General features: G+C 36.1%; 2 long non-coding RNA genes across 2 annotated transcripts; both read right to left on the reverse strand.

Annotated features, from left to right (window-relative positions):
• Positions 1-12,216: 12,216 nt before the first annotated feature.
• Positions 12,217-14,019, reverse strand: LOC145048577 (uncharacterized). The gene is made up of 3 exons (XR_013682908.1): positions 13,886-14,019; positions 12,791-12,859; positions 12,217-12,681 (listed from the first exon to the last, which is right to left on the reverse strand). It is a non-coding gene; the product is annotated as an uncharacterized LOC145048577 (long non-coding RNA).
• Positions 14,020-24,222: 10,203 nt separating this feature from the next.
• Positions 24,223-26,248, reverse strand: LOC144998620 (uncharacterized). The gene is made up of 2 exons (XR_013660381.1): positions 25,963-26,248; positions 24,223-24,527 (listed from the first exon to the last, which is right to left on the reverse strand). It is a non-coding gene; the product is annotated as an uncharacterized LOC144998620 (long non-coding RNA).
• Between the last annotated feature and the right edge of the window lie 45,841 nt (positions 26,249-72,089).

Genomic DNA, 72,089 nt, shown 5'->3' on the forward strand with positions numbered 1-72,089 from the left:
CCAGACTTTGGAGGACATGTTGCGGGCGTGTGTTCTGGATTTCGGTGGTAGCTGGGATACCTATCTTCCTTTGGCTGAGTTCTCCTACAACAACAGCTATCACGCGAGTATTGACCGACCCCCGTTCGAGATGTTGTATGGGCGGAAGTGCAGAACCCCGATATGTTGGGGGGAGGTTGGCCAGAGAGTCATGGGAAGCACCGAGGTGGTGCTAGAGACGACCGAGAAAATCCAGCAGGTGCGGAGCAGACTTCAGACTGCACAGAGTCGGCAGAAAAGCTACGCCGATAGACGCCGATCCGACTTGGAGTTCCAAGTCGGGGATATGGTCCTCCTGAAAGTGTCGCCTTGGAAAGGTGTCATTCGATTCAGGAAGCGGGGCAAGTTCGGCCCAAGGTTCATCGGGCCGTTCAGGGTTGCAGCCCGGGTGGGCAAGGTGGCGTATAGGCTGGATCTGCCAGCCGAGCTCAGTCAGATCCACAGCACCTTCCATGTTTCGCAGCTGCGGAAGTGTCTGGTGGCCGATTCAGCAGTAGTACCGTTGGAGGATATTCAGGTTGATGATAACTTGAATTACATTGAGCGCCCAGTCGCAATACTTGATAGAAAGACCAAGACGTTGAGAAACAAGAGGGTAGAGCTAGTAAAGGTGCAATGGCAGCACCGCAAGGGTTCGGAATGGACTTGGGAACCGATGGACGAGATGATGGAGCACTACCCCGAGCTGTTTCAGGACCAGGCGGCAGACTTCGAGGACGAAGTCTAAAATAAGTGGGGGAGATTTGTAGCACCTGGTTTCCGGTATGTGAATTTTATTTGAGCATTGCCCTAATTTAGCCTTGGACTCGGCGAGTCATAGGGTCCGACTCGCCGAGTAGGGACGAGACTCAGGACACGTTTTAAGTAGGCGACTCGGCGAGTCCACATCCTGGACTCGGCGAGTCACCGCTGCTGGATGAAACCCTAAGTTTCAAGGGTTTGCACCCTATTTAAACTCTCATTCCGCCCCAACTCGTCCCCATTCACCCCAGAACTCCCCCAACATCGTTTTCCCTTGTTTCCTTGAGAGTTTGAGGTGTTCTTGGTGTGTTCTTGAAGGTTTTGAGGAGAAAGAGTAGATCAAGAAGAGGAGAAGGAGATCAGCCATCTTTGTGTCATTTCAACATTTTCCTTGAGGTATATCTCGTTTTCCCCTGTTTCTATGCTTAGGATGTCATTTGGGACACTCTTGAGCAATTCTCCAAGCTTGTTTGTGCTTAAGGACTCGTAATAAGTGGATTAACCTTTAGATCTAGGCAATATTGAGCTCCAGGAGCTCAGATCTGTGAGCTTTATGGCCCCATGTGGCTTGTTCATCCTAGATCTACCCTTTTGAGGCATTTTGCACCCTAAAATCCACATTAGTGAATATCCACACGTAAAGTTGGAAACTTTACGTGTGATTTGTGTCCTAGAAGTCCAGATCTATGAATGGAATGGACTGAAACCGAGTAAATCTGTGTATTTGGTGGATGCATGGCGACGACTCGGCGAGTCGCATAGGTGACTCGGCGAGTCTGGTCGCGAGTCACCGATTTGGTCCCTTCATCATGTGTCGAGTTGAGCCATGAGTCACAGGGGGTGACTCGGTGAGTTGAGAGCTGAACTCACCCATGTTAGGACTCGGCGAGTCAATGCCCTGACTCGGCGAGTCCAAGGCAATCTTCATAGATCAAGAACAGACTCGGCGAGTTGTTCATACAACTCGGCGAGTCTTATCATAAAGTGTTCATCGGATGAAGATGAACTCGACGAGTTGTTCATGCAACTCGGCGAGTAGGATGAAGGAGTTGAACGACAGTTAGAAGGCGAACTCGTCGAGTCGTAGCCCGACTCGACGAGTAGAACCAGGGACCCAGGACATTGGTTTGCTAGGGACTCGGCGAGTGGTGATCCACTCGGCGAGTCGGGTCAACTGAAAGTTGACTCTAGCTTTGGCTTAGAGCTAGACCGGGGGTAAAATGGTCATTTTACCTAAAGGTCAGTTAGCAGTGTTTGATCGAGTATGTTGTGGGAATTGCAGCCGGAGGACTCCCGGAGCAGCAGCAGTCAGTTAGTTCCCGATCAGTTCAGCAGCTACTTTGAGGTGAGTTACCATCCAGTAGCAGTGGGTCTAAGGCCACAATGCCGACCCACCAGTAGGAGATGTATGATAGATGTTTGTCTTTGTGATATCATCTAAGTTTGCTACTACCTGATATGTTATATGCTAGCACGATATGTTGTATGTGATAGTAGTAGAGTTTGGTTGTTAGGACCAAAGGGTAGTCAGACACCCCAGATACGTCTGACAGTATGTGATGATATGTTTGCATGCTGGCTTGTTATGTTATATGTGATCGTAGTAGTAGGGGGTGAAATAGTCCCCGAGGATCGGTTGTTAGGACCGATGGGTAGTCAGCACCCCAGAATGGCTTGACATGGGTAGTCAGCACCCCAGAATGGCTTGACACGGGTAAGACGGCACCCCAGAATGGCCGTATGGGTAGGTCCGCACCCCAGAATGGCCGTACCGGGTAGTCAGGCACCCCAGAATAGCCTGGCAGTACGTATGTTATGTGTTTGTATGGTATGCGGTACGTTGGGGGAACTCACTAAGCTTTGTGCTTACGTTTACAGTTTTGTTTTCAGGTACCTCTGCATCGAAGGGGAAGGAGCCGGCGCGGTAGCGGCACGTCATACACACACCCTTCGGTTTCCGCATTTATGAGATTTACTGGGATTGTACTCTGATATTTTGATGGGATGTATGGTTGACTTTTTAGAACATGGTTGCGATGTGTTATGGTGTGAACAAACAATGTTTTTATTTATTAATGTTTTCTAAAGTAATACCGTAAAAATGAAATTTTCGAACGTAAAAATTGGGTCGTTACATGATGTATGCCAGTTGATATGCTAGTCGGGTAGATATGTAGGATTACCTGTGATACTGTATGATTATTTGTATGCATTAGTTATGTTATATGCCGACATGTTATGTGGGATGGGTTCAGGTTGTACTCCTCCATACGATTGCTAACAAACCCTAAAATATTCCAGATATGAGCTGAGGGTCGGGTAGGGCATGCTAGACTCATATTGAGGACTCGGGAGCATTCCAGATACGAGTAGAGGGTCGGGTAGGGCATGCTAGACTCGTACTGTGGGCTCGATGGCAATCCAGATATGAGTTGTGAGTCCCGAAGGCAATCCAGACTCACACTGTGGGCCCAGGGGTAATCCAGTCTTTAAAGTTGTGGACTCATTGCATGCAGTTCAGTTTGTTAAGTTATGATATTGCTGACATTGTTATGTGGATTGTATGTGTATCAGTATTTTGGGGGTAACTCACTAAGCTTTGTGCTTACGGTTTCAATTTATTGTTTCAGCTGCTTCATATGACTTGGCAAGGCGAAGGCGTGATCGTATAGCTCCTCGTGTTTTGGACTTATGGTTCTGGGATACTCTGATATGAAACTATTTTGAAACATTTTGTAATAACTAATGGGTTTTGAATTGTTTAAAAAGTTTTAAATTGGCCTGAATTTTATGGGTGTTACAACAGGTTGTACATAATTGCAATAAGACAGATGTTCAAATAGATGTCCCTACCATAAGACCTTCATCAAACAAGAACAAGCAATAAGGTTGAACCAAACATTCTAATGCTATCTAGTCTTAAATATGTGCCAGCCTAATGCATTCATCAAACAATCTCCCAGTATCAGTATAAACCCTAGAGTACCAAATCATCAACACTATAAATAGAACTCGGATTTGCTCATTTTCTTCACAACTATTAGTCCATTCTCTCTGGAAAACCTTTCCCCACTCCAAGCCCGACCTTCCCGATTTTCTAGCTACTTTAGTGAGGCGCTTGAGCATTAGAGAACCCGAAAAAAAAAAAAATTGGTGTCGAAGTTCTTCATACGAAGTTTCCGAGTTTTCGCAAGAAATTTCTGTAACTTAAGTTTCACTTACTATGTTTTAAGTGTAACTTATATTTATATTCACAATCATTGTTTGGAATGTATAAATAAGATTTATCAATAATTTCAATCCTAATACATTCAATCTTTCTACAGAAGCAATCATAAATAGTATTGTCATCAAAAGGTTATATACAACTAATACATTAGGAAACATATTCATTCTCTTTTCAAATCGCCTACTTAAGCGACCACTTTATAACATACATGTACTTTAATAGTAGCATATTGCGGTGATGAAATATAAATATTTGTTAGTCATTTTTAGAAAAAACATCATAAATGGTCCCTGTGTTTTCCCAGATTCTGAAGTTTAGTCCCTGTGGTTTAAAAATCTCATAAATGGTCCCTGTGCTTTCAAAACTTTTGACAGATGGTCCTTATTGCTAACTCCGTTAAGTTTTATCCATTAACTGAAGGGCATTTTAGTCATTTCACACCACAGGGACCATTTATGAAGTTTTTCTCTTATTTACAAAGGGGTCTCTCTCTCTTTCTCTCTCTCTCTCTCTCTCTCTCTCTCTCTTTGACGCCTGCTTCCCCCTACTTTGTTTCCCTCTCTTGAGGAAATAGTCAACCAAGCCACATTCCTCCCCTACGGTAAATCCCAAATGGAGTTCTACGCCGACGACCTGGTTCCATGGCTAGAAAACCAGACCTCAAACCTTGCTACTGGATCCGCCAGCGCGTCAGTAACCATTGCCATGGACGCGTTGGTGCCAAGCTCCAACACCCATCTGCAAACGCTGCGGTCAGCTGCTAATGGCTCCGTGGTTCACCCAAATTAAAACTAGAAACCAAGTTACGATACATAGTGACGCTTACAGTTGGAGTTTTTGGACATTTAATTTGACGCTCCCATTTAGGGTATTTTATGGTGTCGTGGTGGAGAAGAAGGTTGACCGATCTCCTCCATCAATTTCATCAGGAACCACTTACGATTTCTAGGGCTATTCGAATTCATCCGGTTAGGATCTGCCTTCGATTTCATTATGAACAAGCACTCATTTGATTCTTGGATGAACATAGCTTCAGATTTTGGTACTTATAACTCCACTTCCTCCCATATCGGTTTTCCGGTCACAACCAGCACATTCTGGTTCTTCTTCCTCAATATGAACTCAATGGAAATCATTTGTGATCTTTATTCTCAACTAGGCGTGAGACCCATGTATTACATGGGTTTAATTAAAGAAAATTATAAAATTTTAACAATTTGAAAAGTTTGAATTTATAAGAAAAATGAGAAAATTTTGAATTATTAAAATTAATGAGACTTTAATGTATTGAATACATTACATATATAAACTTTTTCTAATAAATACTTTACATATATATTACATTACACATTAAATGTGGAATTTTAATTTAATAAAATGACAAGTGGAAAATAAAAAATTTAAAAATTTTAGAAAATGTCATGTGTCCAAATGAATGAGAAGAGGACATGTGGCAAAAAAACTTTCATTTATTATAGTAGATGGTAACTTAAGAATCAGAATCCTAAATTCGAATAAAAAACTAAAATCATGTTTGTTTTTGTTTCTGTAAATCAATTTGAGTTAGTGTGTGGGTGTTCATCCTACCATAAATTGATTTGTATGTGGATGTTTATCTCTCACTGTTCATTCAATTGTCTTTATATGTTGGGGGTCTTGTGATTCTGGTGCTCCGGTGACTCCACATATGATTTTGGACTCTCCATGGGAGATCAAATAAGGAAAAAGAAGTTGCAGAAGGTGTTTGGACTCAAATTTTGTTGTAAATTTGGTGGTTTTCAAGTTTAATTGTATTTATGTATGTGTAATTTAAGTTGTAGGTCAAATAAGGAAAAAGAAGTTGCAGAAGGTGTGGTGGATGGTTGGGCTGTCGCAAAACGAGAGGAGCAGTCTCTCTTTTCCGACGACCCATTGTGGGTCTTGTTCTAGTTGTTGGCAGCGATAAAGCGAAGGGAAGAAGAGCAGCAGTGGGTCGCAACAGGGAAATGGGGCTTAGGCAGTTAATTGTCGGAGGTATAAGGTGGGAAAATGGGTGCTGGCAGTGGTGTTTCTTGGTGGTTTACCGTGGTTGAGAGTGATTCTTCACCAGTGGCAGTTTGGACGATTTTTTTTCTTGTCGGACATAAGCTAAGAAAGAGAGAAAGGAGGTGGCTTAGAGAGAGAGATATTATATATTAAATAATTATATTTAGTTTTTTTCTTTTTTAAAAAAAATAACTGAAAAGATCAAATATGGTCCCTGTGGTGTGAAATGACTAAAATGCCCTTCAGTTAACGGATAAAACTTAACGGAGTTAGCAATAAAGACCATCTGTCAAAAGTTTTGAAAGCACAGGGACCATTTATGAGATTTTTAAACCACGGGGACTAAACTTCAGAATCTGGGAAAACACATGGACCATTTATGATGTTTTTTCTCATTTTTATTTGATTCCTCAAATTGCATTATTAAACACACTTATTAAGTCGTTAGGTGCCAACATCATGGACCATTTATGATGTTTTTTCTCATTTTTATTTGATTCCTCAAAATTGCATTATTAAACACACTTATTAAGTCGTTAGGTTCCAACATCTAAAGTGTATTCGCTATGATGCTAAAAAATGTAGTACCATCATCAAGTTAAAAGCTCATCAGCCAACTTCAAGTAAATATATCATAATTAGAAATTATATAGTCTCTTGATAGATCAAAAGGCTGAATACTTTATGAAGTAGAAGATATTAATTCATATTAATAAGATAAAAATCATAAAGACAAAAATCATCTTGTATTTATAAGAACAACTAGTTTATAACCCGTAGGAACCACGGTTATAAAATTAATTAAATGTTAATAGTTAAAATTTAAAATTATTAATAACTTACTTTAAATAAATTATTAATTAAGAGGTTTTTTTAAGTTATATAAAATTATAATCATTTATTTAAATAAATATGTAAAATTATATCACTTTATAATTTGTATTAATTTTATTTTAATTTTTATTATAATGTTGTTAATTTAATGTAATTAGAATGGGAAATTTAAAATTTTAAATTTGAAATGGAGAATCAATATGTTAATAAATGGTATGCATTAATTATAAGCCATAATAAGGTGAAACATGACAAAAAAATTTTGCATTAATTATGAGGTTTAACATGGTGACACATGCCAAAAGGAGATTAAAAACTACTCTTTTATTATAATAGGGATACAATAATCAGAAATGTAGATATTTAGAAAAAATCATTACACATATTAGACAAATAGAAAATCATACCTCTTAAGGTTTAAGCAAACTTTGAAGTCCAACTCTCCAACTCATGTCTTCATTATAGATTAATAGTTAGTACTCATTAGTCACAAAAATCAATTAAAATAGGGTAGGGAGAAGTCAAAAATCTGGACAAAAGGTATCCACTATAAACAAATCGATTAGATTGAGAAAGCGGGAAAGGAATTCATAATTCAGGCGATAGAGTTAATATAAAAAATAATCAAATGTTGGAGAGGTATCTAGGAGAGGCGGATCCAAAGAGATACCGGGGTAGCCCATAATACCACTCAAAAAAATTTCAGTAGTGTAATTTTTGTTTATGAATCCTTTAATTTTTTGATATAATGTATATATACGCATCCCTTAAAATTATAATCACAAAAAAATAGTAGAGCTATTGGTTAAAGTGCCGACTTATTTAAGTAAAGCTCCTAAGTTCAATTCTTGCTCATTACATATCCTTTGTCTATTTTTTTTAATTTCCCAGCTATTCTATTCTAAATATGTAAACTCAACTATTTTTGTCTATTATATAAGTCTGTTATCCTAATACTTCATTTGATATCTACTTTGAATCTCACATCGATTCAAGTATCAAAATATACTTCAACTGCATTTTATATAACAACACTTGAGGTTAGCTAATGATTTAATTAAGGTTTGGATTTAAAATTGAACCGGGGAAATTCAAGTACACTGGAAAAAAAAATGGTTACCCTAAATATAAAATTGGGATATCCCTTTACTTTGATCTTGATTCCGCCACTAGTATCTAGAAATCAAGAGTATAAAGAAAGACATTAATGGGAGATTCGACTCCACATCATCAACACATCTTGATTATTAAGTTAAGAGTTTACGTTAGGGATGAGCATCGGAATCGGCTCGGGAATCGAACTTGGTGGAAAATAGGAACCGAACCAGACCGCCACTGGTTCTTGCCGTGTCTTCAATGTTGGAACCAGTCCTCGAGAAATAGCAATATACGGTTCTGGTTTTTGCGGTTCTACCGGTTTCTACCGATTCCAAAAATCCACAAGAATATCGTCCCGGTTCCGGCCCTATCGGTTATGTCCGGTGGTGCAGACGGTAGGCAACTCGGGCGACTGCCCAAGGCTCACATCTCCAGGGAATCCAAAATTTTTGGGCTATATATATATATATATATATATATATATATATATATATATATATATATATATATATATATATATATATATATATATATATATATATATATATATATATAAATGATTTTTAGAGCCTAAAGTTTGAACAGTTTGTTCAAACTCAAACTAGCTCAAAGATAAACACTTTGGTTTGCTTTTATTACTAATTGAATGCATTTATAGTAAAGAATAAATAATATTTTTATAAAGCTTTATTATATTTGTCATTAAGGAGTTATATTTTCTACCTCGGATCCCATTTACGTTTGGACTAGTCCTGTCCGGTTCTAGTACCGGTTCCGACCGTTTTCCTAGTCTAAATACTCATCCGTAGTCTTCATTGTTATAAGCACCGATTGGATTTTAGATCTGCACATAAGCATTTCAATTTCTCGCACTTTCTTTGCCTCCTCGATAAAGGTTGTTGTCGATCGGGTAGAAAAATCCAACGCACTACTCAGTGGGCTACATTTATAGGCCAAAATAATACGTATACCGATAATACAATGGGCTAAATTTATGCCCCTTGTTTTGTGTTGCCTTAGGCCTGCCTAACTCGCCTATGTGGGCCCTGCACTAGTTGAATATACAACGAGAATACAAAAATCTAATATAGTTAACATGTATTCAAACGGAATTACTTAACTATATATTTAATAATCTTCTTAAATTTGATAACCGTTTATAATTATAGAGATTTATAATTATGATGAAATTAATGACTTTGTTAGTATAACTAATATACCCTCCATATTAATTATGGACGGTTACTTAATTATTTTAGTTATTTAATTAATTAGATTGAAAAATACAAAATGATTGGCAATTATAAAATCCAGCATTTACTGTTAGTTAAAAAAAAAAAATGCACCATGCATTAGTTTTATTAATTGTTTACCAAAACTCAAACGAACACAATTAGTTAAACTATACACGGGATCATGAATAAATTAATGGAATAAAAAGAAATAAAAACAACAAATTGCTGAAAAAATGCTTTAAGAGTTCTTGTAAGATCGATAATCCAATGCATGCACCAACATCATTTGCTGGTTTCATTGATCAGTAGAAGTTGGAATAGGAGTCAGTGATGGTGGTGGTGGAGCACCACCACTATGAAGACGGCCAACAACCTTCCTGGAGCCGACACAAGGGTTACCGCAGCCACCTGTGTTACAACATCCGTTCCCTGGCGGCCGAACAAGGCCTTTTTGTAGAGATGATAACATAAGGTTTCCAGTCTTCAACCATGTTTCTTCAAACTCTCCATTCAAAAGTCTACAAGCTCTATTATGTTCGAAACTCATGGACAGCAAAATAAACACTGCGATTATGGTGAAACTCTTGAGTTCTGATCTCATGTTTTTTGTGTTGTTTCTGTCAAAAAAGAACGAAATTGTAGGATAAAAGTGTTAAGGTTTATTTATGAACAATCTGCATCACAATAGGAGCTATTTATAGAGTTAGCGATTACCACATAGTTTGACTTTGACTGGAATATTTCATAGTCACTTATTAGGATTTGAAAATGGAATAGGTCGTATATGCGCAGTAGAATTACATATCTGTTAACTTTTTTAAATCATTTTTATTGAGATTCAATTCAAATGTTATAAGGGCATCCATTGTGGATGCCTAAGTTACACTTTGAAAACATTTGCCTAAAGATTGATCGACTTTATATGAAAATTAAGCATGATACATCGGTTGAAGTGTTGAACCAGTAAAAGTTGTAGAACTCGTGAAAGGTCTTCATATTGATATAAATACTTAAATAGCTTTATTTATAAATAATATATTTTGCAGTCATACTTTATTATGTCAAATATTTTTTATGTATCAAAAAGACCGACAAAAATGTTAAGTTAATCCGGCTGGACCGATTCTAACAAGTATGAAAATTTTGTGTATTTCTTTTGGTAAATTTCATTTGTATCCTTACAAACTTTCAATATTACATTAATATCCTTACAAAATTTATAACAACATATATGTCCATCTAAAACTAAAAAAATTACATCTATATCTAAACTCATATTTTAATTAGGATTAAGTTAATTTAATATTAGAAATATTATCTAAAAATCAAAATATTATATAATATTACCAAACTATCATTTTCAAATCCTTCTTAAAATATTAACCACTCGACCCATGAAATAAATATTGCCGGCATCGGAAAACTTACTAAGTGTTCCATTGTTATGAATTTGAGTTCTTCATTGTATTTATTTGAAAATATAGTTTCTTCTTGGGTTTGGGGTAATGCATAGTTACATATTTTTGCTGAATTGCTTCCTTTAGTTTATTTTTATTCTAAATCTAATTAATCTCTTCGTCTAGCTCAGTGAAATGTTATCTTTTTTTAACTTATCTCCTCATTACACCTCCACAAATTTACACACAATTTATTTATTTAAATTTAGTATTTCTCTCTCTCTCTATATATATATATACACTAGCCGTAGACCCGCGCAAAGCGGCGGCGAAAAATAGTTTCTCATTCGGCAATAAGTTCTATACGGAAACATGTTAGATTTCAAGTAACACAAAACATATGCATATTGTTATCGATTGGTTTTACGGCAACAAATAAATGTAACCCTCTCAATACAAAAGAAAATAAATATTTTGGTGTGTAGTGTACGTTTATAGTCCTTCATTTTAGAAATCAGGACACATCCATACGAAGTGACTTGCTTATACCTTTATTGGTATTGATAAAGTTAATAAAAGGGAGAATCAAAGTTAATCTTAACAACTCGGCTTGTTTTATACAGATAAGTCTAAACGGATATATCCTATTATCCACTTTACTATCTAAAATTTTAAACCGAAAAATAATAAAATTAATACAAACATATTTCATGGAACATGAATAACAAATGGAATACTAATTTTCTATTAGTCATAAATCATACATAGATATTTTTTCTTATTATTAAACAAAATATTTGATTTTACAACTGATTGGTCAATTTCGATTAGAGGGTATAAATAATAAATAAAGCTTAAAAAAATTACAAATAAAAGGGCATATATAATGGATTATTTGTTTTATTTTAATTGGATAAGAGATTTGGTCAAATTTTTGGAAGAGATAAGATTTCAAAGGTAATCAGATTAAAATTTAATATTATTTTATTGATGATTAGTTGTACTTTACGCTTAGAGAGTTGAACGTCTTAATAAAATAATATTATTTTATTGGATCTATTTATAGAAATAGTAGGATTTCTTTTATAAGTTAGTATATATATATATATATATATAACTCGAAGTTAAATTTGTTTAAGAAATCAACGACTCACAACTTGTGCCCACACCTCGTGATCTTTTAACTTAACCTGTGAAAACTAAGATTTAAATTATGATTAGAAGGCAATAAACTGTTAATGTTTTAAACTGTGAGCAATGAACAAAAAATAAATTAAAACTATGATGTAAACTGGTTTATATGATGTGAGCACTAAACCAAAAGACAAAATTAAGATTAAAAACATAAAAATCGTAAAGAAAATATAAAATATTATGTTTAATAAGAAATAAAAGAAAGTAGCGAAGTATAATTTGTTTTTTACTAAATCATTGCTCAATAAAGGGAAGAGAGTAACAAACTTACAATAAAAACAACATATGATTAGTCTATTTCTTTTACCATCAATATAAATAAAATCAACCGAAACACCTACATATGAAATTATATCAGATAATATGGTCCTTGTTGAACCAATCTAACCACGAAAATCTGTAAATTTAGGGGAAAATGACAACATAGAAAACAAATAAGACTTAAATTTCAAGTTGTTCTCAACTCCATAGGGGAGAAGGGGCAACATACATGATACAAAAAACAACAATGAATAAAATTCTAAGCTTTTCTTAACCAAATAAACAAGGTCCATATCTTTTCCCACTACCAAGAACATTTAATAGCCGTAGGCGGTAGTTCATTTCTAAGTAGTACAAAAAGACCAAAAATTATAAGGCATAACAAAATTTCAATAAAGTTCCATTTTTTCCCTTATCATTTTTATTCAGTTATTCACTCGTAAATGCAAACACATACAAAGCAAAACAAATATGATTGGATACACCTACTTTCATTTCCATCCCTTTTAAATGCATCAAAGGATTTCTGCCTTGTGATTGAGATAAAACAGGGGAGAAAAACCTGCCTACATGTTTCAGAGATTAGGTCTCCATTGGTTTTCTTCATTTATGCTTGTTAGCTGCAATACTGAACAAAAAAACAAATATGAGAAGAAGATGAATTAGAACTTTAACCATATATCAGTAAAATTTGGGGAAAACAATATAAATTACAACCAATAGGGTAACCAACAAACCTCATAGATATCGGCCATTCTTATAGCATGTTTAACATGCTTATGTTGAAGATCAACGTATGTTGACACCTGTGCAATACATAGGTTGTGAATTCTAACATCAAAAAACGTGTAAAATATCGATTCAAAATTTTTCATTAACATATATTTAAAATAGGTAGAAGACTAAAAACTCCATATAATAAGCATGGTTGTGGTCATCTATTTCCATAAGCTTGCTAGGACCATGAAGACATAGGTTAAAAACACCTTCCTTTGGGTCAAAAGTCGCATTTGGTGAGAGCGATTGAACCCCAGTTTTGCAGACAACGGCCGTGACCCGGCATCTAGGGTTTTAGAAGAGAATGTCGGGTGACAACAACGATTTTGGTTGGCAGATTAGGGAACCTAACTGATTTAGCTAGATAAAGATATTGTATAAGGGTATGTGGGAGTGATTGTGCCTTCGGGTAAAAGTGTTTATTAACTATAATTATAGTAAATTGAGTTTTTTTTTTTTTTTTTTTTTTTTTTCTTCGATAAAACTGTTTATTGATTTATAGTGGTGGTAAAATAAGTATTTTTAAAAATGTCTGGATTATCTTTTGTGGTAAAAAACAAAAAAAATCAATAAATTAAAAAGTGTTTGGCTTAAAAAATTCATTTTGAAGTTATTTTGATTAAAAAGTCAAAAGTTGTTTCAAAATGTCAAAATTTATATGCTTTTTTAAAAAGTGATTTTTAAAACTAATAAAAAAACTATTCTAAAAAGTGTTATTAAATTTGCTAAATTTTTGACTAATTAGTTTTTTAAAAGTTAATAAGTTAATAAGTGTTGTGAAAAGGAATCTCAAACACCTCCTAAAAAAGAAAATCATGGAAGGTTGTCTTAAAAATAACATTTATCTTAGATCTTTCAGGTTTCAGGCAAAGAATATGTAGATCCCTAAAATCATTACGTTCGTGGTGTTGCGTTATTGAAGGATATTGGTGGAACATTTGTGGAGAAAGATGTTGTGGCCGAGAATGGCGGGACTGATAGCCATGGTGGCAGAGAGGAAGAGCAGTGTCAGTAGTTTGGCATAGTGGCGTTTGTGCGTGAACGGTGCAAGTTACCTTACATCAGTAGTTTGGCATAGTGGCGTTGGTGCGTGAACGGTGCAAGTTACCTTCCTTTTTCCTCGAGATATGTGGAAAAATGATAGAGTTTAGATATGTGGAAAAATAGGGGATTAGCCAAGATATGTTGAAAAATGATAAGAGTGTTGAGGACCATACAAAAGATAATCAAGAGATAAAGATGGAAAGATAAAAAATCAGATCCAAATGAAATAAAATCTTTTATGATTACATTGCATACTTATAAATATTGTATATTTTTTGTACAATTTAATTTATATAGGGTTAAATTTAAATTTAAATTTTAATATTATTTTATTCATGGTTGCTTGTACTCTTAGTTTAATGGTTTGTAAGTTTTAGGGCGTGTTCGGCACACATCTTTTGGGAACTTCTAGCTTCTATCTTTTAACAAAACGCTAATTTAAAAAAAAATCTCGTTCGGCGACAGGAGTGTTTAGCTTTTAGCCTAAACAAAAAGCTCAAAAATTAAAAGTTACCCGCTAACCGCTACCAGCTAGTTTTGCCGAACAAGCGCTTAATATAATTTTTAAAAATAGTAAGGTTTGTAGTGTGTGTGTGTGTGTGTGTGTGTGTATATATATATATAGGCTTAGGGTATTTTGTTTTTACTAAGTATTGTGTGCCAGAATGCACAAATCTGGACCAACGGATGAAATTAATCAATGGACATGATTTGAGAGTGTATGATATTACAATAGGGTAACATGTACCATATAATCACACAATTTTTTAGCAAAGGGGTATTTTGGACGAATAACTACATTTATAAAAGGAAATTTTCGGATTTTTATGGATGATTAGTTCTCCAAATTTATAAAAAAAAATCTGAATTTTTTAATTAATTCAATTTCAATTTTTACCGATTATATTTTGTCAGAATATTTTTTGTTAGAATGATGTTCTTTCAGAATATTATTCTAACAGAATATTATTTTGTTAGAATGATGCTCTTTCATAATTTTATTCTAATAGAATATCATTGAAGAAAAACAAAATTGTTGAATTAAATGTTGAAAAATAACAAAATTATAATATATTCTTATACATCCGAACTTAAATACAAATTAATACATATTCTTACAGACTAAAATCCTTATATATTTTAATATAACTATATATATTCTAAAAGAATATCAAGGTTTTCAATGCCTTCTTCCAGCCATTCCTATCACAAATACAACAAAAACTAATAATTGTTAAAAACATGTTACTTACAATTAACTATCACTTAATATATTTTGATAGAATAAATATAATATGACAGAATACATATAAAACATGCTGGCCGAATACATTGATTTTATTCTGGTAGAATACATAATTTCCAGCAACATATTTGATTTAGAATGCATACCACAAAGTTCAAAGAGTAAATTAATTTGTGTTGATTAAAAATAAAAAGGCACAAACAACCTAGAATTGTATTCCATAACCGAAAGAAAATATATATATATATATATATATATATATATATATATATATATATATATCAGACCCAATAAAGCGTAGAAACATGGTTTTCATATAAGATTTGAAAACATTATTTTGTAAGAAATAAGAGCATCCACATAAGAGAAATTGAAACTCATCAACTTGAACACATTAATAAAGAATGTTACTTACATTATAAGGCCTGATACAATAGCTGGAACCATACGAACTTACATCTTTTTCTATGCTTCCTTTTAACTAAAAGTGACTCATTAAGCAAGAAATAACCAATTTTAGAATAAGTAACTGAAATTCACTGAGACATATTAACAAACAGTTGGTGTGCAAATCATAATATTTTCAATTCCACCAACATGGATGCCATTGTTTATGATATTCTTTTATATCTTCGAACCTAAAATCAAGAACTGGGAATTTAAAGAAACATCGAACCATATAAAAATCTCAGTTGATTGGAATCGAGAATTGACAATTTATAGGGCTATCCTTGTCACTCTACTTTCTTCCAAATACCCATAATAAACATGATACCTGAATAAAGAAGATAACATAATACCTGAGATGTCACTTACGGTTCGTGGAAGGAAAACGAAGCAGAAGAGCTGTTGCAAAAAAGGAGCAGACCTCTCTTCTTGCTAGTTGTCTTCTAGAACTCCGACAGGTAAAAGACATAATAAGAAACAGGGACATACTATACTTACCAAACAAGTAATTTGCCTTAGACATTCCAGCCTTTCTTCTCTCTGGTTGTCTTCTATAACTCCGACAGGTTGCTAAAGAAGGCCGCAAAAAAGAAATAGATGTGCTAGGGTTGGAACGAAACAATATGCACACCTATAAACGAGAACAAAAATGACTACGTCAAATATATTACTTTATTTCCTTAATTGCAAGTACAAAATGTCCACAATACCCTTTAATGATTTATTATTTCTTGAATTCTCATTGGTGCATTTAGGCACACAATACTTGCTAAAAACATTTGAACCTAACTCTCTCTCTCTCTCTCTCTCTCTCTCTCTATATATATATATATATATATATATATATATATATATATATATATATATATATATATATATATATATATATATATATATATATATATATATATAGGTTCAGGTTCATTTGAGACCATGCTAATTTTATGAGACCGTGAGACCAAATCTAAAAATAATTTTAAAATGCAAAATAAATGGAAAAATCCAAAAATTCTTTTTTTAAATATTATTTTCGGAACTTGAATTAACTAAAAAATATTTTAAAAAAATTTTAAAAATAAAAAAAAATCTCGTTTTTTTTTTTTTGAAAAATAAGTGAAATATTCTAAATAGAATATTACACTAACATATTCTGAAAAATAATTTTAAAATGCAAAATAAATGGAAAAATCTAAAAATTCTTTTTTTAAATATTATTTTCGGAACTTGAATTAACTAAAAAAAATTAAAAAAAAATCCTATTTTTTTGAAAAATACGGGAAATATTCTAAATAGAATATTACACTGTACATATTCTAAAAATATTTTTAAAATGCAAAATAAATGAAAAAATCAAAAAATTCTTTTTTTAAATATTATTTTCGGAACTTGAATTAACTAAAAAAAATTTTAAAAAAATAAAAAAAAATAAAAAAATAAAAAAATGCATCTCACGGTCTCACAAAATTAGGTCGTCTCACATGAACCTAACCCTATATATATATATATATATATATATATATATATATATATATATATATATATATATATATATATATATATATATATATATATATATATATATATATACGGACAATATATTTAGCATATTGATAGAGATATTTTCTTAACAATGCAAGTAAATTCAAATGAGAGTGTTAGTTATTTGTTATCATATTTTCCTACTGTTAGAAATATCAAATTGGCCAATAAAACATGATATAAATATAATGAATTGCCCCTACATAACATGATTACAAGAACAATTTACCCCGAATGCATGGGTAGATATAATATGATTTATCCTATTTAATAAATTGTAAAAGTTTTACGATGTATAAAGAAATATATTAAAATTTAATATGAACATTAGATACAAATATAAAATACCTAAATAGCATGTCTCATCTTCAACCAAAGGTTTCGGGTCCAGCTCCTAATTATCTATCATACCAAATCCGTTCATTTTTCCACCATTAGATAACTAGTAAAAATATTAAGGTGTTGTTTGGTTAGTATAAATATCAAAGTGTTGTTTGGTTTACAGAATGTTTATTAAGGAATTGAAATTGGAAAATGAATATGTTAGAAATTTGAATTCAATTTCATATTCCGTTTGGTTGGTAATAAATTAATTCTAGATTCTTTTTGATTCTCAGGAAATAAAATTGGAATCAATGTAAGACGATAGGATACCATTTTTGTTTGTAATGCTTAATTTTATTTTCTTTTTCTAACTTATATGTAAAAATATATTATATAAATTATAAAAATAGTAAAATCTCGATAGTGGTGGTGGCGGTGGCAATTGTGGTGGTGGCGACGGTGGTAATGGTAGTGGTGGTGGTTGCGACGGTAGTGATAGTGGTGATAGCGACGGTGGTGGAGGTCGTCGGTGATGGTAATGGTGGTGGCGGCAACGGTAGTGGTAGTAGTGTTGGTGGAGGTGGTATTAGTAGTGGTGGTGGTGGCGGTGATAGTAGTGGTAGCGGCGACGGTAGTGGTGGTAGTAGCGATGGTGGTGACAAGTGATGGTAGTGATGATAGGAACGATAATGGTGGTGGCGTTGGTGTTGGTGGTTGCTTGTGATGTAGTGGTGACATCAGCAGTAGTGGCGATGGTGGGAGGTAGTGGTGGTGGGTGACAATAATGGTGGTGGTGGTGGCGGCGGTGTTGGCACTGATAGTAGTAATGGTAGTGGGTTATGGTAGTGGTGGTGGTGGCGACGATAGTGGTAGTGGTGGTAGTCGCGACGATGGTGGTGGCTTAGTGGTGACAGGTAATGGTAATGGCGGTGGTTGTGCTGACAAGGTGATGGTAGTGGTGGTGGTGACATGCGATGGTAGTGGTGATGGTGGAGGCAGCGGTAATGCTGGTGTTATTAGCAGTGGTAATGAGGGTAGTGAGGGTGGGTGGTGGTAGTAGTGGTTGCGGTGTCGACGTTGGTGTTGTCGATGGTGGTAGTAGTGATGGCGGTGGCGACGGTAGGCGTGATGGTGGTGGTGACGGTAGTTGTCGGAGATGGTGGTGGGAGTAGCGATGGTGGTGGTGGTGGTGGTAATGGTGGCGGGTGATGGTGACGGTGGTGGCAATGGTGGCTATTAGTGGCGGGTGGTGGTGGTGGTAGTGATGGTGGCAGTGGCGGGTGGTGGTGGTGGTAGTGATGGTGGCAGTGGCGGTGGTAGTGGTGATGGAGTTGATGATAGGTGGTGGTGCCAGTGGTGGTTGGTGGTCGCTAGCAATAGTAGTGGGTGTTGGTTTTCTGATAAGTAAATGAGGTATTTTTGTGAACTTTCACTTTCCTTGATAAGAATGAATGTTTCCATCTAACTTTAGAAGGAATCTAATTTCCTCATTCTACATCCAACCAAACGCATGAATTCAAGAGAATTGCAGTATCTTTCCTACGAATTTCATTCACCGGTCAACCAAACGCGACCTAATAATGGCTTTTAATATTCTTTGCACCCCTCTCTCCCTGGTCCTTTTCAAAAGTCAAAACTGATATTTTGTTTCTTTTGATTTTAATAATTAAACCTCGACAAAGTGACACTACTTTAAAATTAAAATATACATTTAGAGAATCTTAAGTTAGTTTTCATTATAAACTAATGATAACCGATAACGTCATTTTCTTTGATAAATGTATATGATGGTCAGATTCAATGCTATGGTCTATTTAAATTGAGTTTTGGCAATAACAGAAATATTGTCAATTGAGAATTAAGTGGTATACACTGATCGAGAACAGTCCCATAACTTGTATGAAGCCATTTGTATTTGATCATATGTAAAGGGATGTTAAGATAAAAAGATGCATGTTTCAAACTGATTACAGTGATATTTATGAAACAAAATTATCTTTTTCGTGATCATGTAAAACTTTAAAATTAGTCTTGGACAGGAAAATCGGATATTTGACCAAGGGACCAACACGGATGTAGTCTCGTAATTGGGCTTAAGATATTATAATTCCTAACTACGTTTGGGCCGGATCAGGTTCGGATCAGTTGCTTATCTCTAAGGTGTAGATTTTTTTTTTGAACTCGATTTGAAATCCTATAATTAGGTCTGTAATTTTTGACATGAGCCGCAGACCCACCAACCCGTTTATTAAAAATGTCATATGTGAGTTTCTAAAAAAATGTACGGGTTGACCCGTCAATCCGTTTAAAATTTAAAATAAAAGAAATTTAAATATATTAAGACTTAAGTATTATACAGATTATATATTATGATAGGATATGATTGACCATTTGACTTGTGCAAAATGTTTGTGGTTTGTTGTTTGTATTAATGTTTTAGTTTGAACATGTTCTATGAATGTTTTTAATTTTCATTTGGATATTTAAAACTTAAGTGTCTAAAATTCAGATATGTTTGCATAAAAAATTTATTCATGTTTAATTAACAATTTTATTTATGGAATCTGACCCATGAACCCAAATTTGACGCACGAACCCAAATCTGACCCACGAGCCCGTATAAATAAGTGGGTTGATAGGTCATATATGAGTTTATGTTCAAAACTCATCAACTCGTGACCCGCAAACTAGTGACTTGTATAGTTAAATAGGTCGTGTTCGGGTTAATGTATTTTGACCCGTCAACCCGAACACGATACGATTGTCAGACCTAATTATCGTTATATTCATTAGGAAGGTGATATTTCTATATGTCTTTTTGATTCGTCTACTTAAAATAGAAGTGAAATGATTTTTCAGATGTGTTTGGCAAAAGTAGTTGTTAGCTGAAAACGGGTAGCTGGTAGCTGGTAGTAGGAATCTATAACTTTTATTTGTTATGAGTGTTTGATAAAAGTAACTGGAAGCTTTTGAAATATATAAAATTACATAAAAGAACAATTGATTAAAAATAAATAAATATATAAATATATTTTTAAAAGGTAATTATAGAAATTGATTTCAAATGCTCAATAGTGTTTTGTTAAACGCTACATGAAATAGCTTTTAGATTTGGAGCGTTTTGTTTAACTTAAAAGCTAAAGGCTCGTACTACCGAACAAAGTTTTTTGTTTAAATTAGAGCGTTTTGTCAAAAGCTAAAAGCTAGAAGCTTCCAAAAGCTCTGTGTCAAACACACCCTACATCGTTTGTTTTAATAAAAAAAAATGGACCATAATAAAATTATAATGGGAAATTGTCAGAAAAATCATAATATTTTCGGAAAATTTTCACTTTAATCCTAATTTTTTTTAACAAAAGTCTCCGTTACTTTATTTTGGCTCGAATTAACATTAATTTTTTTTTTCTTTTAACATTAAATGAAATATTATCATATAAAATTAAATAATTAAGATTTTTCTATTAAAAAAATAAAAATAAAAAGAATCTTTTTCAAAAATATTAAACCTTTTCTACAATTTTCCAATTATAAAAGTCAAATTATAAAAAGACAAAACTGCAAATTTAGTCCTTGTGATTTTCAAAAAACTTTGGATAGGATCCAACAAGTTTTCGACTTGCATGAAAGGTCCAAAATCAAGGTTTTTCTGAGTTTTTGGTCCAAAAAAACTTGAAATGACGGTTATACCCTTTCAATTTCTTTTTTATATATATTTTTTAATTTTTCAAATACTATTTTAATTTACAAATAAAAAGAAAAGAAATTAATTATCCCCAACACACACACTCTTTCTTTCTCTCTCTCTCTCTCTTTCTCTCTCTCTCTCTCTCTCTCTCTGCACCATGGTTTTATCGTTCTTTGTTTCCCTTCTTCAACATCTTTTTCCCCTTCTATATTCAACTTGACAATCAGGAAAAGAAAAAGGGAAAACATGAATGTGATTGTTTTTCAATCTCAGAATTGATATTGATTTGAAGTTTTTAAGAACCAAGATGTGCCCCCTTTCTTTCCCCTCCACGTAGGTCCAATAACAATGTTTATTCTCCAAGAAAAGTGAAGAACCGATGAATTGGGTCTTCTCCACCTGCAATTTGTGTTCATGGTGAAGGTGGATGAAGAGCTGTTATGTTTGTCGGAAAAATCCTAGCATCCGATGCCACCAACCTTTGATTTGTAATGAAACGGGTCTTCTTCATCGTTCTTCCTTTAGGGCTTTCTGGTTTAGATTTATCCATCAAGCGATTTAAGGCACCTGGACACGTTGTCCTTACTGGTGAACATACACTATGGATCTCCAACCTCCAGAGAATCGACGAGCACCACCGACAACACATCAACAACTTTAGATCCAAGCTTCGGTTATCCCGGTGGTAGAGGAGCATCAACCGCCCATGAAACTATCCTCAAAGCATTCATCGGAGCAACCCATATATGTGTGGATTCGTTGAATGTGGATTGATGTCGATTTCTGGATTTAATGTATTTTTTTGTCTTTATTCTTGTTGTTGTTCATACATATTGATCATCCTTTTCTTTTTCCAGATCAAAAGAAATTCGATTTAAATACATCATTGCTATATCTATCTGTATAATTTTGGTTTGAGATAAAGATATGAAAAGGATTTCATCTAGTTAGTCGTATATATGCATAGATCGATTTTAGGTTTAGGGTTCGCATCAGAAATCGATTCGAAAGGTGTTTGTTAAGAAGGAAATATGAAGATACATGTGTGAATTCATTGAAGAAGAAGATGGAGGATGAATGAAGAACTAAGAAGGATGTCCCCTTTCACTTTGCGTTTCCGAGAGAGAGAGAGAGAGAGAGAGAGAGAGAGAGAGAGAGAGAGAGAGAGAGAGAGAGAGTGTGTGTGTTGGGGATAATTAATTTCTTTTCTTTTTATTTGTAAATTAAAATAGTATTTGAAAAATTAAAAAATATATATATAAAAAAGAAATTAAAAGGGTATAACCATCATTTCAAGTTTTTTTGGACCAAAAACTCAGAAAAACCTTGATTTTGGATCTTCCATGCAAGTCGAAAACTTTTTGGATCCTATCTAAAGTTTTTTGTAAATCACAATGACTAAATTTGCAGTTTTGTCTTATAAAAATAAAAATACAAACTATAAATTATTCATTAATCCTGTATTTTGGCATCTTGTACTTGTCTAATTTAAAGCAGAAAGAGATAGATGGTCATAAAGGTGAAGTCCTCATATTAAATTATGGTAATATATTTCTATATATATTTTTTCGTAAGTTGCTCTTATAAAATTAAAGAATTCTTATTGAAATTGTTATATTAATGCAAATTGTGCAATAATCACGCTATAAAAACTTTCCAAACTTTCCTAAATTTTGAAATTAAACAAGTTAAATTACAATATAATATCGAAAAGTCTTAAAAATAAAAAACAAACTTCTCCTCAAAGTTGGTCTCATATGTAGTTTTCATTCTAGAAACATGAAACAGTTGTGTTCATATCTTATGGATCATACTTTTGAGATTTTTTGTAATTTTCAATTTCTATTAAAATCAATTCTAAATTGAATTACTTATTTGCTTATAACCATTTTTAGACCAGGATGATTTATTTGATTTGTAACTACTAAGTAAATTCTGAAAAGTTAATTAATAGCTCAATATTTTTGTTAAATTATGTATATGATGTATCCTTATAAGTTTTATAATAGTATAAAGGCAAAAAAAATATTAGAATTGAACGATTAGAATTTTTTGAAATTTAATTTGAAATATATAACACATGAAAATGCCTGAGTCCCTTAAATCATTTTTTCATTCAACTTGTAACATCTCGAAAAAAATATTTTATAAAACAATTAATATAGAAAAATATAACCTATAATATTTTAAACCATTAATAAAACAATTTTTTTAAAAATAATATATTTAAAATCATAACTTTTAAACTATAAACCAAAATCTATGAATGTCATAATAATAATATAAACCAAAATCTATGAAAATGTGAAATACTTAGGAGCTGTTTTTTTTTTTTTTTTTTTTTGGTGTAGATTTATGAAACCACTTTTGTCTGTGCCGCGCAGATAACACGTAGACATATGTCTCGCAGAGTGTTTGTTTTTTGAAAGTGCGCAGATCAAAAAACATATGTGCGTGGTCTTCCTAGCGCAAACATGTGCCACTGTCTTCAAAAGTCTCCACGCCTCATTTTAACCTAAAAAAAAAAGCCACCTATCTTTTTTTCCTTTCTTTGCCATCTTTTTTTTTTTTTGCTGAAAATGCATTTTTTTTATGTTTATGACATGAAATTAAGTTTGAAAAATCAAGTTATTTCAATACTGCAGACGTTGAAAAAACAAATAGACTTCTTATTTCAGACTGCAAACATTTGGTCCATCTCTTCTGCTGCATAGGCTTGCAGATATGGTCCGCAGGCCACATACATTTTGGCTTCTGAAAAACAAATAGCACTTTAATGTTATTACATACAGAATGTGAAATTATCAAAAAAGTCCCAATATTTTTAGGAAAGTTACACTTTAATCCTAAGATTTTTTTTAACATAAAAGTCCCGATTATTTCGTTTTGGCTCAAGTTTACAAAAAAAAAAAAAAAAAAAAAAAATCTTTTAACAGGAAATGACATATTATTGTGTTTTTACAAATAATCAAAAAAAAAATCTTTGGACTAAAGTATAACTTTCCAGAAAATATTAGGATTTTTTGACAATTTCCCCATACAGAATAATCACATATAAACACATTGGAGGCATACCCCATGTTACATATTTGAAGGCATATCACATATTCTTTTAAAAATAATATATTTGAGTGTTGTTTAAAATACTTATATTACATTTTGTTTTTTTTAATGTCGTTACAATAGATTTTTTTGGAGAGTGATTTAGGTGTTGTTTGTTTTTTCTAAAAAAAATCAAATCTGTCCACTTATTGTTGCGTCGTGCAGCACACACGCATCACTTGGCCATTCGTAGTTGTTTGTTTTTCAGAAGACTTCTAACTTAAAAATAGTTGCGTGTGTGTTGCGTAGTGTAGCAATAGACCATCTGCTCCAAACATCTTCACACCTTACTTTAACTTATTACAGCAGTCTGCATACATTAAAAAAACAAACAAACTTTTTATTACATGTTGCAGCCGCTTGGTCCACTTCTTCTGCTACAAAGGGTTGCAGAGGTGGTCCGCAAACTTCAAGCATTTTCGCTTCGAAAAAACAAACAACACATTACCCTCTTTAAACCTATTCTCGTTATTACTTATTATTATCAAATACCTTCCTAAATTTCCATGGATATAAAATACACGTTCTTATGATTTTTTTAACATTATTCCATGATTTTTACAAGTTTACAATAAAAATTGGTCAACAATCTAGACCAATATTAAAGATGGTCACCAACACTCAAGAAGAAGTTGGTATCATTCCTTGGAATATATATATATATATATATATATATATATATATATATATATATATATATATATATATATATATATATATATATATATATATATATATATATATATATATATATGTGTGTGTTAAACTAGACTTCTTCATCTAAACTCAGTTCAAGACCTGATGCCAGTTGGATTTTTTTCTATAATAATTTATACATTTTACAAGATGGTTATTGCAAACAACCATCTTCCCAAACCAATTTGTAAAGAATGTCAATTCCATCCAACTTGGGAAAGAGATCAAGCTGAGGCCTTTTTAATTTAAGGGTACAAACTTGACATTATAGCAAACTCCAGACCCATACCTCATGCAATTTTGAGTTCCATAGTTTAGTATGATTTTTACTAAACAACTAATGTGATTAATGGGTTTTCTGGACGTGAGTGTATTGGATGCAAAAACTACACATGTTTTTTCAAAACTAGATCAACACCCTTGATAGATGAAACTAGACATCCATAACTGTTTAGGACATCGGTTTCATACAATTTGGTCATTCTAATGATTTTATATGATTTTTCAAAGATAAGAGACAAATTCATGAAATCATAATACCACCAAGTTTAAGTCTCCTGTTTGTCCCATTTAATAAAGCACTTAACTATTAAACTCATAATAACTGGTTTCATAAATATATAGGTTCTAAACATCCATATTGAGTGATGTAATAATAGCATCTTAATGGATTAAGAGTTTGACCTAAAATCAACATAACAACACACTTTTTATAAAAATCATAAGTAGAAGGAAGCTTAGTGTCTATCTTTCAATCTAAACTCATTAAGCATTTAATCCACTATTATAAAAGTTGAATTAGAATCACAAATCAACCACCATGAAGTGGTGGTGACATGGTCGTGTTAATGGTGGTCTTATGTTGGTTAAACCCTACTTACGCCATAACATGTTTCTAGGAAGGAAAGCATAAGAATGCTTGACTACCGACCAAAATCCATTGAACTAGGAGCTCACAACCACACCACCACTAACGAAGGTGATGGCTTGTGGTGGTTGTTTTAAGAGAAAAAAAAAAGAAAGAAATTTCTAGTTGGAGAATGTCTTACCCATACAAAGAGTGCCTAGCTACAACACCTCATTCCTCCCCCTTCCTTATCCAGCCAAACTCCAGAAAAAGATTCCAGCCAATCACCTCTGCCAGCCCCCTTCCTTTCTATCCTAACGACAATCCCCTTCTTTTCTTGGAGTTTCTACTTTCTCGCTTACTCTCCCTCTCGATCTCTACCTTACTTTATTCATCTTGTTTATACCATAAAACAAAAGGACTAGGGTTTAGGATGCACCAATGATATAAAGAAAAAGAAGACGCATGTGGCTGATAATCCCCCTCAAAAGGAGAATCCCATGCTCTATTTCCAGAATTTACACAAATAGTTACTCTAGTTTTCCATAAATAATTATTTGGCCCTTATGTCGAAAATATTGACATATGGAGTTTCTACAACATCTTTAAATAGTCCCTCATAAACTTTTTGTTTTATTTTAAGGTTATTCTCGTACATTTAATTATTCATTTTTATTGGTAATTATATAATTATTCTTATATTATATTCATCTTTTAAATAATTAAACGAAAAACAAAGTGTTACAACTCAACTTTTATTGAATATGACACTTATCCAAATGGAAAACTTACTACAACCACACTCACACTCTTAATATCTAATCTAGACTCATAATGCAATAAGAACTCTGAACAAATTGACACATAAGCTAAAGAGGAAAACCCTAACATGATTAAACCCTCGAATAAGACAAGAGAGACTCAGACTTCTCTCTAACGTGTTGTGACATCCTTAATTTCATGGCCAAAAAAGATCAATTTGTTTATGATTATTGAAAAATAGGAGTATCCTTTTTGAAGAATAATATTGTGGAATTTGTTTCCAGAAAACATGATAATGATGTTATCTGTGACAACCTGAATTTTTTTTGCTTTGACAGCTCAGTCAGTTAACTCAACTCAGTGACAGACTCACTCCTGCTATCATTTAGTACAATTTAGAGCATGTTTCAGTGTTCTGAGACTAGTACACTTAAGGAATAAGTGTTGGGATTTATCTGCTAAAGCCAAATTATAGGATGCAAGCCCTAAACTCCAACATGTGGAGTTTACGGTCGTAAACTCAACCCAGGCTGAAAACTCAACCTTATATATATATATATATATATATATATATATATATATATATATATATATATATATATATATATATATATATATATATATATATATAAGTCTTGGCCATTTCTTCCAATCTTTCTTTGCTTGGCCGATTTTCCTCCATTCTCTCTCAAGTATCATCCAACATTTCATCTTAGATCTTCAAAAGTGTAACTGTTATTCCTTTGTATTGTTGTTACACTTCAGCTCCTAGTTACACTCCTTGATTTCATCCATGAAAATCATGTTTTCTTAGATCTTCAAGTTTCACCAAGAACACACATTAGTGTTCATGGCCAAAATCAACCATTTCAAGCTTCAATATCGTAAGTATCCTTTCATTATACTTCATATCTGCTAGGAAGCCTTGAAATACATCATCTAAACATGCTTTCCTCATGAAGATCATGAGTTTACAGCCCAAGATCTCCCTTGGCCGTAAACTCCATTTTAATGCATGTTTGGACCTTAAACCCTTCCTAGTGTCCAAGCCCTTGACCTAGAACACTTCCTTGATGCAAAAAGGACTTTAAACCACTCTTTTTGCAAGATTCCCATGGTTTTACGGCCGTAAACTCCTAGTTTGGCCGTAAACTCATCAAGAGCCTTCCTTATGATGGTCTTTATAATCCTTGTGTAGAGCAATGCTCCCTCATGTTTCCCTAGCCTTCAAACACCCTCTTATGCATGTTTGACCTTGAGTTTACGGCTGTAAACTCCCTTGGCCGTAAACTCATGTTAGTGCCATTCCATACTCCTTAGTCCAATCACATGTGATTCAACACTTCATTCCAAGTGTTTCCTAGTCCCATGAAATGTTTCCTTGCCTTTGGTTACCTCTAAACCCTATATTTATGTCAATATATGTCATTTAGGACTTGTTAAGTCTTGGGACTTCATTCGTGGATCTTCTCATCCTTACGCGTGTATTCGTTTGACTCACCCGCATCAGGTGAGTTCATACCCCATAATGAATCATTTAACTGTTTTAAATGCTTTTAGGGGGGGGGGGGTACAAGTTGAACACAATTGATAATTGTGTAATTGTTTGTCAAAACATCTTTCAAAGGTTGCTTATGTCTTTAATAAGTGATCAAAACATTTCAAAAACTCTTTTAAAGTTATGTTACTTTTTAGTTTAACAAAACTACATTTTTAAAGTACGAGCATAACTTAGTAGTAAAATGAGTATTTTCAATAATAGTTCAAGTAAAACATTAGTAAACTATAATAGGTATAGTTGGAGGTTCAGTTCATACTAGATACAATACACGATAACATAAGAGAACACACAATAAAGAGTAAAATGGAGGAAGATACAATACACGATAACAGAAAGAGCATACCAAGATACTATAGTAGAATAAACATAATAAGGTGCTATAGCATGGGACAACTACATGATCTAATTATACCAATGAATCGCTAACGCATTGTGCTAAACAAATGGTGATAGTTATATTGGGTATACATGATCACATAATTTTAGTGTGAAGTTACACGGCCTAGCAACTCGTTTGCTGAAGTCGCGTTTGGTTCCCAGGATCTTTTGACAGGGAGAGCATATAGTATGGGAACTAGCCTTCACATTATGACCTTAATAAAACAATTATGTTTTAAGGTAATTAGTACGATCAAGTTGTCAATTTATAAGGCAACTGAGTACTTATATTTTCCCATTACTTTCATAAAGTGACAGTTCCACTTGAAAGTCAATGCAAACTATTTTCGAGTCAAGATAGTTATAAACTAGGGAAAAACTTACGTCTTTTCAAAACTACAAACAACACAGTTAGGTCTAGTACATTTAGTAGAAAGGGATCATATTGCTAACCTTATGATTCCTTAATGTATACATCAAAGGATATATATATATATATATATATATATATATATCAGTAGGATCCGACAAGTAATAGGATATATATATATATATATATATATATATATATATATATATATATATCAGTATGTATATATATATATATATATATGTATATCAGTAGGATCCGACAAGTAATAGGATGTGTGCTCTCTGCTTCACTTCCTGTTCCTTGTTTGGTTGTGGGCTTGGAACGGATTCATCCAGTCTATTATCTATTTGATTATATATATATATATATATATATATATATATATATATATATATATATATATATATGTTCAATATACATTAAGTCATCATAAGGATACCAGGTATGGGTCAGGTCATAGGACACAAAGTCAATACACAATTTTCTAGTACTTTTCCAAACAAAACTTTTGGTATAAAAATCTAGAAACTTTACCAGTAAAGGGGTTAATCAATTTTATTAAACCAGTATAAACTTAAAAGACCTTATGTGATTAACTCTATAATACCTTAGTTTATACATCACAGTTATATATCATTAATACCCAATAAGTAGTTGGATGTGTGATTTCCTGTAACGCCCGGGTTTCAGGGCTAAGCATTTTTGTCAATATAGTAGTCTAGGTCAACTCTTGTAACTCTTTTTGAAGTAATAAAGATGAAATATTGAGTATAATGTGAATTATGTGTGTTTATGTGTTTATTATTTAATTATAAATGTATAATTAATAAAGAATAAAAATGAGCGTCAAAATTAAAGTGTGAGATAATCTTGATATCTCTACATAAATTTGTAGAATATTTCTCAAGGTTTCCGTACATATAAAGAATGCCGAAATCCGAGCTATAACGAATAAGTTATGGCCCGTCGAAGTTTTACGGCAAAACCGGCACGACACCGGGAGACGTAAATAGTGAATTTATGATAAAAGACATTTTAGCCTTACCAATATAAACAAAAGTCATAGAATATGTTAAACTAAGAACATCGATAAAAAGAACGCCCAAATCTGACTTCGTATGAAGAAGTTATGATTTTTCTAAGATTCGGCTTAGCAGTGCACGACCCGAAACTCGAATTTTAGTTCAAGCGGTTTTTGGCTTACGCGACCTAAATGAGAGTTGAATATCTCATTAATAGGAACTCAACAGTAAAAAGACAGACGAAAACGGAGTCCGTATGAAGGAGTTATGAATTCTTCGCGATCATTTAACAGTCTAAACGCCTCCTACTGTTAAATTTGAGATCGGTCGAGAATTACCTGACGGAGTCTAAACGAAAGTTGTAGATCTTGATTTTACCTATGGGTGGATATAAAAAACGTCGAAAAAGGAGCTCGTATGCGAAAGTTATGATTTTTCTAAGTTTGAAGGCTGATACGCGATAGGGGGTGGCGTGGCACCACCAGAATTTGACACGTGGCACCACCAGAAGGCCACCACATGGACCAACTCGGCGAGTAGGTCCCCCCTACTCGGCGAGTCCATCAGATTTCTCCCCTATAAATAGAGGTGACGGGTTCCCTCATTTCCTCACCCCTCAACCCTCTTCTTTCTCTCTCTAAACTCTCTCTCTAAGGCCCCTAACCCCCCCTAAAAGCCTAGGTAAACCCCCTAGCACCCGAAGGAAGCCCCGAGGCTCCCGGAGTCCTGAGAAAAAGGGTCTTTCGGCTCGGGAACGCTGCTCCAACGAAGCCCGGTTTTCAAGAAAACCCGCTGTAAGTGAGCTACGCCTAACCTATCTTTAGTTTAGCTTATGTTTTAATATAGGAATGTTATTAGGTCCTTAAAATAATTATTTGGGCTATTATTATGAGTTATATTGAGTGTTATTAACGCTTATATAATAATAATAATAGCCAGACAATTAATTTGCTGCGGTTATCATTAGACTAAACCCTAGTGGCATCGATACTAGGTTTTATCGAAGGAAAATCGTTGTGAGAGTATCGAAGCGTTGTCCGAGTGCTGAGTCACCACCTTTCAGGTGAGTGGATAGTTACTTTCAGCTTACACATAGATATGAAGTATTTTATATAAATTACGTGCTATGTGTACATAATATCTGAATACTTTCTATCTATGTTGGATGAACGTTTTATACATGTTTTCAAAGATTTAAACTGTATATGTATTTTATATCTACAAAATGTGTTGGGAAAAACATGGGTAGATGTAATAGTTGCTGTGTGACAAAATAAAATAATGAGAGGCCTCGTTATAGATGTTATTGATGATCCAGTCATCTAGCGGAGTATAGATGACGACCACAGACTATTCTAGACAGTCCAGTGGAACACTAGCAGGCTCGCAACCTGTAGGTGTTTATTTGAACTGTGTGTTTATTTGAACTGTGTGCTCACCAGATGTACTCCATTCCCCACATGGTTGCCTTTAGGACATCTATTACTGAGGAATCCCCTTAGCAGTAGTGTCCGTCCCGATGATGATCCTTAGGCTAGGTCCCTTATGATAGGTGTTTAGGGACGTAAAGTGAGGATAATGGGAACGGGTAATCGGGTTATTGTTGATTGATGAAATTAATAAACTTATTTATTGTGGGTTGAAAACCCTATGTGCTCACCAGGCTCCCAAGCCTGAACCACTCAGTTTTATGTATTACAGGTAGTGGCGCTTGAGCATAGATATGATGTTTGGACGAGGGATTACGGATATAGGCCTGTAGATATGAAATAATGTAGTAAGGCTTGTATTGTATTGTTTATGCTTTTGATCTGTACGAACATGACATCCCGAGTCTTTTAATGAAATACATTTCTATGGAAATGCTTTTGATAAATCTTTATCATATTTTGTTTTAGGACAAATTCCGCAACACTTTTATTTTAAAATGTTACTCTGATTTTTAAACAAATCATAAACAAACCGGTCTTTTCTGGCCGTGATTTTGGGGATGTCACATTTCCGCCTTACTTTCTGTTCCTTGTTTGGTTGTGGACTTAGGGTAGATTCACCCAATTAACTATATATTCGATGTTAGATCATATATATAGCCAATATAAACTATGTAATTATAGAAGTAATTACTGTGGTCACCATTTTATTATAATAAATAAGGGTTTTCTTAAAGAATCTTTCCAATAAATATAAAGGAACTATTACAATTAACTCCACAAGTAACAAGTGAATACACCAGGGTTATATACCACGATGATCAAACAAACAATGGGATGTGTGCTATCTGCTTTAGGGCAGATGCGCATAATCGATTGTTTGTTTATTCTGAGTCTTTTATAACTTGTACCCATTTAGTACTCATAGAAAGGACTGTAGAGCCATTTTTACTTATCTTTTATTAAAGTAGGAAATATAGGATTTTCTGGAGGAACAGGCGAACTTTTCTAAACATAACTTACAACTTACTACATCTTTCAACTACATTATACAACAACTTTCTACAACTTACTTACATCACTAAAATCTAATGAACTCACTAGCTTAATTGCTGATAAACTCTTTCAAATAACTTGTATTCTCAGGGAACTAGTAGACAGGTACTCGCGCTGGGAATTCAGAAGATGGAGCAATATAGCTCCAAGTCTTGTTTTGTTATTTGCTTATGTATTCTATGTTTTGTGAACACACACATTGTAAACACTTTCTTTCTAATGAAATGGTTGTTCATTACTTTGCTTACTATGATGCATGTCTTGTGATACTAAACATGATGTCCTCCACCCCCGAACTTTTCCGCCGTTCCGGTTTTGGGGTGTGACATTATCAAAGCATTTCAGAAGAAATGTATTTTATTTATATTAAAACCTTGGGATGTCATCGTCAATATAGAAACATAAGCATAACGAAATATTACAAGCCTTACAGTAATTAAACTAGTCACTTACTACTCATTGAATCTCTCAGTAGAATGTCTCTCTCGTATAGCCTGTGATACAATAAATTAAGTGGGTCAGATTGGGAAACTTGGTGAGTACATAGGATTTTAAACCCACAATGCGATCATCTGCCATCACAACCTCAAGAGGGGAATCCCAAGTCCTTGGCTCATCCTGAAACTTCTTGCTAAGTGCAAGAGATATGAATGATCGGATAGCCCACAAATCAAACAAAACGTGGGAAGACATACCATTGACCAAAAAGGTCCCTATATATAAGCACAATGTACACATAAGCAATGCAAATAAATAAATATCGAGCAGGTAGATAAGTATGTACCAGCCACAATGTTCGGCGCTGCCCGAGCCTCCTCAGTGGTCAACTGAAATGTGTGGATCTCACCACTGGAGCATCCGCCTTAGCAGGGCGACCATCCGTGATCCTCAATGTAGCAGGCGCCGACACCGCCACTACTCCTCCCCCTCCGTGCAGCTTTGGACAATCGGCCCGCTTGTGGCCGGTTTGGTTGCAATGGAAACAAATCAAGCCCTTCTTGGGGTAGTCCTTGCTCATGTGGTCCGATGGACCACAAGTATAACACACTGTGTCCGACCCTCAACATGCTCCACCATGTGATCTCCCACACTTGGCAAACCGGCCCCGGCCCTTTTGGCCACCACTAGATGAGTCCGAGGTCTTAAGCTTTTTAGCCTGACGTACTACCGTCTGCGCCTGCTCAAGCTTCCGCTAGGCGCCGAAGTCCAACTCCATCTCCCACTCCCGAGCCTTCTCTACCATTTTATTCAGGGATTTACACCTTGTAAATCTCACAAAATCCCGGATATCATCCCTCAACATGGAATGATACCTCATCCGCCTGATATCCTCGTTTGTAGCATATTGCGGATCAACAGTGCCCGTTGCCAAAACTTGGCGGGGATCTCCGCCACAGTCTCGGTGGTTTGCTGAAGGTCATGAAACTCCCTCACAATTCATTGCACCTCAATCGATGGTGCAAAATCCAAATCAAACTGCCTAACAGAATTGGCCTATGTCATCTCAGTCACACCGGTTGCTCCTACCTGGCTAGTCACCTCTCCCCACCAATCTCGGGCTCTGTCTCTCAGCATACATGACCCACCTTTTCCGTATCCGGGCAAGAACTTGTGCGCTTGGCATTCTCTATATCCACCACCCAGCATTGGCTAACAATAGGGTCCTTAACCCCAAAGAACTCCGGCGCCCCACACGCCTTGAACTCCTAGAATGAGGGAATTCGGGCCCCGACCTGGACTGTAACAATCTCGGCTCTAAATGCCCTGGTCCTCTCCTCTATAATCTTCATTATACCCTCCTTGACCGTCCCAAAGATAACTGGGGTGGCATCAAGGATGCCCCTAGTAACCTCAACTGCGATAAGCTCATGCAGCCTCTCGTCAATGGGCTCAGTAGTGTCGCCCGACCTAACTCCAGACCCTGATCCCGATCTTGACCCCCTTGCTCCGAACCGTGTCACCACCATATTGTACTGCAATACCACAAAATATAATGATCAGGATGTCAATAGAGACGATCCTCCCGCACCGATTCTCCTTAAAGCTTCCAGGTCTAACATTAGTTCAGGTACAGGTCCATTGCTTTCAGTAGTTTGGGCCCAATACTACCTTCCACACCTACTTGTACCTTCCCCAAGGCTTTACCTGATAACTCCAATTCTTCCCAAAATAATTTATATCCCACAGACTACCGCATATCTCAAATCCTAGGTGACCCTAAGATTTGCTCTAACCTCACCAATCATACCAATCATAAATCGGTTGCCTTTATGCATGCAAATTATACACAAAAGAGGATCAAATAGACTTTCGAATAAGAGATTCTACCCTAGGACCTCAACCAAACAAGGAACAGGAAATAAGGCTAAATCAATCATTCTAAGGCTATAAGCTCCTAATTGGTATGCAATTTTTAAAGTATACACATAGCAAGAACAACACGATTTCCATAGCTCAAATATCCGTATAACATGCCTAACATATTGGGGAATTACTTACTTGGCTCGGTCGATCACGTGCGTTGCACTCTCCTCTTTTTCCATTCTTTAAAGGTTTTAACTTTCATTTTATTTTAGAATTTTTTTTTACCATTTCCTCAGTTTGATTCCCGACACACCCGAGTGTGTACCTGAATCCCTCAAACCAAGGCTCTGATACCAACTTGTAATGACTCAAAATTTCAAATTAAAATTTTCATTTTTAATTAACCAAACATTTCCATAAAGTGTGAAGTAACATTAATCACTGTTTTCAAAATTCATAATATTAACATTTTATACAAAACATCAGAGTATCCCATCGAAACAAATGTCGGAGAGTACACGTCGTGCCATTAAGCATTGCCCTTGCCCTTAGGCTCAGATGTACCTGAAACAAATCGACAAACTGTAGGTTAATGCTTAGTGAGTTCCCCATAGCATACCGTACACATAATCCACATAAACACATATCATATCGTCTATGAAAGCTACATATACTACATAAGCCATGCATACTAACATATAAGGAAGACCTGGAAACTCTCCAGGGTCTTACTACAGATGTCCTGGGAACCCCCACATGTTCTTAGCCTAATGCCTCGGGAACCCCCCGAGGTCTTAACCTAGGATGCTAGGGAAACCCTCCAAGGTCTTACACCTAAGTGCCTCAGAACCCCCCCCCCCCCCCCCCCCCCCCGAGGTTTTCCATACAAGTATCAATGATACAACTAGCATATTGCATATCACATAATCCACTAGCACATACATAAAAAATAATGGTCAGCCTTGGTGCCTTCGACCCATTGGTATGGTGAGGAGACTCATCTCTTAAATGTTGAGCTGATAAGCTAAGATCAGATATTTCCCCATGCACTGCTCCTCCTTAACTACCTATAATCAACATGTGATTCACTAGTCAAAATCCCAATAAATATCCTCAAAGTCAACCCTAGTCCACCCTAGTCAAAGTCAAAGTTAACAGTCAAGGTCAACGGTCCATGCTGACCTCAACTTGCTGAGTGCTCCAGCAACTTGTCGAGTTCCTCCTGAGTTCATTCCACTGAATACTGAGCCAACTCGCCGAGTCACCTTTGTGACTCATCGAGTTCATCAAATGTCCAGAAAGCCTAAAGTCCATTCAGACCAAAACCCTAATCCTTCATTGCACTAAATCAGAAACTTAAAACGGGCAAACCCCACCCCGACTCGTCGAGTCAACTAAGGGACTCGACGAGTTCCTTCAGCCCCTTTCATGTTCAGCCCTCTCTAGTGGGATCTAAGTGATGGGTTTTGAGCATTCTAACACTCATATGGTGTACATGCAACCCTAGAAACCTTGGATCTATGTTTTCTCTATTATACATGCAAATTTGGTTTTTCCAAGGTTCTCATCCTAATTAGCATATCATGGGGTACTTGTAATATAAAAACTAGTAGAATGACTTAGCTTTTTCTTATGGTTGATTGCTTGGATCTTTAAGAGCCTAGCACCAATAATGTGAATGCCTCAAGTGGAATCACAAATCACCACACAACTTGGAAAAACTTGAGAGAATAGTAATGCACACTAGAAAATCAGCCCACATTCTCTATCACACACACTAGTAACATTTCATGTGCCAAAGACCTCTTTATATAGTATTGTGGATTAGGGTTACATCCATGCAAACCCTAATACCCATGACATTTCATTTCCATAGGATCCATGGGTTAAAAACTCCATGGACTATCCAAGCAAGCTAAACCCATCGTAAATGAACATTGGCCCATTCTATATATATATATATATATATATATATATATATATATATATATATATATATATATATATATATATATATATATATATATATAAGAGTCTATATTTAATTAGTTTCTTTTGATCACTAAATTAATTCCAATTTAATTCCTGATCAATACTAATTAAATAATATGATTTCATATTAATATGTTATAACTTATAATATATTAATAAATCGTAAATATACTATTTTCAAAAGAATATCCATACAAATTGTTTCGGTGAAGTGTAACCTAAATAGACCATGTTGGGTCGGGTCAAGTACATACCAAATATAGTTATGGACTTAGACACCTTATCCAACAGTCTCCCACTTGGATAAGTCTGATAAATATAGTTGAAAATGTGACTTCAGGAATTGACCAACAATTGTAGCTCTTAAAATTCTGTTGAACAATGAAGCGCCATTTAATATAAGTAATCATATAATCTTCTGTTCTCAAGATATCAACCGGACAAATACATGGAATGACGTCATACTTATCGTCCAACAGTTTGTTTCCCGATTTCCGATTTGTTTGACATAGAACTAAACTAAACACATTAATTTGGTTCTGACCAGGCCTGACACATAGGTCTAAACAAAATCATCGAGTGGACCAAATATCGCTTCTAATCCTCCAAGGACTAAAAGGAACAGATAAACTTCGACTCATATGCTTGTACTAACTACTTGTTGAATCATACAAAAAGGCATGTTTTATAACATCAAGTTACTGATACATTTTCGTGCAATCAATGTACAAGCAACTCATAGTCAACAACTCATATCTCTAGGCTTGAAGACTTATATAATATTTATGTCTCATGATCACTCGAGATAAATTCCATGAAGTAATACAAGTGAGCGTGGGTTTAATCCAATACTCAGGACTTATGAGCGCTCATGAATGTTATAGCAACTTTTACTATGTCTAATACCTTAGACATCTACAAGCCCAATTCATGACAATCTTGATTCATACTTACTTCCAAAGTATGATTAACTGTGGAGATTTGAATAAAGTAATTATTTTGGAAGTTAAAACATGCAAAGTCGAAACAATAGTAATCGATTGACACAAGATAGTAACACCTTACTCATAAACAAACAACAACTTTTATTTAATCATCGAATTCCAATTACATTTTACAAGTTTCAAAAATAGATATCTAATCAGTATAACTAATATTGTACTTTAGCCCAATGCGCTTCACATCCTGCAAATGCCTAACCCTAGTCAGTCCCTTCATGAGGGGATCTTTTGGGTTCTCTTCTGACGATATCCTCTTTACCACAAGGAGTCCTTCTTCTATCTTGTGTCTTATGAAGTGATATTTTCTGTCAATTTGTCTAGATCTGCCATGATCTCTCGGTTCCTTGGCTAAGGCAACCGCACTATTACTATCACAGAAAATCTCCATAAGCTCCTTAATAGTTGGCACAACTCCAAGGTCTCCGATGAAGTTCTTCATCCATATCGCCTCCTTCACCGCTTCACTCGCTGCTATGTACTCTGATTCACATGTCGAATCAGCTACTGTCTCCTTCTTAGAACTTTTCCAAGTAATCACTCCTCCATTTAGGGTAAAGACCTAGCCTGACTGAGAGCGGAAATTATCTCTTTCGGTTTGAAATGTGGCGTCATTATACCCTACTACTCTCAAGTCATCGCTCCCACCAAGATTAAGGATCCAATCCTTAGTCCTTCGCATGTACTTGAGAATGTTCTTTACCATAGTCCAATGAGCCTTTCCAGGGTTCCCCTGATATCTGCTGACCATTCTCAAAGTAAAAGCCACATCAGGGCAGGTACAAGTCATAGCATACATGATTGAGCCAACAACATAAGCATATGGTAATCGACTCATCTTAGCAATCTCAGCCTTTGTACTCGGGCTCTGAGCCTTACTCAGTTTAGCATTGCTTCGGATTGGTAAGTCACCTCAACTTGTTTGAGCCGATTCAAATTCAAGGATGCAATCTCAGAATGCATCTCGTGGTTGTGGTAGGTCACAATCTTTTTCTCTTCAGTCACCATTATGTAGAAGATGCAGAAAGAATCACCAAGGCCAATGCAGAATAAATAAAGGATCGATGATATGTTATGGGTGTGGAGAAATGGGTCACGTAAAACCTGTTTGCCCGATGAAGAATACTACATGCTATGCTTGTGGTGTTATTGGCCACAGAAAATGCTTTTACCCTACTCTTGCCAACCAAATGACGGGAAGTCAAACTTCTGTTCAACAACTGGCAAGAAGTCAAATCCCTGTTCACCAATCAACTGGTACTCCAACTAAAAAGGAGGAGGTGCTGAAAGCTAAGGGTCGTGCATTCCAGATTACCTCAGAGGAAGCACGCAAAGAACCGAATGTTATGACAGGTACATTTCTTGTCAATTCTAGACCTGCTCACATCTTATTTGATTCTGGTGCCTCAAATTCTTTTGTATCTTATGAAATTGTGCGTTCTTTTCAAACTGCTTGCTATGCACTCGCGCAACCATTTCACGTAGATACTGCAGGAAGTATATCATTACTTGCTGATAAAATCTATAGGGATTGTGTCATAGAAATTGAAGGCTATAATTTTCTTGCAAACCTAATCCCTATCTCCTTGCCCAACTTTGATATTATTCTCGGCTTGTATTTGTTGTCAAAGAACCATGCATAAATCTTGTGTTATGAAAAGATGGTACGCATTCCTATTGTAGGGGAAGATCCTATTCATGTCTACGGTGAGGAAAGGATCTTAAAAATAATCTCTTCCCTCAAAGCTCGTAAATTTATATCGAAGGTTTGCCCTATCTATCTGGCCTATACAGTTGACATCTCAAGAAAGGAGAATAAAACTGTAAATGATGTTCCCATTGTTAACGAATATCCTGATGTTTTCCCCGATGATCTTCCTGGACTTCCTCCGGACAGGCAAGTAGAATTCCAAATTTACCTTGTGCCTGGTGCTGCTCCAATTGCAAAGACCCCTTATTGTCTTGCGCCAGCCGATATGAAAGAAATGATGATCCAACTACAGGAATTACTTGACAAAGGCTTTATCCGACCGAGGACCTTTCCTTGGGGTGCTCCGACATTGTTTGTCAAGAAGAAGGATGGATCAATGCGGATGTGCAATGATTATCGTGAGCTGAACAAGGTGACTATCAAGAACAAGTACCCACTACCTCTCATCGATGATTTGTTCGATCAACTTTAGGGTGTTAGCTATTTCTCAAAGATTGATTTGAGGTCTGGCTATCATCAGTTGAAAGTACAAGAGTAGGATGTACCGAAGACTGCTTTCCGTACTCGTTATGGGCATTTCGAATTCCTTGTCATGCCATTTGGTCTGACAAATGCTCCGGATGTATTCATGGATATGATGAATCGCGAATGCCGCCCAATGCTCGGTAAATCTGTCATCGTATTCATTGATGATATTCTAATCTATTCCAAGTTTGAACCTGATCATGTCATTCATATTCGTGAAATCTTAGAACTTCTTCGAAAGGAGAAACTTTATGCTAAATTCTCGAAATGTGAATTTTGGCTTCGCCGAGTTCAATTTCTCGGCCATGTGATTTCTGGTGACGGTGTATCCATAGATCCTACCAAAATCGAAGCCATTCAAATTTGGGAAGTGCCCCGTAATGCTTTCTAAATTCATAGTTTTATGGGTCTTGCGGGTTATTACCGAAGATTCATTAAAGACTTTTATTGTATAGTTGTACCTCTCACTATTCTTACTCGAAAGGAAGCAAAGTTCGAATGGGGTGAATCCCAAGAAAAAGCTTTCTCAACTCTAAAAGATCTTTTGACTCATGCTCCTATCTTATCACTTCCAGAAGGTGATGATGATTTCTCCGTGTATAGTGATGCTTCAAGATTGGGACTCGGTTATGTGTCGATGCAACGTGGTAAAGTGATAGCCTATGCCTCAAGACAACTGAAAGATTATGAAAAGAATTATCCCACCCATGATCTCGAACTCACTGCAGTGGTATTTGCCCTAAAACTTTGGAGACATTATCTTTTTGGTACGAAATGCCAATTGTTTACTGACCACAAGAGTCTCAAGTATATATATTCAGTCAGCAAACTCTGAATATGAGACAACAATGAGCCATGAGGCTGATCAAAGACTATGACTGTGAAATCCTGTACCATCCTGGAAAGGCTAATGTGGTTGCAGATGCACTTAGCAGGAAGATTTATCGTAATAGTATGTGTTATACTATTACTCACACTACGGTGAAGTTCACTATTCTTGATGAACTAGAGAAATGGCAAGTTGATGCCTTAAAGCCAGAAAATGTGAAGAAGGAAGGAATGGTACATTATGCTGATGTTTTACATGATGATCCACGAGGATTAAAAGTATTTAAGAATCGGCTATGGATTCCAAAGATTGGTGGATTAAGACAGAAGATTTTAGATAAAGCTCATAAGTCTAAGTTGTCAATACATCATGGTACAAGTAAAATGTACTGTGATGTAAGAGCTGATAATTGGTGGCCTGGATTAAAGAGAGACATCAGAAGATATGTACAGGAATGCTTAGTATGCTTACAAGTCAAAACAGAGCACCAAAAGCCTTATGGAACTCCAGAAAGCCTTAGTGTTCGGAAGAGCTGTCCATGGATTTTATTACCAAATTGCCAAAGACTGCTAGACAGCATGATAGCATTTGGGTAATCATTGACTGCCTAACTAAGAGTTCACATTTTCTCGCCATGCGTGAAACGGATCCAATGGAGAAATACGCACAAGTATACTTGGATGAAATTCTTGCAAAACATGATGTGCTGCTAAAGATCATTTCTGATCGCGATACTCGCTTCACTTCTCACTTTTGGGCGAGTATGCAATGTGAATTAGGATCTCGATTTGCCCTCAGCACAACTTATCATCCCCAGACAGATGGTCAGACAGAGAGAACAATCCAAACAGTGGAAGATATGCTTCGTGCATGTGTCTTGGAGTTCGGTGATAACTGGGATAAGTATTTACCACTCGTCGAATTTTTGTATAATAACAGTTACCACACTTCAATCAAAATGCCACCATATGAAGAATTTTACGGTCGCAAATGTCGTACACCATTATGTTGGTGTGATGTAGGACAGAAGATCCTTGGAGGCCCTAAAATGATTCAAGACACCACCGACAAAATTCAAATCATACGAGAAAGAATGAAAGCGGCCCAAGATCGACAGAAGTCCTATACAGAAAATAGAAGACAACCCATAGAATTCCAAGTGAGTGATTTCGTAATGCTGAAGGTATCCCCATGGAAAGGCCTTATGAGATTTGGGAAGAAAGGAAAGTTGAATCCCAGATTTGTTGGACCTTTCAAAATCATCCAGAGAATTGGAAAGCAAGTATACCACTTAGAATTGCCTAAAGATGTGGAAGGTATTCATGATGTGTTTCATGTGATTTATCTGCGCAAATGCTTGAGCATCTATGATGAAATGGTTCCGTTATCCGAGGTGAAATTGGATAATAAGTTAAGATATGTCGAAGAGCCTGAAGAGATCGTGAATGAAAAAACAACTAATCTGCTTAATAAAGAAGTAGAATTGGTGCTTGTCAAGTGGAAACAACATCGAGGCCCAAACTATACTTGGGAAAATAAGAATGAGATAAGAGCGAAATATCCCAATTTATTTTAATCGATGTAATTTCGGGGATGAAATCCTCAAAAAGGAGGAGGTATTTGTAACATATACGTTTTGAAATCGTGTTTTGTAATGAATAAGATAGTGAAAATATTATGTGAAATTAAATGTTGAGTTCTAACAGATAGTTTTTAATAGAAATGAAGTAAAACTATATTTAGAATCACTCATAAATATTGGAAGTCTTATTCCAATTAATAGCCATATAATGAAATTTAGTGAAAATATAAAATTTCAAATAAGTAAAATTTTATTATTTAAAGTTGTAAAGAATCTCATTAGAAAAGTTTAGGCGAAAACCTCGTCGAAATCTGAATTATAACGAAGAAGTTATGATCAATTGAAGATTCACGATAAAACCGGCAAACACCATGTCGCGTAAAAAGTGAGTTTTCGATAAACTAATTTTTAGCCTTAGTGATCTAAATGAAAGTTGTAGAATTCGTGAAATAATTAAACTTTCATATAAAGAACTTTTAAATCTGACTTCGTATGAGGGAGTTATGATTTTTTTTAGTTTCAGAATAGCAATAGACAGCAAAAAACTCGAAAAATCGAGCGATATTTAGCCGATACAACCTAAACGAGAATTGAAGGTCTCGTCAATAGTAGTACAATGGTGAAAAGTCTGACAAGAACAGATGTCGGATGAAGAAGTTATGAATTTTTAACGGATTTTCCTGTCTCGGTCTGTTAAAAATAATAATATTAAAATTAAATTCAAAATTAGCCGACGAAGTCTAAACGAAAATTGTAGAGCGTAAATTTCCCTACGCGTGCACATAAAGAATGTCAAAAACGGAGCTCGTATGCAAAAGTTATGAATTTTAGAAGTTTTGGGTTCAATTTCTGAGAATTTCGCATGGTTGGTGTTCGGTCACGTCACGCTCGTCCGGATCTCGCACCATGTCTACCTCGTGTCCGAAGCAGCTTAGTCATCGGAGCAACTGCCAACGTGTGTCGCGGCCATCGCATCCGAGGCCTCGGTCCACTAGCATTCCGCCACTTACCTATCCCTGTGTTGACCTGCGAAGCGAGCCACCTGGAGGCTCGCATGCGAGCCACGTGCTTGCTTCTGATTGCTCCGGATCCGAGCTCCTTCTCCCTATAAATAGTGCATGCGAGATTTGCCGGCTAGTTTTAGAAATTTAACACTTTTCACCCCTTATTCCATATTGTGGCTATTTCCACTTCCCCCGAAGCCCCGAAATCAATTTCAACACCCGAAATACGACCCGAAGTTCCCGTGAAGCCCGAAAAATTTATCTTTTCGGTTTTGAAGCCCTACCTTCGCAGAGCCCGCTTTTCAATATATCTCCCGGTTTTTATAGAAGAAAGCTATTTATAGTAACGAAGTGCTGCACAAATTACTATTTTAATCCCCGATTATTTCAATGTGAGTTCAATATATAGGAACAATTGTATGTTATGTGTTATATGTACAAGGTGCTTTCTTGTGATATTCTGGTGTTGACTTTTAGTCTTTGGCCATGTAGAGCATGTCTTGTACTAATATTATACATTTGATCATGTAGACCATGTCTTGTATTATTTTGGTATTGGCTTTGTGCCTTTGGTCATGTAAAGCATGTCTCGTATAACTTTTGATATTGGTAATGGACTAGGTAGGGCTAAAAGCCTGTATATGCTAGCAAAATGATATTCAGAAATTTGTATATCTTCTATGCCATTTGGACTGAACTTTATTGATGTATATCAAGCATTGAAAAGTATATCTTTGAATAAAGCATTGAAAAGTCCTCTTTGCTTCTGCCATATTGATGTATATATGACATAACATTATATTGTATCTATTATTGAACCTGCTAAGCGTTGTCACTTACCCTCTTAATATTTTAACAAAATTGCAGGAGATAAGTAACCAGTATGATTATATATTGTCAGAAGACGTAGAATAGTTTTTTTACCATTACTTTTATATTTAGGGATCATGTATGTATAAATGTATAGTATCCTGGGTAGTTATGTAATATATAACACTTTGTAATAGTCAATTTGTATCCAGTAGTTTGTAACCTCTTTATCAATGTAAAATATTGCATTTATGAATATGCAAGTAGCATGTTTTGGAGTAATAATATTATGAAGTATGAAAGTTTGGGTCTGTAAGAAATATGAAAGTTGGGGTCTTTCATCTGGACCGCCTCTCAGGGCCTTCAGCCTATCCGGATCGCCTATCGGGCCTTTGGCCTGACTATGTACCCTCCCGGGTTTGCAGTCTATCCGGTCCGCCCTAGGTATCTTGGCCTACATCACAAAGCAGGACCTGCCTCTACCCCATCCCCCAAACCAACAAACATGTGCACATACATATAAAAAAATAGATATGCAGATCTAACATATCACTAATCATGGCAACCATCCTATAACCAGGATACCGATCTAACCGATCACTAACATAGCAACCAACCTATAACCAGGATACTGATCTAACCGATCTCTAACATAGCAACCATCCGATAACCAGGATACTGATCTAAACGATCTCTAACATATCAACCATCCTATAACCAAGATACTGATCTAACTGATCTCTAACATAGCAACCATCCTATAACCAGGATACATATCATAAAGCATAACGTGCAATAAAACACGAATACAAATCCGAAAAGGGTCGACATTGGTGCCTTCGACCCTATTAGTATAGTGAGGACTACTCACCACTCAAGTAGCTCAGAATGATAATATCAACCTCCTCCAAATACAGCTCCAACACCAGCACCTACCCCCATCAATGATCCAATTCCATAAATTCCCAAATTACCAAAATAACCCCATAAGTCAAACTAGTCAACCCAAAAGGCAAAGTCAACAATCAAGGTCAATAGTCCATGTTGACCTAACTCGTCGAGTGTGGCTCACCGACTCGTTGAGTCCTTCCAGAACTCGAGCAATCGTGAAGATCCTAGTCGACTCGCCGAGTTCCCAAGCAACTCGTGGAGTTCATGCGTGTCCAATTGTCGGGAAAACCTAACTGACTCGTCGAGTTGTTGGGTCGTCTCGCTGACTCGCCGAGTTCACGCGGAAACCCTCAAGGCTAATCTTCATCGAACTCGTCGAGTTGGCCATGCAAATCGTCGAGTCCCTTTAGTCCTTTCTCGATTCAGATGTTTATAAGCCACCCCCAAAGCTCCATATTGCAGATCTGAGTTCCTAGGGCATACTTCCTACGTAAAGTTGCAAACTTTACGTACATGCAAGGTGCTAAGGGCCAAAATCAAGCTAAAGAAGAGGTTCTAAGTGAGGAGAAGGCATTATCTTGCTAAATCCTGAAGCTTTTTGACTATAAGAACCAAGATGAGCCTAGATCTGAAGTTACTGTTGGATTAGTGTCTAAGTCCATAACTATTTTGGTATGTACTTGACCCGATGGTGCATGGTCCTTTTGGGTTGCCTTCACCAAAGCAACTTGATTGGAGAAATAAATAAAGAGAGAGAGATTATTATGATTTATTAATATGTTATAAGAATAATATATTAAAGGAGAAATCATATTTGCTTAATTAATATTGGAGTAAATTACACGAATGGTCCCTATGGTTTGAGGTAATTTGCACGTTTGATCCCTAACTTATTTTTTTAACTCGGAAGGTCCCTACGGTTTGTTTTTGTTACGTGCTTGATCCCTACAGTTTGTTTTTGTTACGCACTTGGTCCCTATCTTACCTAAAACGACTGTTATTTAAATAAGAAAAAATGGTGGGGTAGGTAAGGTAAGGTGAGTGGGGTGGGGTTGGGGGTGTGTTTACTTAAATAAATTAAAATATCAAGGGAAAAATAGTATATTTAGGTAAGATAGGGACCAAGCGCGTAACAAAACCAAACAGTAGGGACCTTCTGAGTTAAAAAAATAAGTTAGGGACCAAACACGCAAATTACCCTAAACCATAGGGACCATTCGTGTAATTTACTCTTAATATTGGTCAATAATTAATTAGGAATTAATTTTGTGATCAAGTGTAATTAATTAAACTAGAGGGGCTGAATTGTAATTATGTGATAGTTACAAAATATGGTAATGGTTATCCTAAATATGGGTTGAACGAATTCAAGGAGATAAGGATCCTTGAAATCTTCTAAAGGATAAAGCATGAGGGTTTTCAAGGCTTATCTTATGGTTGCTTTGTGGATAAGCAACTACATAAGGATAATGACTGAAACCCTATCTCTACACCTATATAAAGACCCTAAGGCCTTAGAATTCGTGTACTTGTTCCCAAGGAGTCCTAAGAACGAATTCTAACATCTGTCCTCTCTCTTTATACCTTCTCCATTTGCTCTTGGTGTTTGTAAGCCATTAGAGGAGTGACACTTGTGACTCTAAGCATTCCAAATTCAATTCAAGGTGGAATTAGGATTGTTATTGCTACATAACAATCAAGGTAATATATTAAACCTAATTATATGTTAATATCGATTTCCATATGCTAGAATTAGGGTTTATAGTCTTGGATTCAAAGCATGTACAATAGAGAAACCTAGATCCAAGCATTAGGGTTTGTATGAGCACATAGGATGTCTTATGACCAAAATCCCTTCAGTGGTATCAGAGCCATTGGTTTGGTTTCAATTGTATGAACTTGATATATTAGGGTTTATTGCCAATAAACCCTAGGAGGCTAGGGATTTTTGAGATTAGGGTTTGCAAACCCTAATTTGCAAGAGTTTGAATAAGATCTTCAAATCCTTTCCTTAAACCCTTAAATTTCGAAATCTAGGGTTTGTTATAATCCCTTGATTTTCGAAATTTGCCTCCTCCCCAAGATAAGATCCTAATTTTTAGGGATTTGGATTATCCCATATCTTGTAATTATCCTTTAATTGTTATATATGGTAATTCAATATCTTGCATTATCCATCCATATTTTCGAAATCTATATAGATATTTAAGGGATTAGGATAACTTAAATGTATAAATGGTAATTATCCTCATTATTTAGATAATCCCTTATGATTTAATAATTAAATTAATAGTCTAATTCAAGATAATTATTAAATCAAGAGTTTTAATATTTAAAATTTTAATTTAAATGTCATAAATTCGAAATTTTAAGATAGATTAAAACTAAATTGTTTTGAAATGTTTCAAAACTTGCCCTCAAGTTTTGGAATTTAAAAGTTGATTAAAAATGTTTAATTAGGAGTGTTAAATTCTAAAACCCTAGTATTGTTTTGAAAAGTTCAAATCACACCCTTATGGTTTTATTAATTAATTAAGGTGTATAATTAAAAGAGATTTAATAAATCCATAAAAGTTTTGGTTTGCAATTTAATTGAATTAAAGGTATAATTATTAAATTTGACCACATAGTATTTTAAAAGCATGAAATGCACCCTATATTATATATATAACATTAAAAGTCTAACATTATATATATGTATGAGTAAAAGTTAGTCTTACCGTTAGTAGGCCTCATTCACGAAGCTGGTCTATAAGGGTGTTTAAGGAAATTGCCTATAAAATGGCGATTGAATGGGTATCCACTCTTACCCACCGCACTCTTGACTAGTGGAGGGTCGTTAGCTGAACGGGTAGGATAGGACGAAACCTTCCATTATAAGTATAATGAAATACAAAGTAACTAAATGTTTTTCTAATTCCCAATCTTAGTTACTTAGGCAAAAGTGAATTGATGTAATTCCATGAAATTACACTTTGTGCCCTTACGAAGACGTTAGTGGAGCGTGTGTGGTTTATCGGCACACTAAATGGTTCTAAGCAAAGGTAACAAAGGGGGACTCAATTTTTGTCATAGTTCGGTGGAGCATGTGTGGTTTACCGGCACATCGAATAGGTGATTGTAACATGTGAGGGCACCGTGTAAGTTTGCATGGTTATTCACACCCGCTTTGTGATCCTCGGCATCTCAATCACAAACAAGAGGGGCATATCGAGATTTAAACATGCCATTGAAAGTTCAATGAATCTCAAAGGATGTAGGAATTTTCATAGATTTAAAACTTAAATTTCTTTTTCGTTTTTCGTGGTGGAAATTAGTGAATCGTCATTCACTTACCTTCAAATATTCTGCAATTAGGGTTACGACATCCCTCTCCCGAGTTGTAGAATATTGTGATAGGTCCTAGCCTTAGTATTTCATTTGGGTGACTTACTAAGGACTCAATCTATCAACTAACTTGAATTCGTTTTTCTCCCGTTTTGTAGATGTCAAAGTTCGACAACTATGGTCTTCCCAAATCCCGTGGAACAAGCATTCCACATGAAGATGATATTCCACGATTCGATCGAGGAACAAGAAATCATGCTTCACTTCCTCCTCCTCCTCCTCCAATTATTCTCCTTAACCCACAAGTTCAAAGGCTTGAAAAGTTGAAGATCACTCAAGCCCTTTTGGAAAGTGAACATAAAGAAGGAAAGTCGGTGTGTGCACACGTCCTAGGGATGAAGTCACACATTGATAGGTTAAGAATGTTGGGATCCGTTGTCTGTGAGGAAATGGTTGTTGATTGGGTTCTTCAGTCACTTCCTAACTCATATAGTGAGTTCGCAAGAGAATACTATATGATAAACCACGACGTGACCCTTATAGATCTCACCTATATGCTTATTGCTGCTGAATCAGCAATGGTTTGGCGCAATAGAAAAGCAAAGTTGATTGGTGAATCTGCCTTCAGGACCTCTATGGATATATACAATGGCAATGAAAGACATACAATGATCGAAAAGTTTGATCATAAGTGAAAGGCGATGTCTGAAGTAGTTCCATGTGTTGTTCCAAAAGAGTCAATTTGCTTTTATTACCAAGAGAAGGGGCATTGCAGACGAAGTTGCCCTATTTACCTAAGAGATCTAAGAGATGGGAGAGTCAAAAGTATGACTACACTTCAGGTAAAATCCACTATCTAATTCCGTTAAGTTCCTATTCATTGATTCTTAATACCTGATGTGATAAGATTACATTTGAATGATTTGAAGGATCGGTGAAAAGAAACGAAGCTTGATAAGAGAGCAAGATGAATCTAAGCACAAGAGATGGATCTTGATCTCATGGACTTGAAGATTTGATTCTTGAGCTACTACTTAGAGTTAGAAGTAGATTGCTAAGAAAGATGTATTAGCATAAGTTTTTCAATGAGTTGCATTGTAAGGACAAATTTTTCCGCAATAAAATAAATTTTGATTTTAAATTTTATTTATTTATCCTTACAATGGCGTGTATGAAAAATTGATGTTAAAATTATTAGCAATAATAGATTTGTTTCTTATTGTGTTATGGAAAGTCAAGAATTTACTAAATAGGGAGAGTTTCTCATCGCCCAAGTTTCAATTGGACAGAAACTTGGAATCATGCAACTTGGTTGCACGATGAATGAGAAATTTCATATTTTGGAAATTAGACTAATTCATTGACAAAGTGTCAAGTGAAGGACTAGGAGATCGAGTACACAATGTTGTGTGTTGATCAAGTTCACCATAAGAGTAACAAAGATATTCGTCATGATTTACTAAAGGCTTAGTAAATATAATTACACTTACAAGATTAAGTGTAATTCTGAATTGATTAAAGGGTTTAGATCAATAGTAGAACGAATAAGAAGAATCAAGTAGGCAGAAAGATAAAAGTTTCTCCACTCTAAGAAGAAGGGAGAGTAGCTTTTATGCTTTATGATAAGTCTTAATGATTAAGAACCATATCTCAATTGATCCTCTAAGTGACTCTTAGTACAATTGTTTGTTTAAGAAGAGGAATCAAGGATTGAAGAAATGGTTAGATCAAGAAGTCTATCATACATCGTTCCAATAACAAGTCTTAAAGTTAAGATTGTGACAATGAGTGAAAAGTATTAAAGGTTTACAACATTCATCAAATGTGGAAAGTTGTGATGTCTTGGATAAGACAAAGGCCAACTAGGACCAATTTATGAAGTGCTTTGATACAAGCTACACTAACTCTTGAAAATTTGTTTGTCAAGAAATGTTTATTGACAAAAGAATCTTATATGTCAAGGAGTAAGTGGGAGTCTTAATGGTCTTGAAAGGTTTCAAGAACAAATCAAATAAACCTTATCAATCATCACTAGCACACGAGTTAAGGTTTACAACCTATCGTAATGACATTCTGTGCCAATCCAATCGAGTTAATTGTGCATGAGAGTTCTATGAGTTCTTATTTGGAACGCATAAAAGGCAAGGCATCTGAATCAATGAAAGGTACATTGATAGGAAAAGGTGAGCTGCTTAACTACTTGGAAGACGTGGTGGGCAGCTGTGCTACCATAAGGCAAGAAATCAAGATTAAGAAAGTTCAGTCCATACGAGTTTGAATTTGTCGTAGACTTTGGTTTTAACAAATTCACATGGATAGAAACACATACACCGTTTAAATTTAAGTGTCATAAGATTTCCTTCTTCATGAAAATGATTGTGAGGAAATGCTTTCACTAAGAAAGATTTTAAGAAGATAGTGATTGTAAAATTGCATTCTCGAATTCGATCATGGTTACGGTATCCCTTTCCATAATTTGAATTGTGAGGTCTGGCAATTAGTCTTAATTGTTTAGACACACATATGAACTATCTAAAGCATTGTGTACAAGCTTAAGAGGCCTTGATAAAAGATTATCAAAGCATTAAGTATTAGAAACATGGACTTAAGAAATTCAATAGGTATTGTTTTCTGAAAAGTTAAGATGTTTGTGAATACATGTCGAAGCTAGTGGGAGCATAAGTGTTATGTTTTATAGTAATCATAAAAGTTATGATTGTGTGATTATTATGGAAAGTTTTGCAAGTTGGCAATATTAATTATAGAAAAACAAGAGTTATACCTTGCAAAGTCGTAAGGGTTGTATAGTTGTTTTGCTATAATTAAGGGAGAGAATATTTTGCTTCATTTCAAATCTAAAGGCTTAGGTTGAGAAATGTTAATAAATTTAGTCAAAGGTACATAGTGTGTTCTTAAAATTTCGATTATGATTACGGAATTCCTTTTCACAATTCGAATTTTGAGAACATAGCAAATAAAACATTGTGCATCGTGTTCCATACGCTTCGGGTATATGATCGATTGCAAATGCTTTAATGTTTGACCATTCTAAAATTTTCAAAATGTCTAACGCATTTAGAGGGAAAAGGTACTAGAATTGGTTTTGACTAAAATAATTAAACAACTATGAAAGGACAATCCAAAGTTCGACGAGGATTAGTCGCTTATGAGTAGTTGGAAGTATAGTATTGGAAGATATGGAAATGTTCTCATATTGGATGGACCATATCGACATCATTACAAATACAAAAGATTCTATTAAGAATGAGTTGTCATGAGGAAAATATGGAAGCGTGTTCATATTAGGAAGTAAATATTGAAAATCTATGTCTAGATTAGAAACTTTTATGCAAAAGGATGTTCAAAGGAATGTACTTTGAGTGAGAGACATCATATCTAAGGAATTGTCTTGTAACAATCTCCGATAGAGGACTTTGTAATATCATTGACAATAGTCTTTGTGACTTTGGTGCAGTGACTTTACGAAAGAATCATTGCATAGGATGTCAGAATCTAGCATATTCTATAAGTAGCAAGAATTTGATATTCTTTCACTTATGAAAATGGATTTGGAGTTGTGAAATGAGAATGATTAGAAATGTGTGCAATTTGTCTATTTCACAAAAGTAAGAACCATAGGTAAACATTGTGTGCATGCCAGGTGCATGGGACAAGTGTAATAATTCAAGTAAGAAGTTGATTACCCGAAACGACAAATAATGAGTAATCAATATGGTGATAAATAAAAGGCGTTTTATTTATACTCAAAGGTTTGAGGCCATATGGGATTAGTATTATTCTTGTGTTTCACATTTGCGTGTTTTGACTTCCAGAATAATTGAGTTTATTAAGAATAATCGAATTATTCGAACGGACCACGGTCATTCATATGTTGGAAGTAGATATGAATGAAGATTGTCGTGAATTGGTGTGTGGATTGTCTAGAAGAGTATTAGACATAAGCAAATGTTTGCTGCAACGTTCATGAGTGCTTATGAATATGATTTGAGCATTGGATTAAACCCACACTCACTTGGATTACTCCATGAATTGTATCACGAGTGATTAGTGAGACGATAACATCTTATATTCTTGAAACCGAGATGTGTGAGTTGTATCTTGCTAATCGGTTGCACATTGATAATATGTAAACGCACTAGTAACTTGGTGTTATAAAACATATTGTTGTGTGTGATTTGGTTAGTAAATGCAAGCAAGCATTGTATCAAAGTTTATCCGTTCCTTTTATCCAAGGTAGGATAAAAGCGATATCTTTGGGCCCCTCGATGGTTCAGTGATGACAAACGTAAACGCTCGGCCGGGCTAGGGCTAATTTGATTTGTTCAATTAGTCTGTCGTCGTAAATCGGAAATCGAGATATAGTACAAAGAGAATGATTTGAAATCATATCTCATATGATATCTAGAATGGAGGAATATATGATCCCTTATCTAAGGACATGCGTATCTGATAGGATCAGAGTTGACAACGGCTTTGGAAAGCTACGATTGCAGATCAGGATCTGAAGTCATACGTAGAATAGTTATTAGACTTATCCAAGTGGGAGACTGTTGGATTAGTGTCTAAGTCCATAACTATTTTGGTATGTACTTGACCCGATGGTGCATGGTCCTTTTGGGTTGCCTTCACCAAAGCAACTTGATTGGAGAAATAAATAAAGAGAGAGAGGTTATTATGATTTATCAATATGTTATAAGAATAATATATTAAAGGAGAAATCATATTTGCTTAATTAATATTGGTCAATAATTAATTAGGAATTAATTTTGTGATCAAGTGTAATTAATTAAACTAGAGGGGCTGAATTGTAATTATGTGATAGTTACAAAATATGGTAATGGTTATCCTAAATATGGGTTGAACGAATTCAAGGAGATAAGGATCCTTGAAATCGTCTAAAGGATAAAGGATGAGGGTTTTCAAGGCTTATCTTATGGTTGCTTTATGGATAAGCAACTAGATTAGGATAATGACTGAAACCCTATCTCTACACCTATATAAAGACCCTAAGGCCTTAGAATTCGTGTACTTGTTCCCAAGGAGTCCTAAGAACGAATTCTAACCTCTGTCCTCTCTCTTTATACCTTCTCCATTTGCTCTTGGTGTTTGTAAGCCATTAGAGGAGTGACACTTGCAACTCTAAGCATTCCAAAGTCAATTCAAGGTGGAATTAGGATTGTTATTGCTACATAACAATCAAGGTAATATATTAAACCTAATTATATGTTAATATCGATTTCCATATGCTAGAATTAGGGTTTATAGTCTTGGATTCAAAGCATGTACAATAGAGAAACCTAGATCCAAGCATTAGGGTTTGTATGAGCACATAGGATGTCTTATGACCAAAATTCCTCCAGTTACAACTTCAAATCATGCCTAATACCCGAAATGAATCACCAACATGGTAAAATGGCCCTAATCTCAAGCATAGAGAGATCTAGCTAGAAGAAAGTTCAAGGTAACGAGTTGTTACCTTCAAGTGATGCTAAAATGGGGTAGAATTCAGATCCACAACTTTTCCTTGCTCCATGCTCCTTGGTGTAACACCCATAAAAATCAAGGCAATTTAAGACTTTTCAAACATCCAAAAGCCAATAGTTATTACAAAATGTTTTCAAAATAGTTTAATATCAGATTATCCCAGAAACCATAAGTCCAAATCATGAGGATGTGTACGGTCACGCCTTCGCTTTGCCGAGTCATCTGAAGTACCTGAAACAATAAAATGAAACCGTAAGCATAAAGCTTAGTGGGTTTCCCCCAAAATACCCATACACATAACAATACACATATAATCGCAAACAGCATACTATGGGTCCAATCAACCATCATGTTGGATTTCACCAAGCCGTCAACCATTAGGTTGGAATGCCAATATAATATGGGTCCAATCATCCATCAGGATGGAATACCATAAGCCTGTTGACTGTGGCATGAAGCAGCCCAGTGTCACCATATACAATGACAAATATGTTGGGTCTAATCAACCATAGGGTTGGAATACCCCAGGTTGGGGTGCCAATATATATATATATATATATATATATATATATATATATATATATATATATATATATACAACGGGTCCAGTCATCCTCAGGATCGAATACCCTCGGCCTCCAACCATCGGCTTGGAATGCCCACATACTAAGAGTCCAATCATCCTCGTGATGGAATACTCATGGTTCACAACCATCGGGTTGGAATGCCCAGGTTTGTTGGCTCTCGCACAAAGCAAATAAGCCTCTACCACTAATCAAACATGTGTACATATATTAGCTAATCAGATAATAGTCTATAGACGGACAAAACGATCTAACAGATCATAACAGCATAGTAACATCCTATCTACCAGAATATTGATCTAACAAACGATAACTACATATGACATCCTATCTTCCAGGATAATGATTTAATGGATCATACAATACTTGAGCATACAACATATCAGGATAGCAATCTAAAAGGGCCGGCCTTGCTGCTTTAGACCCTATAGTATAGTGAGGAAAACTCACCTCACACTGCTGAAGTCCCACGGATAAAACTCCAGCTTCTGGTTAACAGATTCCTGAGCTGTCAACATCAAAACAATACCCAATAAATAATTGGATTCCAAGCCTAAGGTCCAACTCACACTCCAAAGGCCTAATAGTCAACCAATGGACCAAAGCCCAAATTATGGCTCAATTTTCCAAATTGGGTCCAAACGTATACATGGTCTTCTCCTAAAGCCCAACATATTACTCGAGTCTAAACATTTTGCATTCAAATGGCCCAATATCTCATAATCATCAAGGCCAAAATTATGGCCCATCTATGGCCCAAATTTCCAAATTAGGACCAACCCCTCACATGCACACACTCACTAAAATACACGCGCACGCACGGTGGTACACGGTAGCAGCCACCACCTCACTGTGGTGGTGGAGGTTGTTCTTGTGAGTTTCAGCCAAACGGAACCACCTACAACACAAATGCACGCTTTGCTTCATAAAAAGAAACTCGCTACCCACCTGGCGGCTTACTGTGGTGGCGGTGACACAAAAGGAGGGCAGTTGCGGCGGCAGAATGGAAGAAGAAGATGATGTCTGCTTATGGCTCTCGTCGTGGCTGGACAACGACGGCCCATGGCCCATGGCAGCGACTCAAATGACGATCTTAGATGTTCAGGTCATCACTGGTGGCGCATGGCCATCAGAGGAGAACATCAGCCGCAACAGCCCCCCCCCCCCCCCCGAATGGCGACCTTGCAGCAGTAGACGAAGAAGATGACGGCGGGGGACTACGGTTACTCGTGTTCACCGGGAAGGAAAGGCGGCTCGGTGCAGCAATAGATAAAGGTGGCTGCCTCGATGGTTCTCAACAACGAGTCGAAACGGTAAGGGAGGTGAACAGTGGCGGATGGAGGAAGGTGGGGTGACGGCTACAACATAAGTGGTTTAGGGTTAGGGTTTGATGGTTAATGAAGTTATATATCCATTTCTTTAAGCTTTATCCCATATAAAAAAATGGTCCCTCCTTGTATTTTTCGTTTCAAAGCAAATCCCTAATTTACTATTTAAACCCCTCCTTTTGAAAACCTTTCCAAATCAAGTCCAAAATGTTACCAATTAGCCCCTGCTTCCATAATTCCTTATATATTAAGTCCAAATAATACCAAACACCCTCCTTATATATTAAGTCCAAATGAATCCCAAAATTACACTTTAACCCCTTAACTAACATTCCGATAATTATTATTTGATTTTGGGCTATACTAATCTAAAATAACAATAAAAAATACTTCTTGGGGTTTTGGGTTTATTATATAATTATTCTATTTTAAACTGGATGTTACACTTGGTGTTCAAGCTCCTCTCACCAAAATATTCCGCCACAATCTCTGTCGTTTGTGTCATATCCAAAAATTCCCTGGGCATCTGCTAAATCTCCACTGATGGTGCGAACTCTACCTGTAAGCTGGTCACAAAACATGGCCAAGTCATAGTATCAACATTCGGACCTCCCAAAGCATAACCAATCTCCTTCTACCAGTCCCTAACCCGCTCCCTCAAACAACCCGCAACAAATCTAACCTTCGACCCCTCAGGGCAAAAGTTGGTTAACTGAGCAGACTCGATGTCTGCTATCCATCGTCTAGCAGCAATAGGATCTTTCACCCCCGAAGAAGTCTGGTGATCCACATCCCCTGAAATCCTTGAAGGAGAGCGTGCAAGCCCCATACTGGTGAGGTGCCATATCACTCCTAAAAACCCTAAGGCGATCCTCCAACAACTCGATAATACCCTCCTTGATTGACCCCAAAATCACCAATGTCACGTCAAGGATGCCTCTAGTAATTTCAAATGCGATGAACTCCCGCAGACCATCATCAAATAGCTCGGAACCCATACTCGAACCAGACACAGATCCAGAACCTCATGCTTCCTGACATGTCGTCACAATTCTAAAACAAACTATACAATCATCAGGATCATGAATACAAATTGCAAGGTCTCACATTCTACAAGTTCTCCTGGCTTCCTCATAGCACTCCCCAAATAAAGCATGGATCCTCTACTTTTAGTAGTACGGTCCCATACTACCTTCCACCTCTACCTGTACTTTCCCCGAGGATTGCTTTGGATATTCCAAGTCACTTCCTGTGACATCCCTAAAATCACGCCCAGAAAAGACCGGTTTTGTTTACACTTTATTTTAAACTGGATGTTACACTTGGTGTTCAAGCTCCTCTCACCAAAATATTCCTTCCTAACACACAAATATGGAAAGTAATTGCGATTTAGGGTTTTTGAGCTCAAAGGGGGTTGTAAGGGAGACTAATGACCCTTTAAATAGGTACAAAACCCCGGAAATTAGGGTTTCATCCTCCAGCTCCAATTCGTCGAGTCGTGTCCTCCAACTCGTCGAGTTGGTCACTTAAGACATGCGGCTAAATCCGTTCATACACGATGAGTCAAGGTATCCAACTCATCGAGTAGACCTTTCAAAATGGAAATATAAGACTGTAAAGTTTATACCTAAGAGTCAGGGTGTTACAACGACCAATCCTGAAATGGACACATCACAATAAACTATGAAATTCTTGACACCCTCAGGCAAAGTTAATCGGCACCTCGCATAACTTCTGCCTCTGAATCTCAAATGATGCCTGCTGCTCAGGCCCCCAACGGAAAATGACAGTCTTCTTCGTCAATCGGGTTAGGGGTACTGCTATTTTGGAGAAGTCCTGGATAAATCTCTGATAATATCTAGCTAGCCTAAGGAAGCTCCGAATCTCAGATGGAGACTTCGGGACCTCTCATCTCATCATGGCCTCCACTTTGGCTGGATTGACTAGAATACCGTCTTGGTTAACAAGGTACCCCAGAAACTACACCTTGCGTAACTTGAACTTGCACTTGGAAAACGTCACGTACAACCTCTCCATCCTAAGGGTATCCAACACCTCTTGTAGATACTCCTCATGATGCTCCTGAGTCTTGGAATAGACAAGGATATCATTAATAAATACTATCACTGGCTGATCTAACATCGGTATGCACACGTGGTTCATAAGGTCCATGAACGCGGATGGGGCATTAGTGAGCCCAAAAGGTATCACCACAAACTTATAATGGTCATATCGAGTCTGAAAGGCTGTATTATGCACATCATCCTCCTAAAAGGTATCATCACAAACTTGTAATGGTCATATCAACTCGCCCTCTGAAGCTGGTCAAACAAACCATTGATCCTCAGGAGTAGATAACAGTTCTTCACCGTTAGATTGTTCAACTCCTGGTAGTCAATACACATCCAATGCGACCCATCCTTCTTCTTCATAAATAGGATCATTACACACTAAGGTGAACTACTCGACCTGATAAATCCCTTGTCTAGTAGCTCTTACAGCTACGTAGACAACTCTTGCATCTCGTGGTGGGGCCAATCGATATGGTGCCTTGGCTATAGGGGCTGCACCGGGAATCAAATCAATCCGAAACTCCACCTACCTCTCCGAAGGCACTCCAGGTAAATCCTCTGGAAACATGTTCGGGTACTCTCGAATAACTGGCAGTCAATCAATCGTGGCTTTATCCTGCTCTCGACTATCCATAATATAAGCGAAAACCCCAAAGAAACTCTGATGGAGATAACATTTGGCACTAGCAGGTGAACATAAAAACAGGTCCGTGCGGAGCCCCCTCCCCCTGGACCACCAACTCTCCCCCACTTGGGGCTGCACACATACTAGCTGGTGCTCGTAATCAATCACTGCCCCATTGGGGATGGAAACCAAGTCAATAGCGTAAGGCTCGCAGCACATCCTCAAAACACAATCCTGATGGACCCTCGATGCTCGAATGGACCGCTCGTCTCCAATCTTAACCTCTAATGGGTAGTCTAACACACTTAGATATCAGACAAAACTCTTGTTGAGAGCAAGAGATATGAAAGGCCAGGTGGACCTCGAGTTGAACAATACCAAAACAGGAATATCGTTCACATGGAACAATCCTAGAACAAAACACATAAAATATAAGTATCGAAATTGACATAAAATAAAAGTTAAATGAAAGAAACATACCCGTGACCACATCTGGTGCGGTCCGCACCTCCTCGGTGGTTAGCTGAGAGGCTCGGCTCCTCACCACTGGAGCATTCGTCTTGTCCTGACGGCTATCTGTAATTTTGCAGGGGCGCTGGAGTTGGCACATCCACTGGTGCTCCTGATGCTAGACTCGGGCAATGGACTTTCTTGTGGCCCCTCTGATTGCAATGAAAGCAAATCAGATCTGATGTCTGAAGGGTGGGAGTAGGGGCAGTACAATCCCTGCTAAAGTATCCCGTCTCGCCGCAATTATAGATGCCAAAGCCCCCCTCCCACCCAACCTACAAGCTCCCTCATATGGTTTTCCGCATTTCCCACAACAGCTCCGGCCCTGCTGGCCCTTCAGCCTCGGGTCGAATTCCTTGGATTTCTTTGCTGAAACCCCAACAGTCTGACCAGGCTCTGCCTTCCTCTTGCCAATGTGTTTCATATCAATCTCTCGCTCTCGTGACCTGGAAATCATATAATCCAGGGTCGGGCACTCCAAATAGCTAACAAATTCTCTGATGTCTGCTCTCAACATATCGTGATACCGGGTTTCTTCATCTACTCATCGGCTGCATACTGGGGCACCAACAAGGCCCTCTCCCTGAACTTGGCAGCAATCTCCGCCACAATCTCTGTCGTTTGTGTCATATCCAAAAATTCCCTGGGCATCTGCTAAATCTCCACTGATGGTGCGAACTCTGCCTGTAAGCTGGTCACAAAACATGGCCAAGTCATGGTCTCAACAGTCGGACCTCCCAAAGCATAACCAATCTCCTTCTACCAGTCCCTAACCCGCTCCCTCAAACAACCCACAACAAATCTAACCTTCGACCCCTCAGGGAAAAAGTTGGTTAACTGAGCAGACTCGATGTCTGCTATCCATCGTCTAGCAGCAATAGGATCTTTCACCCCCGAAGAAGTCTGGTGATCCACATCCCCTGAAATCCTTGAAGGAGAGCGTGCAATCCCCATACTGGTGAGGTGCCATATCACTCCTAAAAACCCTAAGGCGATCCTCCAACAACTCGATAATACCCTCCTTGATTGACCCCAAAATCATCAATGTCACGTCAAGGATGCCTCTAGTAATTTCAAATGCGATGAACTCCCGCAGACCATCATTAAATAGCTCGGAACCCATACTCGAACCAGACACAGATCCAGAACCTCATGCTTCCTGACATCTCGTCACAATTCTAAAACAAACTATACAATCATCAGGATCATGAATACAAAGTGCAAGGTCTCACATTCTACAAGTTCTCCTGGCTTCCTCAAAGCACTCCCCAAATAAAGCATGGATCCTCTACTTTTAGTAGTACGGTCCCATACTACCTTCCACCTCTACCTGTACTTTCCCCGAGGATTGCTTTGGATATTCCAAGTCACTTCCTGTGACATCCCCAAAATCACACCCAGAAAAGACCGGTTTTGTTTATACTTTATTTTAAAATCAGAGTTATCTTTTAAATAAAAGAGTTGCGGAATATGTCCCAAAACAATAATATGATAAAGATTTATCAAAAGCTTTTCCTTAGAAATGTATTTCATTAAAAGACTCGGGATGTCATGTTCGATACAGTACATAAGTATAAACAATACAATATAAGCCTTACTACATTATTTCATATCTACAGGCCTATATCCATAATCCCTCGTCCAAACATCATATCTATGCTCAAGCACCACTACCTGTAATACATAAAACTGAGTGGGTCAGGCTGGGGAGCCTGGTGAGCACATAGGGTTTTCAACCCACAATAAATAAGTTTATTAATTTCATCAATCAACAATAACCTGATTACCCGTTCCCGTTATCCTCACATTATGTCCCTAAACACCTATCATAAGGGACCTATCCTAAGGATCATCATCGGGATGGACACTACTACTAAGGGGTTCCTCAGCAATAAATATCCTAAAGGCAACCATGTGGGGGATGGAGTACACCGGTGAACACATCATTCACAAACACCTACAGGTTGCGAGCCTGCCAGCGTTCCACTGGACTGTCTAGAAGAGTCCGTGGTCGTCATCTATACTCCGCTAGATGACTGGATCAACAACATCAACATCGAGGCCTCTTATCATTTTATCACACATCGTCTTATTACATCTACCCATGTTTTACCCCAACATTTTTGTAGATATAAAATACATATACAGTTTAAATCATTTAAAACTTGTATAAAAACATTCATCCAACATCGATAGCAAGTATACAGATAATATGCACACATAGCACGTAATATATAAAATACTTCATATCTATCTGTAAGATGAAAGTAACTATGCACTCACCTGAACAGGTGGTGATTCCGAACTCATACAACGCTTCGCTTCTTAAAAGAATTTTCTTCGACGAAACCTAGTATTTTTACCACTAGAGTTTAGTCTATTATTCGCCGAGACTAATTAATAGTCTAGCTATTATTATTATTATATAAGCGTTAAAAAAATACTTATATAACCCATAATAATATCCCAAGTATTTATTATAAGTTCTTAATAACGTTACTATAATTAAATAAAAGCTATATTAAAAATAGCGTAGGCGTAGCTCACTTACAGCGGGTTTTATAGAAAACCAGGATTTGCTTGGAGCAACGTTTCCGAGCCGAAAAGCTCTTCTTCTCGGAGCCGTCGAGCACTCCAGGGCTTCCGTCTCGTGCTAGGGAGGTTCCCTAGGCTTTTTTTTGGGGGGAGGGGGGGGGGGGGTTCGGGGCTAGAGAGAGGTTCTAGAGAGAGAGTAAAGAGAAGAAATAATGGGAAATGTGTGAAGAAAATGAGGGTGGGAGAGGTGGTATTTATAGTGTGAAATGTGGCTGAACTTGGTACCACATGTCACCATCTGGTGGCAAGCCTTGGGGAGAAAGCAATGGCCAAGATTGTGCCACATCACCCATTTTCGCACAACACACTTCCGACTTCAAAATCCATAACTTTCACATAAGACCTCCATTTTTGATGTTCTTTATATCCACACATAGGTAATAATAAGATCTGCAACTTTCATTTTGACTTCGTCGGCTAATTCTCGACCGATCTTAAATTTAACAGTACAAGGAGATTATACTGTTAAACGTCCGCGTAAAATTCATAACTTCTACATACGGACTCTGTTTTCGTCTGTCTTTTTACCGTTGATTTCCTATTAATGAGATATTTAACTATCATTTAGGTCGCGTAAGCCAAAAACCGCTCGAACTAAAATTCGAGTTTCAGGCCGTGCACTAGTAAGCCGAATCTTAGAAAAATCATAACTTCCCCATACGAAGTCAGATTTGGGCGTTATTTTTATGGATGTTCTCGGTTTAACATATACTACAACTTTGGTTTAGATCACTAAGGCTAAAAAGTCCTTCATCGTAAATTCACTATTTACGTCTCCCGGTGCCGTGCTGGTTTTGCCGTAAAACTTTGGCGAGCCATAACTTCTTCGTTATAACTCGGATTTTGGCGTTCTCTATATCCCCGAAATCCTTGTTTCGACCACTACAACTTTATGTAGAGATATAGGGCTTATCTCACACTTTAATTTTGATGCTTATTTTTATTCTTTATTAATTATACATTTATAATTAAATACTAACCACATAAATACACATAATTCACATAATACTCAAATATTTCATCTTTATTAATTCAAAAAGAGTTACAAGAGTTGACCTAGACTATTACATTGTCTAAAATGCTTAGCCCTGAAACCTGGGCGTTACACTTCCTATCCGACATGCAATTGAAACCAGATGAGATCCTGGCACTAATCTCTTCCTAGACACCCTCTAGGACACAACTTCTCTCCACACACTGCCCTCAGCTGCCGAAAGGATTTCCCACGAACTTCCTCTAACTAGCACACAAATACAGTTACATACTACTAAAACCAGATAATTCTTCGAATGAGAAGTCTTACGTTACAACAGTTGGACTCAAAGAAGAGTTGCACAGTAGAGCCAAACGTAACCTTCTGAAATTATTTGGTTCACATAACATGTAAATTGGCGCTTTCGCCCACTAGTTAGCTGAGGTTAGTTAGAACCCCTAGAAGCACAAAGCAAGCAACATTCTGGCTTCGGGTAACAAGGCAAACAAACCCTAATTAGGTCATCCTATCACTGAAAGGTAAACGCTAGCATGCAAGTCTTACAAACTCATACAACAGGCATTTAAGGCATCTCTCCTAGAATTCTATCATCCAAAAAGTGAGAAAATCCCTAGCCCTATCTCGCATGCAATTCACATATGCATAATAAATTCATAGCATATAATAGATATGGGTATCTTAGGGAAAACTTACTTGAGTCTGGTTGATTGCACGCATCACATGTCTGTCTTTTATTAAAGTTCTAAATTAAAAATGTTTTTTCTTATGAAAATCTATCAAACCCTCTATTTGAGTTCAAACACACCCGAGAGTGTATCCGAATCCCTCAAACCAAGACTCTGATACCAACTTGTAACATCCCTAAAAATACGATTCAATTTTTTTTTTAAGGTTTACCTAATCACAAACATAAAACGTCATTGATTCCAAGATCACGAAAACATAAAATAGTTATGGTGTATAATCGAGACAATTTGTGGAAAAACATTATCAAAGCATAAGTCTCAAAATCCCTACTATGGAAAATCATAGTGTGATGAGTCGCGATCAAGCTGGCCCCTTCCCCTTTGAGCTAGAAGTACCTAAAACACAAACTAAAATAGTAAGTACAAAGCTTAGTGAGTTTCCCCCATCATACCACATATATCACAAACATATTGTCAGTCATATCTGGATGCCCGACCTACCCTGTCGATCATATATTGGTGCTCGAACTACCCTGTCAAGCATATCTGGGTGCCCGACCTATCCTACCAGTCATATATGGGTGCCTGACCTACCCTCCGGTTTATTTCAACCGGTTACGGGGCCTATGTTGCCCCTACCATTACCACATAATAACATACATAAATCACATAATCATCGAGCAATACGTGAACCATGATAATTATCACACAGAAAAACATTACACAATACAATAAATAAAAGGATGGCCTCGGTGCCTTCAACCCGTAACATCACGAAGGAGACTCATCTCAACTGCGAATGTCAAATCATACTCCTTGAACGACTCGGAACTCCTCTCCTTATAACACAATAAATCTCCTATTAGAAATTAGATCTAAACCTGTCTCTGAGGACCAAACGCTGATTCATGACATAAGGCAAAGGTTCCTTAATCTTTTCCTTATTGGGCCTCTTCCTTCCAAGGCCCAAATTTCAAATTAAAAAAATCCAAGTACATCCAACTAAGCTTTAAGGCCCAATACCATAAATCCTAGGCCTAGGCCCAGAGGCCTTAATCCATAGGTGGGCTTGAGGCCTAACTAATCCGGGCCTAAAGTCCTAAGGCCCAAAAATCACATTTAACCCACTGCATGCGTATGTGCGGCGTATTTGGCACGTACGCTGGCCTTGACCAGTTACGAGAAGTTGACCGAGTACGCGCAGTGTACCAGGGGTATGCCAAGCGTACTGGCCAGCCACCTTAGAAGCTTCATTGTGACTTAATCAGTAAAGTCCTAACGTCCAGAACATAGATCCATACCCTTAAAGACGTCCTAAACCATTAAGTTATAAACTTTATGCTTTTGCACACATGGATGGGGATTAAGACATGATTTAAGTCCATAAACACACTTTTTTGTCATCTAACACTTGCATAGTTGAGGCTAAGCCATCAAGGCCCAATGCTTATGGCTCGAAACACTTCCAAGGGCCAAAAAGGACAACTCTTATTGACTGGAACTTCTAAAACACAATAAACCTCAACTATGGAGCCAAAATGCAATATAAAACACCCAAAACTAGATCTAAGCATTCAATGATCAATGTTAAAGCTTTGTACCTCAAATAAGTCAGAAATGATGACAAACGTCTAGATCTACAAGCCCTCTTCACATTCTTACTCCTTCTTCAAACTTCTTCTTCTTTAAAATCACCAAATATCACAAAAAAAAATGCACAAGATTAGCTCAAAATGCATGCAAGAGGCTTAGGGTTCGAGTTTAGCACTTTAAGGACAGTGGAGGATGAAAGAATGAAGGTTGGGACGAACTTAATGTGTTCATATAAGGTGCAAACCCTAAAATTTAGAGTTTACATCTAGCCAGCTTACGCATGGGTACGCCCAACGTACGCATGGGCTTCACCCGTTTCGCGCCTCAGCTTTGTACGTCCTGCGCACACTATGTATGCCCAACGTACAACCCTCCCCCCAAAAATATAATATTATTACTCAAATAAGCAACAAAAGGAAATACTTGACAACTTCGGCATATTTCCCTTAAAACTATGAGATGTATTTGGTTTAACATAGTCACTATTTTTTTTTTTAAAAATGATTTTTATGAGACATTATTATCGCTATTTTACCAAAAAAGGTGTGTCTGACTAATGGGAAAAGAAAATAAGCGATCTTAAAAAATGATAATGAAAACACTTTTTAAATTGGAATCATCAACGCATGAATCGGATGACATGAGGGCCCATTTAGTTTTGCTTTGAAGAGTTGAACACTTGAATGTTCACACAACAAAATATTGTCGATTTGCTATTTTACGTTTGGCAAGAAATGTGGACCATTATAGTAGGTAGAAACCACTACAAACTTAAGATCCAAAATAGTGAGTGTTTTATTTGACAAATTATAGATACATGTATTTTATTTATTTTTAATTTATTTATATAGCTAATAGTTTCTTGTTATTTATTTATAATCTGCAATGTATATTTATTAAGCTAATTTTATGCTTACCCCCACTTGCTTGTTGTACCTCTTGTTTGAGTATGTGAATATAGGTACCTCATGTTTGACTTTTTTTTGTTCGGTCAATTGTTCTCAACATTCGGTGCATAAACTATATAGAGTAGAATGATAGAACCACAAATTTAAATATGTAATTGTACAGGGAAAATGACTTATGAAGGTAACTAACTATTTTGATTGTCCACATATAGGTAATATTCTTTTTTTTGTTCTCATTAATGGAACAAACTTGTTAGTTATGTTCATATTTAAGTAATATGACCGATTATTACCTGTTTTTGCCCGTTTTAACCGGTTGCATCGTTTTTACTGAGTGTTACTCATTTAAAGCTAATTGCGTGGATTCTTACATGGCCATTACTTCCCTCTCTCATTTAATTAGGGTTCTATACGTTCAATTTCAACATAATCACCTCCCGATTGTAGATTCGATTCACCAAATTCACCATAATCACGTGTTGAAGTCGACTACAAGATGGCGTCTGAATCATCTACACGTATGTATTTAACTGTAGATGTTCATTACAGTGGAGTATTTGCCCGAAATCCGTTGAAATACTTAGACCTCGAAAAGATAACAGTGCGTGATGTCGATTTTGGAGGGTTTTCCTACAAAGAGTATCTTTTGTGGCTTAGGAATTTAACAAATGGAAGTTGTGATAATGTGTACTACTGTAGTAGAAAGGAAACCTTAGGTGAGGGTATTATAAGAATCGACAGTGATGTTGATTATTGGGAGTTTGTTGAAGCTACTTATACTCCTGAAGCTGAGTTGGATGTCTACATTGACCAACAAAATGATCCAATCCTTGATTGGGTTGAAAATGAGGTGTTATCAGATGGTAATGGGTATGATAGTGAAGAAGATGATGAGAATGTAGAAGAGGATGATAGTGAAGAAAATGATAACTTGGATGGTATTATGGCATATGAGCATGAAGATGATGAAGAAGTCCATACCTTTAACAAAACTGTTGGTGACAATTTTTTAAACAAACTTTCAGGTAAGCTTAGTGATGATAATGAACCTAATGATGGAAAATATGAGAAGGTTGTATTCCCTATCCATGATGAGAACCAAGCATGGGATAAGATGATGCCAATTCTAGGTATGAAGTTTGCAAACCCAATGCAATTGAAGCTATGTCTAACCAATTATGCAGTGAAGAATGGGTATGAATTGTGGTATGAAAAAAGTGATCATAACAGGTTACTGGTGAAGTGTTGTAAAGGTATGAAGAACAAGAAGAATAAAGGTTGTCCCTTTAGGTTGTGGGCAACCTGGATGAGCAATGAAAGGTCATTCCAAATTAAATCTTTAATTGATAAACGCAATTGCTCAAGAGTCTTCAAATTTGGGTCCATTGTTACCTATAAATGGATAGGTAATTATTTCATGAATCAGATTCTCCAGAAACCAAAAATGAGTGTGAGGCTAAAGTTAGCAAGACATTTAATTTGATTGCAAGTGTGGGACAGTGCAGAAATGCAAGGAGGTATGCATTTAAGGAGATAGAGGGTACTTTATAGGACCATTATGCTAAAAATTGGAGCTATGGAGAAGAGCTAAAAAGGACTAACCCTGGATCAACAGTGAAGATGGATGTGTTGGATTAGTGTCTAAGTCCATAACTATTTTGGTATGTACTTGATCCGATAGTGCATGGTCCTTTTGGGTTGCCTTCACCAAAACAACTTGATTGGAGAAATAAATAAAGAGAGAGAGGTTATTATGATTTATTAATATGTTATAAGAATAATATATTAAAGGAGAAATCATATTTTTTTAATTAATATTGGTCAATAATTAATTAGGAATTAATTTTGTGATCAAGTGTAATTAATTAAACTAGAGGGGTTGATTTGTAATTATGTGATAGTTACAAAATAAGGTAAGGATTATCTTAAATATAGGGTGAACGAATTTAAGGAGATAATGCCTTAGAATTTGACTAGGATAAGGGTTTCTAAGACTTATCTTATGGTTACTTGGTGGGCAAGCAACTAGATAAGGATAAGGACTAAAACCCAAATCTTTACACCTATATAAACCCCCTAAGGCTCATGAATTCGTGTAAGCCTTCCCAAGAAGTCCTAAGGACGAATTCCTACCTCTCTCCTCTCTCTTTATACCTTCTCCATTTGCTCTTGGTGTTTGTAAGCCATTAGAGGAGTGACACTTGTGACTCTAAGCCTTCCAAAGTTAATTCAAGGAGGAATTAGGATTGTTATTGCTACATAACAATCAAGGTAATATCTTAAACCTAATTGTATGTTAATATCGATTTCCATATGCTAGAATTAGGGTTTATAGTCTTGGATTCAAAGCATGTACAATAGAGAAACCTAGATCCAAGCATTAGGGTTTGTATGAGCACATAAGATGTCTTATGACCAAAACCCATCAGTGGTATCAGAGCCTAGGATGGTTTCAATTGTATTGATGCATTGTATATCTAAAAAATTCGATTTTTTGGTGTTCTAGAGGCTGGACTCGCCGAGTCCATAGCTGAACTCGCCGAGTCCAGGGTGACTCAACGAGTCCAGGCTTGACTCGACGAGTCAACTCGTCAGATAGTGCTTATCGCGGGATTTCTTGCTGTTTTTGCATATGGATAGTTACCTTATCATGTTAGATCAATATTAATCCGATTATATGATATATTTGACTATATTTTTGATCTAAATGAAGATATTTATCAATTAATAAGATAATTGTTTCCTTATAAGATAATTGATTAATTATTTTGAGTAAATTGATAAATTGTTTTGCAAGAAATCATTAAATAAATCAATTATGTGATTAAATGTTAATTTAAAATTATTTGTTATTTGATCCTTGTTGTTATGAAAAGTTTCATATTTTCCCCTTTAGGTTTTATAGTTTAAATTTGAACCCAAAAGTTTTGAAGTTTTGAAATTTAAATAGTTAAAACCCTAATGTTTTGAAAAAGGTTTCAAAACTTGCCCTCAAGTTTTGGAATTTAAAAGTTGATTAAAAGTTGATTAGGAATGTTAAATTCTAAAACCCTAGTAATGTTTTGAAAAGTTCAAATCACTCCCTTATGGTTTTATTAATTGATTAAGGTGTATAATTAAAAGAGATTTAATAAATCCATAAAAGTTTAGGTTTACAATTTAATTGAATTAAAAGTATAATTGTTAAATTTGATCACCTAATATTTTAAAAGTGTAAAATGCACCCTATACTATATATAACATTAAAAGTCTAACATTATATATATGTATGAGTAAAAGTCAGTCTTACCGTTAGTAGGCCTCATTCACGAAGCTGGTCTATAAGGGGTGTTTAAGGAAATTGCCTATAATATGGCGATTGAATGGGTATCCACTCTTACCCACCGCACTTTTGACTAGTGGAGGGTCGTTAGCCGAACAGGTAGGATAGGATGAAACCTTCCATTATAAGTATAATGAAATACAAAAGTAACTAAATGTTTTTACAAATTCCCAATCTTAGTTACTTAGGCAAAGTGAATTGATGCAATTCCATAAATTACACTTTGTGCCCTTGCGAAGACGTTAGTGGAGCGTGCGTGGTTTACCGACACACTAAATGGTTCTAAGCAAAGGTAGCAAAGGGTGACTCAATGTTTGTCATAGTTCGGTGGAGCGTGTGTGGTTTACCGGCACATCGAATAGGTGACTGTAACATGTGAGGGCACCATGTAACTTTGCATGGTTATTCACACCCGCTTTGTGATCCTCGGCATCCCAGTCACAAACGAGAGGGGCATATCGAGATTTAAACATGCCATTGAAATGTTCAATGAATCTCAAAGGATCTAGGAGTTTTCATAGATTTAAAACTTAAATTTATTTTTCCGTTTTTCATGGTGGAAATTAGTGAATCGTCATTCACTTACCTTCAAATATTTTGCAACTAGATTACAACATCCCTTTTCTAGGTTGTAGCGTATTGTGTTGGGTCCTAGCCTTGGTATCTCATTTACGTGATTTACTAAGGACTCAATCGATCAACTAACTTGAATTTGTTTTCTCCCGTTTTCTAGATGTCAAAGTTCGACAACTATGGTCTTCCCAAATCCCGTGGAACAAGCATTCCACATGAAGATGATATTCCATGATTCGATCGAGGAACAAGAAATCATGCTTCACTTCCTCCTCCTCCTCCAATTATTCTCCCTAACCCACAAGATTGTAAAATTGAAAGGTTCAATATCATTCAAGCCCTTTTGGCAAGTAAACATAAAGAAGGAAAGTCAGTGTGTGCACACGTCTTAGGGATGAAGTCACACATTGATAGGTTAAGAATGATGGGATCCGTTGTCGGTGAAGAGATGGCTGTTGATTGGGTTCTTCAGTCACTTCCTAACTCGTATAGTGAGTTCGTAAGAGAGTACTATATGATGAACCACGACGTGACCCTTATTGATCTCACCTATATGCTTATTGCTGCTGAATCAACAATGGTTTGGCGCAATAGAACAGCAAAGTTGATTGGCGAATCTGCCTTCAAGACCTCTATGGATATAGACAATTGCAATGAAAGACATGCAATGATCGAAAAGTTTGATCATAAGAGAAAGGCGATGTCTGAAGTAGTTCCATGTGTTGTTCCAAAAGAGTCAATTTGCTTTTATTGCCAAGAGAAGGGGCATTGGATACGAATTTGCCCTATTTACCTAAGAGATCTAAGAGATGGGAGAGTCAAAAGTATGACTACGCTTCAGGTAAAATCCACTATCTAACTTCGCTAAGTTCTTATTCATTGATTCTTAATACATGATGTGATAAGATTGCATTTGAATGTTTTGCAGGATCGGTGAAAAGAAAGGAAGCTTGATAAGAGAGCAAGATGAATCTAATCACAAGATATGGATCTCAATCGCATAGACTTGAAGATTGGATTTTGAGCTTAGATAGTTATGATAGAGTTGTTAGAAATTTTCCTTTTACATAGTTTTCAATAGATTTTGCATTGTAAGGACAAATGTTTTTCCGCTGCTTTTATAAATAAAATAAATTTTGTTTGACTTATTTATTTATTTGTTTACTTCCTTGCAATGAAATCGTTATGAAAATTGATGTTTGCATATTTCTACAACGAATGGATATGATTCTTAGTTATTCTATTTATGGAAATGTCGAGAATTTACCAAATATGGAGAGTTTCTCATCACCCAAATTTCATTTGGACTGAAATTTGGAATCACGCAACTTGGTTGCATGATGAATGAGAAATTTCATATTTGGAAATTAGACAAATTCGTTGACAAAGTGTCAAGTGAAGGACTAGGAGATCGAGTACACAAGTTGTGTGTTGATCAAGTTCACCATAAGAGTAACAAAGATATTCATCATGATTTACTAAAGGTTTAGTAAATATGATTATACTTACAGGATTAAGTGTAATTCTGAATTGATTAAAGGGTTTAGATCAATAGTAGAACGAATAAGAAGAATCAAGTAGGCAGAAAAATAAAAGTTTCTCCATTCTAAGAAGAAGGGAGAGTAGCTTTTATGCTTTATGATAGATCTTAATGATTAAGAACCATATCTCAATTGATCCTCTAAGTGAATTGTATGTTTAAGAAGAGGAATCAAGGATTGAAGAAATGGTTAAATCAAGAAGTCTATCATTCTTCGTTCCAATAACAAGTCTTAAAGTTAAGATTGTAACAATGAGTGAAAAGTATTAAAGGTTTATAACATTCATCAAATGTGGAAAGTTGTGATGTCTTGAATAAGACAAAGACCGACTAGGACCAATTTATGAAGTGTTTTGATAAAAACTACACTAACTCTTGAATATTTGTTTGTCAAGAAATGGTTATTGACAAAAGAATCTTATATGTCAAGGAGTCAGTGGGAGCCTTAATGGTCTTGAAAGGTTTCAAGAACAAGTCAAATAAACCTTATTGATCATCACTAGCACACGAGTTGAGGTTTACAACCTATCGTGTTGACATTATTTTGTTTCTGTGTTGTTTCCAATTGAGTTAATTATGCATGTGAGTCTCTATGAGTTCTCATTTTGAACGCATAAAAGGCAAGGCACCTTGATCAATGAAAGGTACATTGATAGGAAAAAGGTGAGATGCTTAACTACTTAGAAGACGTGGTGGGCAGCTGTGCCACCATAAGGCAAGAAATCAAGATTAAGAAAGTTCGGTCCATATGAGTTTGAATTTGTCGTAGACTTTGGTTTTAAAAAATTCACATGGATAGAAACACATACACCGTTTAAATCTAAGTGTCATAAGATTTCCTTCTTCATGAAAATGATTGTGAGGAAATGCTTTCACTGAGAAAGATTTTAAGAAGATAGTGATTGTAAAATTGCATTCTCGAATTCGATCATGGTTACG

This window comes from Lactuca saligna, chromosome 5 (genome assembly GCF_052625555.1).
Source record: "Lactuca saligna cultivar CGN05327 chromosome 5, ASM5262555v1, whole genome shotgun sequence".
Lineage (NCBI taxonomy): Eukaryota > Viridiplantae > Streptophyta > Magnoliopsida > Asterales > Asteraceae > Lactuca > Lactuca saligna.